The sequence below is a fragment of the Patiria miniata genome, unplaced genomic scaffold, assembly GCF_015706575.1.
Source record: "Patiria miniata isolate m_02_andy unplaced genomic scaffold, ASM1570657v1 HiC_scaffold_19, whole genome shotgun sequence".
In the NCBI taxonomy this organism is placed as follows: domain Eukaryota; kingdom Metazoa; phylum Echinodermata; class Asteroidea; order Valvatida; family Asterinidae; genus Patiria; species Patiria miniata.
Genome location: NW_024037057.1, coordinates 587,763 through 650,855, shown reverse-complemented (window position 1 = coordinate 650,855; position 63,093 = coordinate 587,763). Strand labels below are relative to the sequence as shown.

At 40.2% G+C, this 63,093-nt stretch overlaps 3 protein-coding genes across 3 annotated transcripts; 2 read left to right on the top strand and 1 right to left on the bottom strand.

Moving 5' to 3' along the window:
* Positions 1 to 8,284: 8,284 nt before the first annotated feature.
* LOC119725987 (neuromedin-U receptor 2-like) lies at positions 8,285 to 9,292 on the top strand. The gene has a single exon (XM_038197608.1). The coding sequence runs from the start codon at positions 8,285 to 8,287 to the stop codon at positions 9,290 to 9,292; it is 1,008 nt and encodes a 335-aa protein (XP_038053536.1).
* A 10,991-nt stretch (positions 9,293 to 20,283) lies between these two features.
* On the top strand, positions 20,284 to 21,291 carry LOC119725986 (neuromedin-U receptor 2-like). The gene has a single exon (XM_038197607.1). It carries the CDS (start codon positions 20,284 to 20,286, stop codon positions 21,289 to 21,291), a length of 1,008 nt encoding a protein of 335 aa, XP_038053535.1.
* An 11,203-nt stretch (positions 21,292 to 32,494) lies between these two features.
* On the bottom strand, positions 32,495 to 57,774 carry LOC119725264. Its single transcript, XM_038196605.1, has 15 exons — positions 57,082 to 57,774; positions 53,606 to 53,760; positions 51,723 to 51,813; positions 50,955 to 51,024; positions 49,484 to 49,634; positions 47,404 to 47,608; positions 45,363 to 45,530; positions 44,222 to 44,318; positions 41,900 to 42,173; positions 39,838 to 39,917; positions 37,708 to 37,812; positions 37,279 to 37,432; positions 35,663 to 35,849; positions 34,426 to 34,568; positions 32,495 to 33,265 (listed from the first exon to the last, which is right to left on the bottom strand). Exons 1-15 carry the CDS (start codon positions 57,617 to 57,619, stop codon positions 33,134 to 33,136), a joined length of 2,550 nt encoding a protein of 849 aa, XP_038052533.1. The 5' UTR covers positions 57,620 to 57,774; the 3' UTR covers positions 32,495 to 33,133.
* Positions 57,775 to 63,093: the final 5,319 nt, after the last annotated feature.

Below are 63,093 nucleotides of genomic sequence, written 5' to 3'. Positions count from 1 at the left end.
CAGATGTAGATTCAGATGTAGCTTTTGAGTGCATATACAACATATATTTGCTTTCTATACTACCTTACTCGGTTTAATTAGTCTTGGGGGCATTGGATCATAGGTTATTTGACTTCATCAGTTGTTATGTTAGAAGTAACAAAACACTAAAGTACGATTACAGCAATGAGTAGTAACTGGAAGTATCGACCATCACTGCCTTTCACGTCTTGTTTTTCAAAAAATGTGGCCGACCAAACCTTTACAATCAGCGGAAATTAACTTTGTTCCAACAATGTATCTGTTTTCCGTGGTAGGAATGCATATGATTCACCTTTTTTTTCTCGAATTATTAGTCAAAAGCCAACATAATGTAACGGCTGTGTATTCGAACTAGTTGTGAGCTAGTGTAATTTGTTGACTTGCTTGTACATTGCCAATGCGAACATTATTACCGCTATTATACAGGATAAGTAAAACAATAGTAAACCCATATGGTTCTGCATGTAGCGCTTTCTGGATCTAGGATATAAAAGATATTAATAAACTTTATTTTAGTGAAAGAATGATTCAAATCGCTAATATGCTTTTGCAGTTATGTAATTTTGAACACAAACACTGTTTGTTTTTTTAAACCTTGTCCACAGATCACAAGAAAGTTAGGTGATATTATAGCAAATCAAAAACTATTCTCCTATCAAAAGAAAAATCAGAACGCGCTCATAACCATGATAACTGGCACTTACCATAACATTTATTTAAAAACCTGCTGCTTCCAATGTTAAAATAACATGCGTTATAATGTCAAGATTTATAGTCCCCCCCCCTGCCTTCTACTTGGCTGCCCCGGAGACTTATGGGATTTTTCTGATATTGTTTTTATGATACGACTGGTTAAACCCTAAAAGAGCCGGGCTATTTTGACCATCTCTCAGCCGGGGAGGGGGGGGGGCTAAGATCTCGGCCATCGAGTGACGAAAATTTTTGAAAATTCGTTAAATGCATAGAGCAACTCATCATACACATACCCAAGAAATTTCATGACTAAAGGTCAAAGGGTTTGGGAATTATGGCTAAGTAATTCTTCATATGTAGGAATGTTAATTGTTCTCTGTGTACACGACGTATATGGGCAAATTCAGTTTTCAAGGGGTCTCAAAAGATGCGCAAGGCTCGAGGCTAAAAAGTCAGAACAGCTCGGGTCGCGAAAAAAAAAATCAAGGCTATCGCGGGAAAAATTGAGGGGGGGGGAGCGGATTTCGACCCGGCCCTTTAAAAGTTGTTACTGAAATATCACGTAACTTAAATTTGATCCATGGACAATGAAAAACACCGATTTTTTGGTGTTAAGAATTCCATAAACTGGAAAAGTTACATCAGCAGTAACTCACCGAATCATCGAAAACGGATGAGACGATTACACAACCTTTCCACCAAATACCACCAAACCAATTCTTCAATCTGACATAATTGGAGAGAGCTGCAGTCCGTATGCTTCCCTAGTAGTCTTGGCCAGGAAGAAAGACAGCTTCTTACTCATGTCCGTAGATTAACGTCGACTAAACGCGCTAACAAAACCTTCCCACCTTCCCACTTACACGCATTTTTGACTCCAACAAAAAGAACGCTTCATTCAAATTATTTTGTGAGCAGTTTGGGAGGTCATAGATATATGCACAAAATTTTTAGAAGTGTGTGTGTGTGACGTCACCATGAATGTATCAACAGTGCATTAATGCTCTATGCGTGTGTGGAAATGCACATTTATAGCACGCTAGCGGCGATCTTCATCATAAATACATACGCATGGAAAGTGCAGCCATGTGTATGTAATTATGTATTTAGAAGCGCAAATTAAAAAGGCATGCAGCTTTTTTTACCAGTAAGAAATGCACCCCAGAAATAGGTGACTGAGTACAAAATGTGGATTACATCCAGAACAGAGAGAATTGAGAAAACTTGTACTCGTGAGCAGGAACTATGCCACGCACAAGCAAGCGTGACAGTGCTGCAAGCCGGGCTTTTTGACGCGATGGCCCGACACCCCTTTTGTCACAAGCGGTAAGTTTACACGGGCTGTCGCCTTCCAAATTAAACAGGTGGCAAACATTTGCATTCTGTCTAGTGAAAGAAGGCAAACTGATTCATGTGGCCTTGGAGAATCAGTGTATCAATCATGTCACTTGTATAACATTTTATTACTTTAAGGGCTTTTATGAACCATGTCGTGTTTTTTTTAACGCACCTAGTCGTTCTTAAGCCATTTCATTGCACAGCGCCCTCATGCGCACGTATAGAAGCAGGCATATACCAACATATTAATAAGCCTCTGTACTGATGACGTCACATTTTGTTTACGTGTGTGCTTACCTATGGTGCTCATTTGACCATGGGCTCCACTGGCTCCATAAGCAAGTGCACATGTAAACAGAGTGTGCCGTCATCAGTACACAGACTTATTCATATGCCGGCTTCTATATCACGTATTTGCATAGTTATCCTCACTACAAGAAGTCAACGTCAATATTTTTGGAGTTCCCCCATGTGTGGGAATGATCATACGGCCCATATCCCGGCTAATGTTCTCGCCATCCCACCCTAGCATTTGCATTCCTGGTGCATAAAACAAACCCCTTGCATAGAGCGCCCCACAGATGGCAGGTCTGCCTTCCTCTGATACGCATGAGTAGACATTGTGTACTTATGTCAAAAACAAATCTGTCCTCAGTGAGGTCGCCCTGTGCACGACATCTGTTCTCTATCATATATCTGTCATCAAGATGGCTAACTGAGATTGTTCACTTACAAGTGTATTGTTTTAGAACATGATGTAACACGTAACAGCGCCTTCTTTCCCCCGAAAGACTCCATTGGGTGCGTTCTTTCAGCTCACCCGGTCGACACTGGTAAAGGAAGACAGGTCAGCCACGACAGCCGGGCTAATCGAACGCTCAACCGCAGGTCTTATTAGTTTGAAATTTTCTGCTTTTTAGTCAAATGCAAAAAAACCCAAAAGTTGGGCTGAAATTATAGCCTCAACAGTCGCTATGAACTCAATAAATGATTACCTTTGGACTTCGAATTAAGTAAATTTCTAAGTCCACTTGCGATTTCCGCTCTCCGGCCGCCATATTTGTCCGCTTTAGGGAATGAACAACGCATCGTGACGTACTTCTACCAGTGACTTTACTCCACGAGCAGGGTCTGTGGTGGCTGACCTGGATGAGCCCCGAAAATGACGTCAGAGCTAATCGAACGGCACGGGTCTAACCCGTTTCGAGCAAGGTGAGCTAAACGAACGCATCAATTGCAAGGTTGTTTGCGACCATCATACGGCAGTGTGTGTTCACTGTACGTCACTGACGCTCCTTGACGTATCTTACTCTAAGTCCCCGTCTTTTATCAAGGATCAGATGATTTGTGCAGTAGATGGAAAGTTATCATAAAATATTGATGAGAAGTGGCAAAGATAGCAATTATGTACATGTCTGGTTGTCACTTACAGAGCTGCCGTGCCGCTGTCTTTGGTAAATTGGTTAAAGCTATATAAATCTCTTTCATAATTAATCACGCTATATAATTGTTCGTTTCTGCCATGTCGGGTAATTAGGGAATTAGACGAGGCTGCTACGCGGCGCGGGTCAATTACTGCTTTTAATATCTTTATTTGTTTTTAAGTCGCCCTTTACAAGGCTGAACGGAAAGATCATGCCAGGAGTTCCGCAGAGTTGTTACACGTTAATTTTTCCGCGGCTAGTGATGTTTCCCTTCTGTGGAGTGCTTCGCCCCCTCTAGAAAAAAAAAGAAAGAATGCGACGCCAAAGGTTCTACATCAATTTCAATTTAGTTGACATTTATTTAGAACTCTGTAATAAACCAATACAAAGTGAGATAATATAAATATAATACAGTAATATACGAATACAAATGTGAAGGTTATAACCACCAAAAAAAGCCATATGTTTTTACTCTCGTTATTTAAATTAAGATTAATAGACAGCGAAATAAAGAAAAGAGTGTTATAGGAGATTACAAGGCTACATACATTGGCCAAGGATTGTAGGTGGAACAGCTCGGACACACTATCCGCTACGTTCACAAGTACCTCCTCAACGGCAAGGAAAGCACAGTTGGGGGTGACCGACCGACGCCATCTTGCCTGACTGCAATTTTGCCGCGACGCGCGCGGCCGTGCCATGTACCCGCATGTACATAGTGCAAATCCCCTGGTGTACGTGCGTCACACACAAGGAACGGTGCGTGTCAACCAGCTAAATGTCCCGCCCCTGGGACGTCGTTGCTAGGTAAAAGGGCGCCCTCTTTCGTTGGCACAAGGAGCCCATACAACGTAATTACAAGAACAAAAACATACATGATCGGACGCACAAACAAATGACAAACAAAATCAACGTAAGCCGTATTATAAACCAAGCTGATACAAGATTAAAGAACAAAAAAAATGCACAAAAACAACAATGGAAACGAAAGAAAGACTAAATAGTGAATATTGAAAGAAAACCAAATAAATGGTAAGGAAGGGAAACCTATGATACCTAATTATAGTCAGGTGGATAAGATCCAATTTTTGACAAGATCGGGACCGACGAGGATAGCTAGCGGTGTTGAAGTCCAGTCCATTGCAAGTCCTCACATTTCCGCACAACTCCATCGCAAACGCTACAATCTCATTCAAGTGATGAGTCACATATATTGGCAAAAGCATCCATTCGTTATTGTTCATCAAATGTTACTTGTGACTGGACTTGTTTATGCAGTGATTTTTTTGACCGTACTCGTGCTGGACTCCACGACACTTATTGCTGGAGTGTGTGGGATTGGAGAGGCTACTCGCTGAATGTCCCAGTCCAGTTGCAAAATACCGATTTTAACCCTGACTCGATTTTACCCGTGACCCGGTTTTACCGTTCACACAATGCCTGTTGATGATTGATATGCTTTTGAGACCTGTTGATTTTGAGTCTGGATTGTGGCACCTCGGCCAAGGGAAATGATAACCAAATTATACGTTCCTTTTAAAGGGCCAGCTCCAGTGAACATGATGCGTATTAATACAGAAAGCCATATTGGCTTCCGTCTTGTATAAATTTCAATTTCCCGAAGCCGAGGTGGCACAATGTTCTTTTGGAATTATCAGGTCTCCAAGGCCAAATACACCACCACAAATTCTTCTAAGGTTTAAAATCTGTCTAGCTGGTCACTGCCGGACACTGGATTAAATTTCATAGTTGTTAACCCTAAAGGGGCCGGGTTATTTTGACCATCTCTCAGCCCCGCCCCCCCCCCCCCAAGATCTCGGCCATCGAGTGACGAAACATTTTGAAATTCAGCACATGCATAGAGCAACTCTTCCTAAAGATGCCCAGGAAATTTCATGACTATAGGTCAAAGGGTTTTGGAATTATGGCTAATTAATTATTCATATGTACGAATGGCAATTCTGCTCTGTGTACACGACGTATATGCGAAAATTCAGTTTTCACGGCGCGTAGCGCCGGAAAAGTTTTCGCTACGTGCCATCCCGTGGTCCGATTTTTTTAGAAGCTATCACGGAAAATGTTAAGGGGGGGGGGGGCGGATTCCGCCCCCCGGCCCCTTTAGGGTTAAGTCGATCTTTGAGTAAATATTTCGTATAACCTTTATATAATGAAGTCTGTTATCATGGTAGGTCATCTTGGATATCTCTAGAATTAGGCAGCAGGCCAAACCATAAAACAAGTATTTGACGGTAAAACTTGATCATTATCGGGTCCGTCGCCGGACTACAATGATTTGCTCGCACTGTTGCCCTCTGCTGTCCGAGGCCAGCTTAGCAGCCATTTTGGAAGTCATATTAAAAGAGAAAGAGTATAATATGAATTCACTGATGACTAAATCCGTGTGCGACCCGTGTGCCGTGGTTCATGGGTTCGAATCCTGCCCGTGGCAACATGGTGCTTGGGCTCTTGAGCAAGGCTCTTACCTTTACTGCTTCTTCCGTCGGATGGGACGTAAAGCCGTAGGTCCCGTGTGTTGTGTAATGCACGTTAAAGAACCCAGTAACACTTATCGCCAAGACAAGGGGTTTGCCACAGTGTTTCTGGCAGTGGCTGCGATAAGCGCCGAAGCACCTTGTAAACCCTTATAAAGTGCTAAATAATGGCTCTCATAAAACATCAACTTTATTTACCTTTCTTAAATAACAGACATAATTTCCAGCGCCTTGAGTACCTTATTGTTGGTAGATACGTGCGCTATATAAGACTCCGGTATTATTATTAGTAAACCCACACTACTTTTGCACTACATCACTCGTCATATCTTTGTAGGAATTATGTTTGAGAACAAATAATGTACATATGCATGTACGTGTGGTAATTACACCGATCTTGGCGGCCACGTTCTCCAAAGATAACGAGGTAGGATCACGCCGTTGTAGTTGAATTTGGAATTGTTTGTACTAATATAATATGTTCTTGTCTGCCTCCGGACAGGCAGGTACTCATTACGTCTTATATACGGGTACGGCCAGCGTATTTTTTTTCTAAGAGGGTTGGGGCCAAGTGATGCATAAGTCAATTGTTATTATCAGTTTCCACTTCTCGAAGTAGCACTAGTCTCCTTGTGTGCTGTAAGAGTATCGAAGCAATCAATCTCCCAACTCGTGTGGTTTTCCCGCCAATATTGTTCAGGCCACGCGCGGGAACCTCGCATGAAGCGCGCCATTACGCACTTGTTTTAAACTAGTCCGGTTTGTTGGCGGTAGTTGCACGCAGTCGAGGACAATCCACTACGCGCCGATATCGGTACGGTGCGCTACCGACTGCCAGACCTTCACGTTGGGACAAGTGTGAAGGGAAAAATGCCGCATACTCAGCCGAAACATCTTTAAGCTGGCCGATGCAAGGTGTCTATTAAAGAAAGGGTTTCAAACTCTATGAATATCGAAACTACTGAATTATTCATGACATGGCGCCAACCGTCCTGGGAATAAAATGATTGCATACGGCCATCTTGGTAGCCATATTGGAAGCAAAAATTGAAGGGATTGGTAAAAATGGATTGACTGACTACTAAAATCCACATCTGTGTATAATATTGCTCATCCAAAAATATTATTGGGCACACATATATAATGTTTATATCCTGAAAGCCATATTGGCGGTCACTTTGGATATCTAATTTATCTAAGGATAGCGGGTGGCATCATCCAGATTCGGAATCAGTAGGTCTGAAGGCCAAGAAATTATCAAGAAATATTGTTGTGCCGATAGAGGAGCATCTACCATGAAACTATTTGTAGAGCAGACTTTAGGGGAGCAACCCATCTACGTACGGTATGATAAAAACGGAAGAGCTCGACTCCTTCGTCAAATAGACCAACCTGACTTGTGAAGGCAACTAACCCGCAGGCTCCCTTAGTGTAATACCTGTCCAAAGATTTGATTGATGAATGAGTCCACACACGTACACAGACAAACAAAAACCTAGTTTGTGTGACAATTTTGTATTATTCGCTAGAACACCATTATTTTGCTAATAAATGATAAATCAATGATTAAATACCGTTTAAATAGGATTGCATATTGTCGCTAAATGAGTGACAATCAGAGTTGCAGGTAATAAGCGACTTCCCGATCCTAATCGTCTCCTGGTATGTTTCATTAAGAAACGTTTATTCAGCATCAGACTGAATCTTTCAACATCCAATAAAAGCAGCTTGTAACGGGTGGGGTACCACACGAAGCATCATTTGCCCACGGTGAGCTGACAGGGACAGATTGTCATTGTAGCATCGTAGCGAATGTTGACGACTTCAGCTTTATCTTCGTACAAGAAGTCAAGAAAGGTGTGTCCTAATGCGTCGATATACTATCGGTAAAATTTGTTCCTTCCGGCAGCTGCTCAGAAACGCTCTGACGGTAAACTGATCATACACACTCTGAAGCGGATCATGGGCACCTGTTTCCGATTCACAAACATTTTGAGAAAATTACATTTTGATACAAAACCGTACGTGTTTAGTACATGTGTAAGTCGCCATCCGTGTATTCAAATCTTTGGTTTTCGAACAAGCTATCTAGACTGATCCCTAGATCCACTCGCGGTGAAACGACGCAAATGCGAGGGAGAAACACTCAGTGATGTATGCTACTCTTTAGCCAGTGCAGGTAGTGAGCAACAGTAATTCTCCTCAGTTTTACAGACCTATCAAGGAGTACTCCTGAAGAGACTGCTGAATCCATCCAAATAAAAACACTAACTATACGCACCAAATTGGAAATAAGCATCAGCAAAAACATTAACCATGAATACAACTGATGAACACAATGAGGAACCAACTGTGGAGAAGTGGGTGTGTCAGATCATGGCAGCAGAAGGAGTTATTGGTGTCTTAGGGAACCTCTTAGTGTGCTACGTCATCCTACGCGTCAAATTCTTACACAACATGACGAACTACCTGCTGGTGAATTTGGCTGTTGCTGATATGCTGGTGAGTCTGCAAGTATTCTTATATTATTCAACATCAGACTGTCCGCTTATTGCTCTTGCTCCAGTTAGCCACGGCGTGAGAGACTTGTACTGCAGACTTCTGGCATCGAGGTTTTTGGCATGGGCATTGTCCTATGCTTCTGCCTACAATCTCTGCGTGGTTACATTAGAGAGGTACATTGCCATAGTACACCCTCTACACTATTCGAGGAAACTCACAACAGCACGGATGGTTACTTTAGTTGCTCTGATGTGGGTGATATCATTTCTGATATCTCTACCTCTTCTATTCACAGTCGAGCCAAGCAATGACCCTAATAGGATTTGCTCAGTGACAATTCCTCATCCTTTATTTTCAATTCTACTCAGCATATGTGCATTTTTCGTTGCATATTTGTTCCCCCTAACTTTAATGAGTTTGGCCTACTACAAGATGCAGGTCACTCTCAAACGACAAGCAACAGTCCTGAAACTGCATCATGCAAGGGCAGCAGCCTGTAATCTTGTGATTGCTAGACAGAACCTGGTCAGCATGCTTAAAACTGTCTTGGGAGCTCTCATTGTCTTATGGACAATGGATTATTTTGCTGTTCTTCTCTGCGTGCAGACAACAGACAAGGCTCAGTTCTCGTTCTGTGGATCAAAGGTTTTCCGGTATATTAGAATTTTCGCTAATTTATTGTTTAATTTCAATTCAGTCATCAATCCCATCATCTATGAGTTTAAATACAAGAAATTCAGGCAAGGCCTCAAGGTAGCTTTTTGCAGCTGCTCCAAAAGGCAGGGCGGTAACAGAGATGATATTGAGATGGCACCATTATGACTCTCATGGCTGGGGCCGAAAGCTTCTGAAGGAATGCAGGATCTATAGTAGTACTATAGCATTAACTCGCCAAGGTTGTGCAGATAAACAATCTGCTTTCATTCAATAACAAATGACGTGCTTAACGTTGAAAAAAAATACTGTATGGTGATTCTACAGGGGAAGCATTTGTCTTTACTCCATTATCAACACACATTGTGTGGCAAAGTGATAGCCAGACGTGCACAATTATTGCATTTTGTGCCACACTGATCAACTCCTGATTTATGGAAGTTTTTAATCATCCTCAAAATTATCCGATTCTTAGTATATATAACGTGTACCCAGTGTGGGATACGCCACTGAAAATCAGCCTTCAATTTGCAAACAATATACTAACGCACATGATGATATACATGCTTACCACTAGCACGGAATTCATATTGCTAGATAATGAAAGGTTTGCGGAAACACCATGTGCGAATGATTTCTCAATTAACAGAATGGTTCGGAAAAGAACCAGAGGTATAAACTCGACGTTCCGGTCAGTATACTCTGACCGTCTTGGAGAGTCAGGAACTCTCCTGAAGACGGTCAGAGCATACTGACCGGAACGTCGAGTTTATACCTCTAGTTCTTTTCAGAACCATTCTCTTAGTTGAGAAATCATTCGCACATGGTGTTTCCGCAAACCTTTCATTATTTAGTATCTCCACCATGCAATGCCTCAAATCTTACTCATATTGCTAGAAACGTGTTCTTCTTTAAATATAGAGGGGAGCCTAGTTTCATTGATAGCGGCTGGTTTCAAAGCTACCATAAAATAAAACAAGTAATACATAGCAGGCAACTTTGATGTTGTCACGTGGGCTATACTTCTCGAAGCATGCCATTCAGAAGTGTTTGCGATGAATTTTTTTTTTCTTTCCAAAATCATTTGTACATTGTGTGATTATAATTATGTTCATCAACCATCCATTTTCCGGGTAGTGGTATGTTATTTTTTAACCATTTTACCGACTTCAAATTTCCAACATTTTAATATTATTATTTTTTTAATTCAATGCTTAATATGAACATACGCTGTTGCTTTTTTACTTTATTCATCAACTCCCGATTAATTGAAGCTTAATTTCAATCATCTCCTACAATTTATGAAATTGAACGAAATAGTGCATCCGGGATGTGTTTGAGTTTGGTTCTTCATTAAATAGGGGAAGTTGAACACTAGAGGACAATAATATGGTCCCCAATTCCCGAAGCTCACCAATTTGGCGATGTACATATGGGAGGTCTTTCTAAAAAGTTAAGAGTACAAACAAAAGAGGGACAATAGGGGATCCCAGACATTTCAACAAAATGAAGAGAAACACTAAAGGGAATCAAAGAAACAAATTTGGGGAGAAAGAGTTTTGATAGTGTGAGTAAAATGAGTTTTTTTTTCAAATGTTATTCTTAACTACACGAAAACAAAATAATGTCCACAGTAGGTATATGTAACGTAAACATGCAAAGACAAACAGTATGGACTTAATGACTTTGAGAGAGGTGTTCATGATAGCATGCACTGTACAGGGTGTCCCAATAATTGTCCCTCTAGAGGGTGTACATAATTCTCGTAATATATGGGGGGGGTTTAATTTCAATTATAAAATTTATGAACTCAAACATTTTTTTTTTCTTGTGTGAAGTTTTCGTCAGATTCAGTTCAGTGGTTTTGAAACAAAGGTAGTTAATGTAGCACTAATCCATTGTTCTTCTTTCCAAGTTTGACAATACAAGGTGTCCCACAAAAAGTCCCTCTCAGACATGTAGAAGCGTTTGAACAAAACAAATCATTGTAAAGCATATTTAGCGTACTATTTTCAGTAAAATGTCCTTCGGATTTGGTTTACCGGTTTTCCAAATAAATATGTTGTATAACACAGTGCCATTAACATTTAGCTTAAATTGGAGAAATACTATTGTTGACATTTCACATTGTGAACTGTGCCTATTTGTTTTGTACATAATCATATTTAAACGTAACAAAGGAGTGTCTCAAACAGATGTTATAACTATTGAAAGTGATTCAGGACATTCAGACAGGGGCGGGCCTGAGAAAACAGAAACACATTGTGTACGCTCTAAATGTAAGCGTTGTCAAACGCGTAATCACGACCATTATGTCCGTTTGGTCGATTATGTCCGACAAATTACATCCGACGACCGATTATGTCCGACCCATTGTGTCCGACTGCCGATTATGTCCGACCCATTGTGTTCAACTGCCGATTATGTACGACCCATTGTGCCCGACGGCCGATTATATCCGACCCATTATGTCCGACGATGGGATACGTCCGACCTATTGTATTTAGATGGTCGATTACGCCGGATTCATTCGGTTGTGTGCTGACATTATTAAATTATTGCTGGATTGTAACTGCAGATATTCGGCTATAGGGCCATCGCAGATTGGTAATTTTAAAAATTATAGGTAATTTTTAGTAATTTTTACTATTCAAAATTAAAGAAGGAAGTCCATAGGATCTAGCTCGGTGATTAACAATCAGATTTTGAGATAATAAGCGACTTCCCACTCATCGTCTCCGACATATTTCATTCAAAAAGTTTAATAAGCGACAGACTGAATCTTCCCAGCTGATAACGGGTAGGGTACCACACAACGCATCAGTTGCCCACATTGAGCTAACAGGAACACATTTGCATTGTAGCATTGAAGCGAATGTTGATGACTAGAAAGCTTTATCTTCGTTCTAGACAGAAATTATTATAAGGTGTTTCCTTGTGGGTACATTGGCATACTATCAGTAAAATAGTTTCCTTCCGGCAGCTGCTAATGTATGCTCTGACGGTGCACTGATCACATTCAATTTGATGCAAGATCATAGCCACTTATTTCCCGATTTGAAGACGTTTGAGACAATTGTCAGTTTAATACGAAAAGTTTAGTACATTTGAAAATCTTCATCAGTGTATCAAAAAATGTGGTTTTCGAACGAAGTATCTGGACGGTTTCCGAAATCGATTCGGGTTGAAACGACTCACATTTGATGGATACACTGTCACCAATTTCTGCTCTCTCTCTCTTAAGCGAGCAACAATAACTCTCAAGTTTTAATAGACATACAAAGGAATGCTTCTTAAAAGACCGTGGAATCCATAATCAGAGCATCCTAACAAACCAGTAACTGTACACACCAAAAAGTTTATAAATAAGCATGAATGCAACTGATGAACACACCGAGAAACCAACTGGAGAGAAGTGGTTCCGTCAGATCATGGCAGCAGATAGCCTTGACCAAGGCTCTCAGCTTGTTCCCCAAACGAGCTTGCTCCCACTACATACACCGCCCGCCGCGCGCCCCCGCCCGCCCGCCGCGCGCCCGCCGCGCCAGCTAGTTGCATTGCCGTTTGCCTCAACGACCCTTGCATGTGCTTTGGCTGCACGTACATATGTACGCCCCACAAACACATCCGTAAACAGCAGTACGTGCAGTAGGTCGAAGCGGATGACAACCTTGACCCAACCATAGCGAATTTCTTATGTGTTTCTTTATATTTTCGGCCAAATTCGGCCGAGAATTTCTGATGCGCATATATAACACGATATCCAATCAAAGCCCGTAAACTTTGACCCACGAGATACATATTTGCGTTTGCGTGGCAAACCCTGTCCACTGTACTCAAAACTAATGTCCACAGTCCAGGTTTTTCATCTCACTTTCAAACCATTTCTCCAGTTTTTTTCCAAACAAATGAAAATAAATTCACATACGTACGACATATGTATTTTAACGCATACGTACACATTTATTGTATGCCATACCTACGACATACATACAACTAGTTGTAAGTATTATGTCATATGATATGCGAGTCATAAATACGAGCTACTTAATACATAGGTCGTACTGTGAAGTCGAACTCACAAGATTTGCATATGTTAGACATAATCGACATACAATTCATTCGTACGAGTTAAAATGTATTTACGACATACTCGTATGAGACATACGTCGTACCCTGTCGGCACATTAGTCGTAGTACGACATATGTCGTACTGGCACCGATCGACATATAAGTCATACGTACCGTGCGATATAATTTATATGTCGTACCATGTCGACATAAGTCGTGCGTACGGCATATAACTTATAAGTTGTACGTACTCAGGAATAAGTTAGCTGAAGGAGATATCATGTCCCTATTTACCGTGCAGCCTAGTGGAAACAAGTCGGTTGTACAGATTCAATAGTGTAAGAGCTTTTTTGGCCGCTGACCGAGAACTTCAGCGTAGCGTGTTTCCTTTTTTATTTCATTTTCGCCGACCCGAACTATGACTTTTTAAACTAATTTTTATAAATATTATTTCAGAGTTTATTTTACATTATTATTACCACAGGCAGTCAGGTTTATTAAGTTTGGTTGTATTTTGCAGTATAATAAATATTTTTTTAGCCATTATCCAATGAGAGAAGACTATTTACCATAGTGCGTACTAATTATCATATTAAGCATATTACAGTTGCGTCAAGGCTGTCATCCGCCTCGACTTACTGATGCTTTTAGTCAATTGCAAAACTCAAAAAAGTTTGGCTGAAATTATAGCCTCAACAGTCGCTATGAACTAATTCAATGATTACCTGTAGACTTCAAATAAAGTCAACTTGTAAGTCCACTTGCGATTTCTGCTGTCTGGCCGCCATATTTGTCCGTTACTAGGGAACGAATAACGCATGCGTGAGGTATTTCCACCAGTGACTCTGCTCCACGAGCAGTGTCTGTGGTGGCTGACCTGTGTGAGCCCGAAAATAACTTCAGAGCTAATCGAACGGCACGGGGCTGACCCTTGTCGACCAAGGTGAGCTAAACGAACGCACTCAATTTACGACCATCATACGGCAGTGTGTGTTCACTGTACGTCACTGACGCTCCTTGACGTATCTTACTCTGAGTCGCCGTCTTTTATTAAGGATCATAAAGATTGATTTGAAGTGGCAAAGATGGCAATTATGTACGTGTCTGGTTGTCACTTACAGAGCTGCCGTGCCGTTGTCTTTGGTAAATTGAGTAAAGAGATGTCAGTCTCTTTTATAATTAATCACGATATCTTATTGTTCGCATCTGCCATGTCGAGTAATTAGGGAATTAGACGAGGCTGTTTCGCGGCGTCTTTCAATTACTGCTTTAAATATCTTTATTAGCTGTTTCGGTGTACACACCGAAACAGCTCTTGTTTTCGTTAAGATTTTTTTTTTCTTTTTTTTTCTCCTTTTTCGTCTACCAGTCCACTTTTGCACTTTTTTTTTAAAAATCCGATTGATTTCAGACTTGGTACATACTAAGAACACCACCCACAGATGGTCCTAGAAGAAATTCGGGATTGTGACGTCATCAGGTGTCGGGTTACGTCACATTAAAGATGCATTTTCCCCATATGTTTTGTACACGTTTTAAAACACTCCAGTTTGGCATCTTCGTAAATCCGATCGACTTTAGACTTAATTCATAATTAGACCACCACCCACAGATGGTCCTAGACGAAATTCGTGATTGTGACGTCATCAGGTGTCAGGTTACGTCACATTAAAGATACATTTTTCCCTTAGGGTTTGTACATGTTTCATCGCCGTTTGTTGGTTGGTTGGTTGGTTGGTTTGTCAGTTAACAAGATAACTTAAAAAGTTATGGACGGATTTTTATGAGCAGTTTTAGGTGTACTCTTTTGTATTAGTACACATCAATTAGAGTGGTTTCTAGTTCCAAAATGTAATGTCATCTCGGCATCGTCGGGGTAATTTTATTCAAAGTGGCCGCAAACAAGTTGACTGCTTTAACATGAAAGACTAGCTACCCTTTTAAAAAAACATATGAATAGTCTGGCACACTTTCTTGTGTACATTTCAGGAAATGTCTAACCTATTTATACTGTCAGCGGCTTGTGAAAAGCCCAGTTCGGCCACAATGACCACAATTGTACGTGATCTTTTATTTGAATACAAGCACTTTAATTAGATTAAGTTTATTATCTTGGAAAACATTTTTTTTTTTTTGGGGGGGGGGACAACATTGAACGCCACGGAAGGCTGATGGAGACTTTGTGTGGATGTTTTATAGCAGCGTCTTGGGGCGGCCTACCAACCAGGATAATGTTCTGTCGCCCACTGTGCAATACTAGAAATCCATTGTGAAACTCCAAATTGCAATACCCTCTGTCAACGTGTGAAGCCTTTGATGAGAATGTAAAGATGCACGACTGCAATTTGATGAGGAGAGTCAGATTGTGCAACCAGAAATAGTTTCGACACTTTTGTATATGTATATTATTAGTTTCTGTTCCAGCGACCATGTACGTCCAGTGTATCAAACTGCCCTGCGTCTTTCCAAGAAATGTGCACAAATATATCAATTGCAGTACAAATTGCAAGGACATCAAAGATGTTTCAAGAAGTTTTACAGGCAGGACATATAGACGCACAGGCTAAAGGCCACCTTAGTGGCCATTTTTGGAGTTGTATATAGGGAAAAGAAAGTGGATGTGAGAGGGGAATGGTAACGACAGATCCACTGACAACTCACACACATGTTCGGAAAATCAAATGGCAGCCGTCTTGTAAAGGCATCAATTTCCCAGAGATGCCGAGGAGGCACAGTGTTCTTTGGAATTAGCAGGTCTCCAAGGCCAAATACACAACCACAAATTCTTCTAAGGCTTAAAATCCGTCTATACGGTCACTGCCGGACACTGGATTATATTTCTTAGTTGTAAAGTCGATCTATGAGCAAATAATGTGTATAATGTTTATATTATGAAGGCTGTCATCATGGTAGGTCATCTTGGATATCTCTAGAATGATACAGCAGGTCAGAAACCACCACAGTAAAGCTTGGTCATGATCCGTCACCGGATGAACCTGGCATATGGCAAAAAAAATCGGAAAACACAGGCCGAACAAAAATACGTGTCCAAAATCTAGGCCATACTGCAGTTACACACATGTACATGCAGGTACAATACACTTCATGCCCAATTTCCGGACACCAATTCCTGCTATATTTTCGATTCTAACAAATTTTTTACGATGAAAAAAAAGGCCAGTGTTTTCATAGCATAAAACGCCTGAATTACAGTTAGAGTAATTGAGTCATCAACAGAAAAGTTCACTTCTTACTTGAGAAAGTCGAGGAAAAAGTCCAAAGGACAAGGGCACCGTTCATGCAGGGTGCTTCAATCATGTCCATGATTCAACCACACAACTCCATTACTCCACTTGCATTCGTACGTGGGGAAAAATCAGGCATTATCGTCTTTCTCTTCCAACAAATGCCAGTGAAATGTTTTGCTAATGCTCTCTTTGCTATCCTCGAGATAATCATCATGATTTTCAAAGCATTGCATTTTGTACAACTTAATCTGAAACCTCCGAAAATCGCACAACATAATGATTTTATCCACTGGATCGTTCACAAGGCTACCCGTTCCCGACTGGTCATGTGCTAGCAGACGGTACGGTGCGGTACGTACGCTGGTACCATTGCATATCTTCTTTGTACAGTACATATGCACGCACATGCGACACAATGATTTTGTCCATGTCCCCTGTCAATGTTTACTCTTTTGTCCAGCCGGAAAAGGCCCCGAACTGTGTTATGGCCTTTGTTTCCATCGTTGAAACACTCCAATAACGACTGGTGAAAGAGATTGAAACTACGTTCGCGATGATTTTAACGTGCCATTTCCATCGACTTTTCGTCGTCTTTTTTTCGAAATTATGATGGAAATAAAATAACATTTTGTGAAAAAAAATAGTCACAAATTTCAAATTTTGTGGGACACATTGTAAGAAAATCGGAAAAGTTTCATCTCTGCCGGACAACAATGGTTTGCTCGCACTGTGGCCCTTTGCTGTCAGCGGCCAGCTTAGCAGCCATTTTTGAAGCCATATTTAAAGGACTGAAATAGTATATATGAATTCACTGATAACTAAATCCGTGTGCGACTCGTGTGCCGTGGTACATGGGTTCGAATCCTGACCGTGGGAACATGGTGCTTGTTACCATTATTGTTTCGTCCTTCGGATGGGACGTAAAGCCATATGTCCCGTGTGTTGTGTAATGCACGTTAAAGAACCAAGTAACATTTATTGCTAAGAGAGGGGGTTTGCCCCGGTGTTCCTGGCACGGTGGCTGCAATATGCACCGCAGCACCTTGTAAACCCTTATAAAGTGCTAAATAATAGGTCAAATATTTTGTTACTTATTCTCATAAGCGTTATTTACCTTTCTTTAATACTAGACATAATTTCCAGCGCCTTGAGTACCTAATTGTTGGTAGATACGTGCGCTATATAATACTCCGGTATTATTATTATTATTAAACCCACACTTCTTTTGCACTACATCACTTGTCATATAATTGTACGAATTATGTGCGAGCACATATTATGTATACTAGTTATTATATGCATGTACGTGTACTTACACCCATCTTGGCGGCCACATTCTCCAAAGATAACGAGGTAGGATCATGCCGTTTTAGTTGAATTTGCAATTGCTTGTACTAATAAAATGTTTTCTGGTCTGCCGCCGGACAAGCATGCAGCTTACCCGGTACGTCTTATATAAGTGTACGGCCAGCGTATTTTTTTTAAGAGGGTTGGGGCAAGAGTAGCGAATGCATGGATTTGTAGCAAAGCAATCAATCTCCCAGCACAGGGGGTGCGACTGGTGTGGTTTTCCCGCAAATATTGTTTAGGTCACGCGCAGGAACCTCGCATGAAGCTCGCCATCACGCACTGGTTTGAAACCAGTCCGGTTGTTGGCGGTAGTTGCAAGCAGGCGAGGACAATTCACCACACGCCGATATTGGTACGGTGCGCTACCGACTGCCATCCCTTCACGTCCGGAGAAGTGAGAAGGGAAAACTGCCGCATACTCAGCCGAAACACCTCCAAGCTGGCCGATGCAAGGTGTCTATTAACCGTAAAGGGGCTGGGTTATTTTGACCATCTCTCAGCCGGGGGGGGGGGGATTCCGTCCCCCTCCCTAAGATCTCGGCCATCGAGTGACGAACAATTTTGAAACTCAGCACATGCATAGAGCAACTCTTCCTAAACATGCCCAAGAAATTTCATGACTATAGGTCAAAGGGTTTTGGAATTATCGCTAATTAATTATTCATATGTATGAATTGCAATTCTGCTTGGTGTACCCGACGTATATGCGAAAATTCAGTTTTCACGGCGCGTAGCGCCGGAAAATTTTTCGCTACGTGGCAACCCGTGGTCCGATTTTTATGTTTTTGGTATCAAAAGATGCGCAAAGCTCGAGGCTAAAAAGTCATAACAGCTCGGGTCGCGAAATTTTTTTTTAAGAGGCTATCGCGGAAAATGTTGAGGGGGATTCCGCCCCCCCGGCCCCTTTAGGGTTAAAGAAAGGGTTTCAAACTCTATAAATATCGAAACTACTGAATTATTCATGACATGGCCCCAACCGTCCTGGGAATAAAATGTTCGCATACGGCCATCTTGGCAGCCATATTGTAAGAAATATTAAAGGGATTGGTAAAACTGGATTGACTGACTACTTAAATCCACATCTTTGTGTAATGTTCCTTATCCAAAAATATTATTGGGCACTCATATATATTGTAATTGTATAGATATGCTAAAGGCCATACTGGCGGCCATCTTGGATATCTTATTGCCCCAGGGATGCCGAAGTGGCATTATCCAGATTCGCAGTCAGCAGGTCTCAAGGCCTAAAAACCATCAAGAAATATTGTTGTGAACGGTAAAACCGGGTTATCGGGTTAGCCGCTGGACTAGAACCAAAGTGCCGACAGAGGAGCATCTACCATGAAACTATTTGTAGAGCATGAGACTGAGGGGAGCAACTCATCTACGTACGGTATGATAAAAATGGAAGAGCTTGACTCCATCGTCAAATAGAGGTTGGCAACCGTTGGAAGGCAAGGACATCAACCACCGCACCAACCTGACACCCCCTGCACCAACCTGACTTGTCGAGGCAACCAACCCGCAGGCTCCCTCAGTGTAATACCTGTCCAAAGCCAGAGTTAAAAGACTGCATGAGTCTAGATCTGACTATAACAAGTCATTAAATACTCATTTAAAACTTTATGACAATTTTGTATTATTCGTTAGAAAATTTGATTAATGGTTATAAGGGAATGGAATCAATGATTAAGTTTACCTTTTAATAGGATTGTTTATTGTCGCTCGATGAGAGACAAATCCGTGATGCAGATAATAGGCGACTTCCCATTACTAATCGTCTCCTGAAATATTTCATTAAGAAACGTTTAATAAACAACAGACTGAATCTTCCCACATCAAATAAAAGCAGCTGATAACGGGTAGGGTACCACACGAAGCATCAGCTGCTCACAGTGAGCTTGAGAAACACCTGGGCATAGTTGCATTAGAGCGAATGTTGACGACTAAAGCTTTATCTTCGTCCAAGAAATTAGTATGAGGTGTTTCCTGATAAAAAGTGCTTGGACATACTATCAATAAAATCTTTTCCTTCCGGCATCTTCTCAGAAACGCTCTGACGGTTAACTGATCACACAGACTTTTGGCGGAACAAGGCCACTTGTTTCCGATTCACAATTTTATAGACATTTTGATGAAAAAAAGTACATGTTTAGGCCACATCAAGGCCACTTGTTTCCGATTCACAATTTTATAGACATTTTGATGAAAAAAAGTACATGTTTAGTACACGTATCATCATTGTATCCAAATCTTTGGTTTTCAAACGAGCTATCTAATCTGATTCCGATAGCCACTCGTGGTGAAACGACGCACATACGAGGGAGAAACAGTCAATGATCTTTGTTACTCTACAGTGAGCAACAGTAACTCTCCCCAGTTTCACAGACCTACAAAGGAATACTTCTGAAGAGACTGTTGAATCCATACTGATAAAACCAGTAAGAGTACGCACCAAAATGTAAATAAGCATCAACACAAATATGAACCATGAATGCAACTGATGAACTCAACGAGGAACCAACTGTCGAGAAGTGGGTGTGTCAGATCATGGCAGCGGAAGGAGTCATTGGTGTCCTAGGGAACCTTTTAGTGTGCTACGTCATCATACGCGTCAAATTCTTACACAACTTGACAAACTACCTGCTGGTGAATCTGGCTGTTGCCGATATGCTGGTGTGTCTGCAAGTATTCTTGTATTATCTAACATCAGACTGTCCGCTTATTGTTGTTGCCCCTGTGAGCAACAGCGTGAGAGACTTGTTCTGCCGACTTCTACAATCAAAGTACTTAGCATTTGCATTGACCAATGCCTCTGCCTACAATCTCTGCGTTGTCACAACAGAGAGGTATATTGCCATAGTACACCCTTTACACTATGCGAGAAAACTCACAACAGCACGGATTGCTACTTTGATTGCTCTGATTTGGGTGATATCATTTGTGTTATCTTTGCCTCTTCTATTCACAATGGAACCCAGCAATGACGCCAATAAGATTTGCTCAATCAAATATCCTCACCGCTTATTTGCAATTCTATTTAGCATATTTACATTTCTCTTCTCATATCTGCTACCCCTAACATTAATGAGTTTAGCCTATTATAAGATGCAGGTCACTCTCAAAAGACAAGCCAAAGCCCTGAACCTGCAACATGCAAGGGCAGCAGCATATGACCTTTTGATTGCTAGACAGAACCTGGTCAGCATGCTTAAAACTGTCTTGGGAGCTCTCATTGTCTTATGGACAGTGGATTATTTTGCTGTTCTTCTCTGCCTGCAGTCAACAGACAAGGCTCAGTTCTCGTTCTGTGGATCGATGATTTACCGGCATATTAGAATTTTTGCTAATTTACTGTTTAATTTCAATTCAGTCATCAATCCAATCATCTATGAGTTTAAATACAAGAAATTCAGGCGAGGCCTTAAGGTAGCTTTCTGCAGATGCTCCAAAAGGCAGGGCGGTAACGGAGTTGACGTTGAGATGGCACCATTATGACTTTTAATATATGGTTTATCTGGCTATATGGCAGTGTGGGGAGAATATATAACAAGTGTCATATCATGGTGCTTCTAGGCAAACGATTCCTTCAACCTCCGTCCATTTCACGGAGAGTTTCAGCAGTGAACAAAGCAAAAAAGCGTGTTAACCATAGATTGAGAAGTGATCCGCATGGGCACGTACGTACCTACATGATGAGATACATGCTTACCACCAGCACGGAATTCATGTTGCTAGAAATGAGTTCTTCCTTTTATATAGAGGGGAGCCTACTTTCATTGATAGCGGCTGGCTTCAAAGCTACCACAAAATAAAAAAAAAGTAATAAATAGCTGGCTGTTTTGATGTTGTCACGCGCATGTAATTCATAACTGTTTGCTATGGATGTTTTTTTGTTTTTTTCTCTCCAAAATCATTTGTACATTGTACGATTATTATGTTCATCAACCATCCATTTTCCGGGTGCTGTTATGTCATTTTTTAACCATTTTACCGACTTCAAATGTCCAACATTTTATTATTATTTTTTTCTTTCAATTCAATACTTAATATGAACAACGCTGTTGCTTTTTACTTTATTCATCAATTTCCGATTAATTGAAGCTTAATTTCAATCATTTCTTACAATTTATGAAATTGAAGGAAATAGTGCATCCGGGATGTTTGTGAGTTTGTATCTGCATTATAGGGGACGTTGAAAACTAGAGGACAATAATATGGTTCCCAATTCCCGAAGCTCACCAATTTGGCGATGTACATATGGTAGGTCTTCCTAAACAGTTATGAGTAAAAACAAAAGAGGGACTTTAGGGGATCCCTGTCATTTCAACAAAATGAAGAGAAACACAAAAAAATGGGTTGAAAGAGTTTTCTTAGTGTGAGTAAAATGAGTTTTTTTTTTCACAGGTTTTTATTAAATACACGAAAACAAAAGAATGTCCACACTAGGTATGTAACGTAAACATGTGTGTATTCGAAAAAAAAATAGTTTGGACTTAATTGACTTTGAGAGAGCTGCTTATGATAGCATGCATTGTACAGGGTGTCCCAATAATTGTCCATCTGGAGGGTGTACAGAATTACCGTAATATATGGGGAGGGGGTAATTCAATTATAGAATTGATGAACCCAATTTTTTTTTCTTTCTTGTGTGAAGTTTTTGTTGGATTCAGTTCAGTGGTTTGAAATAAAGGTAATTAATGTAACCTTAGTCAATTTTGCTCCTTTCAAAGTTTGACAATACAGTGTGTCCCACAACAAAAATGTCCCTCTTGGGGTTGAAGAAGAATTTGAAAAAAACAAAAAAACAACAACAACAACAAAATGTTATTTCTGTTTTCTTACAAAATCATTGTAAAGCATACTGATCGTATTATTTTCTGTAGAATTTCCATTGGATTTGGTTTACCGGTTTTCCAAATAAAGGCTGTTGTGTAACACAGTACTGTTAACATTTAGCTTAATTGGCTTTTTGATTAAAGCACTAAACTAAACAGGAAGAATACTATTGTTGACATTGCTCATTGTTAATTGTGACTATTTGTTTTGTACATATATCGTCTTTAAATGTAACAAAGGAGTGTCTCAAACAGATGTTATAACAATTCAAAGTGATTCAGGACATTCAGACGGGGGGGGGGCGGGCCTGAGAAAACAGAAAAACATTATACGCTCTAAATGTATGTGTTGTCAACCTTGGAATGGAGCAAAATATGACTGGTATTACATTATGGCCTTTGTTTCAAAACCGCTGAACAGATCCACCCTGTATATGTCACGGTAGTATTTATTGTGCGCCTCAAATTGTAATAATTGTTGGCTTAGGCGGCATTTTTCATTGTTTGTTTCCTTGTCTTCTTTGATTGGGAGGAAGATCAAGCCGCCCGACCCCCGGTTCTTTAATTTATTAACGGGGAATGCATCTTTAAATCTATGACTGCAATATTTATCTCGACATGAATGTTTGTAGATCTACACAATATAGATTCAGATGTAGCTTTTGAATATACGCATACATATGCCTTCTATACTAACTTACTTGGTTTCTTGGGAACATTGGAACATAAGTTATTTGACATCTCACACCTCAGAATAAATTTACTTCGTCAGTTGTCATGTTAGAAGTAGCAAAACACTAAAGTACGATTACAGTACGATGAGTAGTAACTGGAAGTACCTACCACCACTACCTTGAATTCAAGTCTTGTTTTTCAAAGAACTGTGGCCGACAAAATCATCGGGAGGTAACCCTTTAGTGCATGACGTCCACATATGAGGACGTTGTATTATCGTTAGAACCTACCCGCCCTATCTGAAAATAATTGCAATACTTGCATGATGTTTTATGTGCCTGTTGTCCTCGTTTGTGACCATCATAACTGTCCAAATTAGACAATTGAGGGCAGTAGATACAACTCATGAAAATGACAGCCTCTACCAGTTAAGTTTGTCAGTGAGTTCCCTTTGACTTTTTAGTTTGAAAGTCCTTTATTGGTATGTCATGTAGGCTTGCTGTTTATTTTAATATTATTTATAGATTCAGGAATACTAGGATACACTTTACTTAAAAATAATATGTTTTATTTAATATGTTTTATTTTATATATATTGCAAAACAAGTTATCCACATAATGTGGATGACAGCTGCAGGCGCGGATCCAGAGGGGGGGTTTTGGGGGTCAACCCCCAGCTCTGTCAAAAAAAAAATATCATACAAATTCCTAACAAATAAGTCGACCCCCCCCCCGTGACACCCCCAACAAATTATACTGGTATAATATCCGCCTGTTCAAAATATGGTACACCATTCTGTAGTCTAGTGTTTAATAATCGTCGAATTTGAACAGCGCCCCCTATTGAAACATGATTTTACGGAGGCCAAGTGTCTGGTGAAAAAAACCTGCGTACATTTTCAGATTTTGTTTGCTGATGAACCCCCCCCCCCCCCGCGACAATTCCTGGATCCAGGCATTCTGACATTGTATTCCTCGATGAGTGTAGGCTTAAATTGACCCTGTATTCATAGACTGTGACTGTGATTAAATGCATTAGAGTGTTGTTGGTACTTTTGTCGTGTCTTGACAACTCATTGTATAGTTTTAAGTACCGTAGCTTTGCAACTTTTAATGTATTTTACAGTATTGTGATCTTCGCTTTTTGTTCAAATCTCTATCTTTTGTGCACATGAATGTAGTGTATACGGAACATTTGAAAGCCTGACGTCATGTGTGTACATGTGGACACTTTGTAAATCCATAATTACAAACGCAAATTACCAAATTGTTGGAGGGACAAGGGTTGCAATTAGTAAGCCTACATTGACCCAAATAACTAGTTGTATTCAATGTAATAGCCAGTAAGTACTCTCAGGTACTAAAGAGTTTACTTTCTTCAAACAATACATCTGTTTTTCGTGGTAGGTATGATTAACTTTGGTATTGAATTATTGTCAAAAGTCAACATAGTGTAATAGTTGTGTATTCAAACTAGTTATGAGCTTGCGTGATTTTGCCAATGTGAACATTATCACCGCTATACTATACAGGATGAAAAAAAGAAAACGAAAAAGAAGTGCCCCCTATTTTTATTTTTTTTTAGAAGTTCTGCTTGTGGCGCTTTTCAGATCTAGGATATGAAAGAATATTAGTGAAAGAATAATTCAAATCGCTCATGTGCTTTTTCCAGTTGCGGAATTTTGATCAAAAACAACGTTTTTTTAACCTTATCCACAGATCACATTAAAGGTATGTGATATTTCAGCAAAACTATTCACATATCAAAAAAAAAAACACACCAGAACGCTCTCATGGCCATGATAACTGACACTTATCATAACATTTATTAAAAAAACCTGCTGCTTCCAATGTTCAAATAACATGCTTTATATTGTCAAGAGTCGATAGTCTTGCCCTGCCTTCTACTTGGCAACCATGGATACTTATGGGATCATACTGAATGCATTACAATGATACAACTGGTTTCATCTTAACTGAAATATCAGGTACCTTAAAATGTGATCCCTTGATATTGATAAAAACGTTTTTTGTGCTCAGAATTCCATAACTCGAAAAGTAACATCAATAGTATTAAACTCACCGAATCATCATGAAGACGGATGAGCCGATTACACGACCCTTCCGCCAAATACCACCAATTTGAGAAGGTAAGAATACACATCCGAGGTCCTCTTCAAGCTGATATATATATTGGAGAGAGCTGCAGTCCGTATGCTTCCCTAGTAGTCTTGGCCAGGAAGAAAGACAGCTTCCTACGCATGTCCGTAGACAAAACGAGACGCCTTTCCACTTCCACGCATCTTGGACTGCGACATGAGGCTTAATTCAAAATTAGTTTGTGAGATGTTTGGAAGGTCATAAATATATGCACAACACTTGGAGAAGTGTAAGACGTCACCGTGAATGTATCAACAGTTGTATGAACGCGTTATGCATATGTACAAATGCTCATTTATAGCACGCTAGCGGCGATCATCATCATCAATGCTTACGCATGGAATATCTCAGCCACGTGTACGTAATTACGTATTGCGCAGATCAAATTTGTAAAAAATGCGTGCAGCTTTTGTTTGCCAGCAAGAAATTCACCCCAAAAATAGGTGACCAGGGGTGGATCCATGAATGTTTGCAGCGGGGTGGGTGGTCAGAAAATCATTGCTGAAATGTAGACAGGTTTTATTGTCCGGACAGCGGCCGCCGTAAAATGTATTGGTGGGGAGGGGGGGGGGGGGGAATCGTACCATACTTTAATGGGGGGGGGGGGCGCCGTTCAAACCTGACGATGATTAACACTATATTACAGAATACAGAATAGTGTACAGATATACCCTAAACAAGCTGGATTTGCACAGGCTGACATTATTACCATTTTTTTTTGGGGGGGGGGGTCAAAGCAGGGGGGGGGGTAGGCATTGTTTTTAATGATTTTTTTTGGGCAGATCTGGGGGGTTGGATCCGCGCCGGGTGACTGAGATCAAAATGTTGATTGCATCAAGAAAAGAGAGAATTTAGAAGACCTGTACTCGTGTGCAGGAAATATGGTACGCACAAGAGAGCGGAACAGTGCTGCAATCCCGGCTTTTGGACGCGATTGCCCGAAACCCCTCTTGTTATAAGCGGTAATTTTCACACGGGCTGTCGCCTTCCAATTTAAACAGTTGAAAACATTTTCATTCTCTCCAGCAAAAGAAGGCAATGCAATTCATGTGGCATTGGAGAATCAGTGTAATATTTATGCCACTTTAATTACATTTTATAACATTTGAGGGCTTGTATAATGAACCATGCCGTGTTTAAATGAAAGGTTTGCGGAAACACCATGTGCGAATAATTTCTCAACTAACAGAATGGTTCTGAAAAGAACCAAAGGTATAAACTCGACGTTCCGGTCAGTATGCTCTGACCGTCTTCAGGAGAGTGCCTAAGCTCTAAGAAAGGTCAGAGAATACTGACCGGTACGTCGAGTTTATACCTCTGGTTCTTTTCAGAACCATTCTGTTAGTTGAGAAATTATTCGCACATGGTGTTTCCGCAAACCTTTCATTATTTAGTATCTCCACCATGCAAAGCCTCAAATCTTACTCATGCCGTGTTTATTTAACCGTGAACCGGTGGCGCACTTAGTCGTTCTTAAGCCACTTTATTGCACAGCTCCCTCATGCGCATGAATACAAGTAGGCAAACATCAACATCTTAATTCCTACTCCACTTTCTGTATGACGTATTTGCATAGTTAGCCTCAGTACAAGAAGTCATGGTCGTTATTTTTGGAGTTCCCCTGGGTGAGGGAACGATCATACGGCCGATATCCCGGCTAATTTCCTCCCCATCCAACCCTAGCATTTGCATTCCTGGTGCATAAAACAAACCCATTGCATAGAGCGCCCCCACAGATGGCAGGTCTGCCTTCCTCTGATACGCATGAGTAGACACCGTGTACTTATGTCAAAAACAAATCTGTCCTCAGTGAGGTCGCCTTATGCACGACATCTGTTTTCTATCATATATCTGTCATCAAGATGGCCAACTGAGATTGTTCACTTACAAGTGTATTTTTTTTTAGAACACGATGTAACACAAAATAGCGTCACCTTTGCTCCGAAAAACTCCATTTTGGGTGCGTTCGTTTAGCTTACCCAAGTTGACACGGGTAAAGGAAAACGGGTAAGCCACGACAGCCGGGCTAATGGAACGCTCAACCGCGGGTCTTATAAGTTTTAGATTTTATGCTTTCTAGTCAATTGCAAATCTCAAAAAAAGTTAGGCTGAAATTATAGTCTTAACAGTTGCTATTAACTGTTTGCTAGTTCCAATGATTACCTTTAGACTTCAAATAAAGTCAACTTTTAAGTCCACTTGCGATTTCCGCTGTCCGGCCGCCAATTTGTCTGTTTCTAGGGAATGAACAACGCATGCGTGACGTACTTCCACCAGTGACTCTACTCCACGAGCAGGGTCTGTGGTGGCTGACCCGGTTGAGCCCCGAAAATGACGTCAGAGCTAATCGAACGACACGGGGCTAAACCGTGTCGACAAAGGTGAGAACGAACGCACCCATTGCGAGGTTGTTTACGACCATCAGTGTGTGTTCTTTGTACGTCACTGACGCTCCTTGACGTATCTTACTCCGAGTCGCCGTCTTTTATTATGGATCAGATGATTTCTGCAAACCACTCTTTTGGATGCATCGATGGCGACACACGCATAAACTAAACATTCGCTCTACCACATTTGGTATAAAAATGTTCATTTTCTCAAAAGGCCGTGCCTAGGAAATAAGTGGCCGTAAAACGCATCAAAGTGTGTTTGATCATTTTACCGTCAGATCATTAATGAGCGGCTGCCTTTAGGGAAATGTCTTACTGATATAATGCCAATGCAGACATCTGAAAAAAAAATATTTCATGCTCGAAGATAAAGCTAGAGTCGTCAACATTCGCTACAATGCTGCTATGCGACTGTTAGCTCACTGTTAGCTTAACCGATGCTTCGTGTGGCACTCTACAGTTATCAGCCTCTTATATTTGATACGGAAAGGTTCTGTGGCCGATTAAACTTTGAACCTGCGTCAAGGCTTCAATGAAAGACGCGAGGATACAATTAGACCCCGTTCCGTAATGTTCCAAATACGCTTCTGTCAGTCTTTGAGATACGATAAACGACATGCCTTATTATGACAGTGTACTAAACTCGTGGGTTCTGGACCTCGGGAATAATTAGCCGATTTTCTGTTGTTAACGCATCACACAAGAAGATTATCTTCTACATGAAACTGCTGCTGTTGTTGTTGTTCTGTTAATGTAGGCGTACGTTAACATTTAGACGAAATCTAAAATAGTGCGAAAAGAAACGTAATTTTGTCAGTGTTATATATTCGAGGTTCGTATCATTTGTCGGTTGGTCTTTCTTTTGGGAGGGGGTGGTCTTTTAAAGTTCTTGGTCATTGTGAAAGTAAAGACGTAAAACACATACTCAGATAATACCATTGTCTGTTTCATCCATTATTCAGCTATCTTATTTGTTTTTATATTGCCACTATTTTGTACTGAGAGTTAGTTGATAAAGGTCGGTAACTGCTGTAGTATAATTGTAGTGAATTTTTTTTCGCCTTATGAGTGGGTGTTAACCCTATAATGGTCTACCCCCCCCCCCCCCCAAAAAAAAAAAAAGGTAATCAAAGCAGTAATTTTCCGTCAACCCGCCTCGTTGTCCCTAAATTACCCGACATGAGTAATGGTGACCGTAACCAATATTATATGTACACAGTTCATCAAAGAAAGTTGTTCGGCAGCTCTTTAAGTGACAGCCAGATATAGGAAGAATTGCTTCCGTTGCCACACGCATTAACTTCTCATTATAGCTTCAATCAAATCAAAAGAAGTTTGCTTTCTTGATAGGAAACATTACTTAACACTGAAAAGGCCGGGTTATTTTGACCAGCTCTCAACCGGGGAAAGGGGGGGGGGCGTTCCCCCCCCAAAGATCTCGGCCATAGAGCGACGACAAAAATATTAAACTCTGTACATGCGTAGAACAACTTATTATAAACATACTCAAGAAATATCACGACTATAGTTTAAATGGTTTAAGAATTATGGCTAATAAATTGCTCATATGTATGAATGATAATTCTGCTCTGTGTACACTACGCATATGGGAAATTCAGGTTTCACGGCGCTATACCGCCGGAAAATTTAGGCCCGTTTAGGTTTAAGGAATTTCAAATTTGCACTAAAGCCGAGGGCACCAGTGTGTATTTGGTTAAGAGGATTAAGAAAAGAAAAGGTCCTCAATTCATTCAATGGCTTAGCACTGACAGCGTTGTCGTTCTGTATGCCATATTGTCTTGGTACATTGTACTTGTAAATCAGGATTGATTCCACTGCTTCACAGTTGTACGATTGTTCATCAGTCAAACATTTCAGGCTCTTTGCTTTCCTTGTTGCAAAAACCCAAGTTCCTATGAAACAACATACCTCCATACTCCCACAATGGCACCATCTCTATGTCAACTCTGTTATTGCCGTGCCTAGAAAAGAAACTGCGAACAGCCGCCTTAATACCTTGCCTGAATTTCTTGTATCGAAACTCGCAGAGGATGGGGTTGGTGGCGGAGGTGATATAGAAGGCAAACACACAAAGTGAACTGTTGGTGGCGGAGGTGATATAGAAGGCAAACACACAAAGTGCACCTGTTGAACCACAGAACAGAAATATTAATAAGAGTTCCTAAGACGATTGTAAGCACGCTGACCAGACGGTTTCTAGCAATCACAAGATCATCCACTCAGTTCACAAGTACCCCCTCACCGGCAAAGAAAGTACAGTTTGTGGTGACCAAACGACGCCATCTTGCCTGACTGCAATATTTTGCCGCGAAGCGCGGCAACTGCGTGTACATAGTACAGATCCCCTGGTGTACATGCGTCACACACAAGAAACGGTGCGCGCGCGTCGCCCAGCGAAATGTATGTGTCCCGCCCATGGGACGACGTTGCTAGGTAAAATGGCACCCTTTTGTTGGCGCACGGAGCCCATAGGCTGCTGTCTTTGCATGTTGTATGTTCAGGGCTTTGGCTTGTCGTTTGAGAAAGACTTGTATGTTGTGGTTGGCCATACTCATCGGTGGTCGTTCATTTTGTATATAAGTAAAAATGGACACAATAGCACATCGGCATACGTCTTCAGTTGACAAAATCGAAAAATAAAGTGCATCTTGAGAGACATATTGATTTGTTTTTCTTTGTATATATATTTTTTTCATGAAACGATTGCTTGCTGTCTCTGTAAGGAGTATTATTTTCGAAATGTATATTCGACATCGCTCGCTGATGTTCCTTGTCGTATGTAACTCTGCATTTGAGTATTTTAATAAAGAAGATAATATTTTTGCAGTAGATTGAACGCTATAATAAAGGATTGATGAGTGTTGCGAAAGATGGCAATAATCTACATGTCTGATTGTCACTTAGAGAGTTGCCCAACCGCCTACGTTGACAAATTGAATAAAGAGATGTTAGACCATTTGCATTTCAGTATACAATTCTCCCCATCTAGAATTTGGGGTAAGTGAGGGACAACGAGGCGGCTTCACGGACAAATAGCTCAAACACAAAGACCTACATCAACGGGATGTAAACAGTTATTAAAGTTTCATTTCAAGTTATTACGAAGAAGTTTGATGAACCTGACGAACAGTTAAAAGCTTAAAGAATAAACAGTGAAGTAGGTAGAATATTAAAGCTCCATGAGTGACAGTTAGACATGTAGATAATACATGATGTCTCTGCAACACTAATTGTCTCCTGACACAAAGGCGGGGGCAGGGTGGTGCCCCCTCTAATACTTTGTAATCACTGCCCTTTTCCATTCAAATGCCCTTTTCCACCAGTGCTTAACACCCCCATATTTGTAAATAGTGTCCTTCTTTTGCTAAAAAGTGCCCTAATTGTATGAATAAGTGCCCTTTAAAAAACAAATGTGAGCTTTTTATGCCGGTGGCTAATATTGACAGTGGGGTTTTTGAGGGCGATATTTCATTTCCCATTCTTTTTCCCCATTCCTGATTATTCCCATTAACCGTCATATGTAAAAGAAACTGTATTAGGAGTGTAGCTATATCCTGCAGTCCCAAACACTATCCGCCTACATGCAACCTCAATATGCTAATAGTTACGTCGATTGGAAGTTGATTTCTGAGGGTGCACGATACTCCCTTAAACGCAACATGCATCCATTTCACGGAGAAATTTAGCAGTAAACAAAGCGAAAAACGTGTTAACCGTAGAGGAGGAATATTCCCCATGCGCACGTAAGCATAACTTTTTACTTGCCAAAGTTGTGCATAGAAACGATCTGTTTTCATTTATTAACAACCGACGTGCTAAACGTTGGAAAAATCTTTGTGATCATAAAATGGACACATTTGTTTTTTCTTCATTTATCAAAAAAACATAACGGAGAGTAATAGCAAGACATGTACATTATTGCATTCTTTGCCACAACTTTCAACTCCTTATTTATTGGAGCTTTCAGGCCAGGGTGCACTGAACCAAGTCAAGCTATATTTAAACAATGTTAACTCAAAAAGAGTTCAGGGCCACATAACATGCAAGCCGACATCACTGGGGTTTCTTAAACAAAATTGAAATTACTGTTTTGCCCTTCATCTGTCCAATCCTTTTCAATTGTTGGTGGGTTGGCCAGTTACATTTTTAAATATTCACAGCCAAACAATCTCACCTCCCGAAAAATGATACTTCCCAAGACTGCTTGCAGCCAATTTAGAATTGTATAATACTAAGAACATTCACCGGAAAATTCGAGAATTGAATATTAACGCGAAGAACATCTACAAGTGTTAAACGTTTATGGAAAACTAAATGTTAGTAATCAGTCATTACAAATCTTAGTGCTAAATGTCTAAAAGGTAAATGTTAATTAAAAGTCATTACTAATATAAATGCTGAATTTCTAAAAGCTAACTGTTAATTAACAGTCATTATAAATCCCTTTACCGAGTTTTACTGAATACCGCATTTGAATTAAGTGAATTTTATCCATATTTGACACACAGTAGGATAGATAAGGAGAAGGGGGATCTGGATGACACGTGTACCCCCTCCCCACGAATTCCCCGTCCCAACGATGCCCACCCTTCCCCCAACCCCCCCCCCCCCCCGAAAAAAAAAAAAAAAATCAATAATAATAAATGCTGTTTGCCTAGCGTCTTTTTAAATAATTTGTGCCAGCTTTTTAATACGCAGAGGAATCAAGATTACAATAGTTGACTTCCCTTATCAAACGACTTTATAAAATGTGAATAAACAAGTAAGAATACAAGAGCGCCCTCTATCGTCAAAAGAGGTCCAGCCCGCTCCCTGTAACAATTTGCAGTATATGTGGTGGCCAGGAAATTTCTAGAAAATATTGGTTGGCCAACCCTTGGTGCCCCTTCATAAAATGCTATAGTGCATCATCCCCCGGCCCCCACCCACCCACCCTCTGAAAAAGTTATAAACGCTTGTACTTTTATTGTAAGCAACAATTCGACTATGTGGTTCGGATCCGGATCCCATTTGTCCTGACATTTTTTTTTATTTCAGGTCAAAATTACACTTGTCCGAAAACCTTGGCAAAAATGTCATTATCACTTATTTGACACCTTAACTGTATTGGGTAAAATTTGACCCGAATTCCGATCAAATCTGACCCAAAAGCTTGTATAGTGCACCAGAACGTAATTTAGGTTAATAACAACATTATATTTGCCGCCAACATTTCCAAATTTCGTCCCTAATGCTGTGTTGTTCGAACTCCGTGCGTTAGTTCTTCTTGCTTCTCGCCCCTCCGCCGAGTAGAGCTTTCTCCAGCGCCATAACCGGGCCTTCCACGCCGATGGACAACACGAAGGCCGCTGCGTAGGCTAACACCAGATTAGCTAGGAACAAACATACCTGCCAGAAAAAAGTTGTACATTAGCACTGTTTGACGAAGCAATAATAAATACCAATTTATATTTGTCGAGAGCCCATAACGTGGCCGGTTTAAACACTTTTCCAGTGTCACGTGAAATTAGGAGTCCTATGAAAGCTAACAACGAGTCCATATTTCAAAATCCTACTTTCCATATAAGGACTTGTTTACGAGAACTTGCGAAAGGGACGTACCATAACATAGCTGGGTGTTAAAGAGAGGATGAAGTAAACTTGCTAAAAGTCATAGCAAGGACTTTACGTTTCAATATGTTCGAAAGTAAAACAGACAATTATAACACAAACATATTTGTGATTTTTCCTCAATTGTTTCAACTTGGAAAAAAAAGTTACACTCGAGGATGTGCCAAGTTTGTGTATTATATACCGTTCATAACTCAATTTTCGCAATGTATGACATGATTGAGGTTCTTAATCTAGAAAGAACACTTGAAAGAATCAAAGGCGTAAACAAGTTCGATTTAACCCTCATTATTAGATCAGGCATTAATATATGATTAAATAATACTAATGTAAGACCGAAATGTGTACTATCCTCAAAATGACCTCATAAGGGTTATCCCCTAGGCTGACCATTACGTCAGTCCATGGTCAGTCTACCTTTACTCAGAAATGATGTCATATAAGTTGTGTTTTCCTTATATGACATAATCTCCTCTTTTCACTCAAAGTTGCCCCTCAGAAATTGTACAAAAGGTCCCCATTTTCCCACTTCATTCAACTTTTCAGAAGCTCTGTCTTCTTACTCCAAATTCTGTATTCTGGTGCCCAACAATACCCATAAGCTGTTTCAGCCTCATGGCCTGCGGTTATAGTTCTGTGCTTTCACAATACCGATAGAATATTGAGTTCTTGAAAAATAAATAGTTTTCCATAAAGCTGAGCTCATAGTTATTACCAGTGTCTCTTTGCATTCTTTATAGTCATCGTTCATTCCGCTCTTAGCCACAGCTAAAGTATTCTAACATATAAGGGGAGTCAAACATCCCAAAGACTATATCTAAATCTATATGTTACACTAATACTTATAATACTAGCGCCGAAATAAAACAAATGAGCTTCTGGTTGGGCGCTCTATATCAAAAGTGCAATATAGCGCTAAAAGATAGAGAAATGATTACCCATTGCATGTAGGTAAAGTGATACAGAGCCTTGGCACTCGTGTAAATGGTGTAGATAATGATGGGGTGCAGGAGATAAGCACCGAAGGTGATGCGACTCAACGGGGCCCAGAAGCCCCAGCTCAGGAGGGCGTTGACGGGTCCTGCAAGGGGAAGAGAAGAAGGACAAATTTGTCGTCAGCAACAGTTTTGTTCAAATACAGTATTGATACTTTTTTGAAATGTTACTGATTAAACTTGGAGTTGTTGATACAAATGAAGCATAAATACCAAATTCAAGTAAAAGTGCCTGCCCAGTATAAATGTATACATTTTAAGCGTGTAATTGGGGAAGGATTTGCTCATAATTATGTATGCACTTAATAGTATCAACAAATAAGTTTAACTATAAATGTCCTAAATGTTAGTTTCGTGTTAAATGTGTGGATTGTATACACAGTAACGAATTAAAGAGCCGTATTTTTCGGTTTGTGGCTATTAATGAATTAAAAGTTGAAGGGTTCACAGGATACTGTTGAGCTCATGGACAATTCAGAAATAACATAGTTTTATAATCACGAGATACTGGGTTACAGTTAATCCTTTTGATTACTCAATTTTTAAAAAGTATTATGAGATGTTCCTTGACTTCGTTTTAAAGTGTTACCTTGGAAAAAACATTCGTTTGACTAAGAATAGGGCCCGAAAAGTGACTAAGAAACGTGTCAACGCACCATTCGAGTGTTTATGGAATGATTAGTATTCTTAGAAACACATTTTAGGTAACTTTCTAAATCTGTATGTATGAAAACAATTTGATATCCATTTTGGTTGATATTATTTCCCAATGCACGTCTTTAAGCACCTAAACGTGTCTATGCATTTTTGACAATGTTCCGTTAAGGGCTTTTGTGTACAAAACAATGTGAACCAAACATCTGCTCATTGATAACGTTTGTGAGCAAGGTTTGTGCAGTGGCTCTCTGACACGTGCTAACAAAACAACGAACCACCAAAAAAAAAGGAAACAAAAAATAACAGCAAATATCCAACATTCTGGGAACTTGTTGTGCACACAAAAAATACATCAGGAAGGTTTCTGGCTACTATGAATATGGACATTTGCATTGTAGCATTAAAACCAAAAGGCACTAAAATACCTTTGAAAATGTAAAAAAAAAAAATTAAAAATAAGGTTGAATAGGAAACAGTCTACCACAGGCATTTATAAGAAACAAAGTCAATCTATTCGGCTTACCTCCATAGCCTACCAAGCAAGAGAATGAAACCCATCCGACGGCCGTTACAAACGCTGGTCGGGCGAACACGTTGTAGAGCACTGCAGCATACAGCGGAAATGATCCTATTAATTCCTCTCTGTAAATTCCATACACGACTGACAGGCCAACAGCCGTAGACAGAAACCACATGAATAGGTTAAGACACTGCAGGGAAACAGAACAAACCGAAAACAGTTTGATTGGTAAAGGCTAGGTCAGGTAGGGTTGAAATTGTTTTTGCATATTCGAGGACATTAGGGTCCACGATTGCAGGTAAATACACCTAGGTTGGGTTGGTTTGGGTTGGGCTAGTGAGGGTTGAGTTTGTTTCTGAATTCAATATGGGTCGTTTGAGAAAAATAGAGAACAATTGGGCCCCCAATTCCCAAGAGGTCCCCAATTTCGATTCCTGCACAAAACATATGGGAAGTCTTCCCGAAAAGCTAGTGGTACCATCGAAACAGGGACAACTGGGGATTGTAATTGTTACTGCATTCAAAAGGGGACATTGAAAAATATAGGACAATAGAGTCCCCATTTCCCGAGAGGTCCCCAATTTGGATTCGTGTACAAATATATATTGTAGGTCTTCTTCAATAGTTAGTACAACTACAAACAAAATATGGACAATATAAGATCTCCAATTGCAGCCAAATGCATTCTTGGTTGGGTAGGTTCGGGTTGGGTTGGGTTTAGCTGGGCCGAGGTAGGGCGGGCTCGGTTGGGTTGGGTTGGGTGTGTTGAGCTAGGCTGGTTTAAGTTTGGCTGGGTCGGGTGAGGTTGAATTGGGTTGGGTTTCGCTGGGCTGAGCTAGGCCGGGTTCGGATGGGGTATGTTGGGTTGGGCTAGGCTCGGTAGGGTTGGGTTGGGCTGGGTGTGTTGGGCTAGACTGGGTTAGGTTTAGTTGCGTTCGGATGGGTTGGGTTGGGTTGGGTTGGGTTGGGTTGGGTTGGGTAGGGTTGGGTTGGGCTATGTAGGGTTGGGTTGGGCTGGGCTGGGCTGGGTTGGGTTGGGTTGGACTGGGCTGGGCTGGGTTGGGTTGGGTTGGATTGGGCTGGGTTGGGTTGGGTTGGGCTTGGTAGGGTTGGGTTGGGCAGGGTTGGGTTGGGTTGGACTGGGCTGGGTTGGGTTGGGTTGGGTTGGGTTGGGTTGGGTTGGGGAGGGTTGGGTTGGGTTGGACTGGGCTGGGCTGGGTTGGGTTGGGTTGGACTGGGCTGGGTTGGGTTGGGTTGGGTTGGGTTGGGTTGGGTTGGGTTGGGTTGGGTTGGGCTGGGTTGGGTTGGGATGGACTGGGCTGGGTTGGGTTTGGTTGGGTTGGGTTGGGTTGGGTTGGGTTGGGTTGGGTTGGGTTGGGCTGGGTTGGGCTGGGTTGGGTTGGGTTGGGTTGGGTTCGGCTGGGTTGGTTTGGGTTGGGTTGGGTTGGGTTGGGTTGGGTTGGGTTGGGTTGGGCTGGGTTTGGTTTGGTTGGGTTGGGTTGGGCTGGGTTGGGTTGGGTTGGGCTGGGTTGGGTTGGGTTGGACCTGGTTGGGTTGGGCTTGGACCTGCTTGGGTTGGGCTTGGATGGGTTGGGTTGGGTTTCTTATGAGAACAATACCTTGCTCATTTTAAATGGTCTCCCTTGCACTTTGTAGAAGATGTATCCAAACACCACGCCGACCAAATAGGCTGGTATTCGGCAATATGGCTTGCCGTATATGATGTCCACTCCAGTGCTTCCGTACACAACAACAGTGTTGTTGTTATAATCACTAGTATTGACAAAACAACAACATCAATATCGTTTTCATATAACTTCTGAATATCTCAGGATACTGGATTTGTGTCTCATTATTTCTTGTTTTACTATTTCCTGGGCCCATTTCAAATTAAAGGAAATATTAGCGTTGTGATTAAATTCAGCCAAAATAAGAGAGAAAAAAATCACATTAAACAAACAATTACCAGGCGTTGAATTGCAGGGTCTATGTGCAGATGAAACATGCCTTAGTGGGAGATGAATTTGTAAATACATTGAGTGACTTACGGAAAGAAACCAACTCCTGCCCCATAATAAGCAGCGATGTATGCAGTGACGCCAAAAGACGCAAGACACAGTGTCATTATCAAGCCCATTCCCCACTTAGCATTTCTAAGGGAAAATGGATGTAAATCATATACAGGTAAGATTCGGACGGTAATATATCAGTCAATTTTCAATTAACACTTTACACTCGCGTAAATTATAAATCAATTGAAGAGATGTAAACACTTGATTTCTATACCGCATTGCATGTGTATGCATTATATCCCATATACAGTGTCCGTCTGACTATATTTTTGAAATAACTATTTTTTTTGAAATAACTACTTAACCATATTAAGGTCAATTAAAAAATGTTTGGTAATGCAGATACTCATAAGCCTTAACTTCATCCTCTATAACTATGAGGTAAATGTCATTGCAGTTACGCATCACTGCTAAATAGTCAATTGATCTAAACAATATTTTGTGTACACTTGACTAAAATCCTTGCGTTTTTCATTTACAGGACATTAAAAGTAAGCTGTATAAAGTCCTTCATGATGTATAAAGGGCTTGTAGTTGGGATTGCAATCATTAACCTGGCTATTAGTCATCATGGCTAGGCCTAGTTTTATGCTCAAGGACAAGTGATACCAATCTCAAACCATGCACTTATCCTTTTCTCACAACATGCAGGATTTTTCACAGCTTTCACTGACATTGATTAAGGCAAGGAACTTGGCCACAGTGTCCAAACATGTTATTGTGCTCAATTGACATCTGTGCACACTGAAATCAAATGAAACTCATTGGGGTTGAGGCCGATGCTTCGGAGTATCTACGCACCCAAAATGTTCAAAATTGACCTCATGTCAAAAACAATCATACGAACAGCTAACAGGCAGCTTTATAGGTGAGTAAAAAAAAGGAAACCCTTTAATGTCGGGACCATTGTTTTTAGTAAAGTTCTGCATGTAGCGCTTTCAAAATCTAGTATATAAAAACCCAATTCATAAGCTTTCATTTAATACAAAAAATCATTTACATCACTTATGTACTTTTCAAGTTACGTAGTTTTCAACACAACCACCGTTTTCAAAAAAAAAGTGTGCGTTCTTTCAATTCACACCCATCCTTATGTGATTTGTTTTCGCTTTGCTGAGAGAACACTGAACTTCTTTTGTGATCGGCGGACAGAACCTTAAAACGCGGAGGACGGTTCAACAATGATATTAACAAGATGCAAGGTCAAACGTTCACAATGCGAAGAAACATGGTTCATATTGCGAAGAAGCAAGGTGCAACGTTGACATCAAGCATGATCAATGCTGTACATTGACAAGATCGAACGTGAATATTAACAAGTTGGAACATAAACATTAACCCTAAAGGGGCCGGGTTATTTTGACCATCTCTCAGCCGGGGGAGGGGGGGGGGCGGATTCCTCCCCCCCCCTAAGATCTCGGCCATCGAGTGACGAACAATTTTGAAACTCGGCACATGCATAGAGCAACTCTTCCTAAACGTACCCAAGACATTTCATGACTATAGGTCAAAGGGTTTTGGAATTATTGCTAATTAATTATATATATGTACGAATGGCAATTCTGCTCTGTGTACACGACGTATATGCGAACATTCAGTTTTGACGGCGCGTAGCGCCGGAAAATCTTTCGCTACGCGGCAACCCGTGGTCCGATTGTTATGTTTTTGGTATCAAAAGATGCGCAAAGCTCGAGGCTACAAAGTCATAACAGCTCGGGTCGCGACAATTTTTTTTTAGAGGCTATCACAGAACATGTTGAGGGGGGGGGGGGCTGATTCCGCCCCCCGGCCCCTTTAGGGTTAAGAAGGAACAACTTCCCAAGTGCGATATTAAGCCACGTGCAACGTGCATATTGCGAAGGTACAACGTCAATATTAAGAGGTTACAAGGTTTACATTAAACAGGTCAATATTAACATGTCGTTCCAGGACCACCGCACCATCAAGCACACAGCCCGTAAAGTACGTCTTCGGAATCTTGCATTGGTACTATGGAACTTTAGAGCAACAAAAATGTGTGTGCATTTGCATTCGTTCGAGACGCAAGCATGTCTGGTTCCTTTACGTACTGCAGCTTGCTTCAAGTTTGCTTGAGGATAAACTTACTTGTACAGTAGGTAGATGATGACAGGGCTGATGACGAAGAATTGCATGTCATTAGCAAGATACCACGACCACCCCATGCACTGTACATGAGACACACACACACAGAAAAGCCTTTGAAAATCACGCCGGTGGGACTGAATCCGTCAGAAAAAAAATCTTCACCTCTGTACAATATCAAATTGCTTACTTTACCTATTATATTAATAAATGTACCATTAGGGAGACACCTTATCGTTATGTTTTCGAAAATAGGGAGACTCCGGCCTCTAGGAAGACATAAAGTGATCACACACCTTGTGTGAACTTGTACCATGTTACGTAGATGTTATACATGCTGTTACGTCATCATGACGTCATCAGGTATCAAATTACAAGCGATTTAAGAGAAATTTTGACAAAATAGTTTGCGTTATATCTTTTGAACTAAATAGAGTATCGTGTTCGGGTTTTTTTTCGTGAGGTTGTAAACTATGTTGTGAGAAACAGTTCGTGTTCCCTGACACAAAACCGCTTAACCTTTTCTTCCGGTCTTACCGGAAGTGCAATAAAAACTCAATAAAGCTCAAAAGCGGAAGCATTTTAATGCAGACATATATATATTATAAAACTGTTTAATGAGGAATGTCAGGACACAAAAAAAGTGTGATGACGTCATCATCCGAAAGGGCGCCCCCCTAGCGGCACATAAAGAATGTTTGTTTTCTTTAATTTTAAAACCATAGGTTCAAATTTTCCTAAATCGCCCCTTGATATTCTTTGATTGGCAAGGTTTCAAATTGATAACGTCATCAGACCGGAAGTTACTTCTATGAGAATCTGCCAACGATCATATTTTTATTTAATTGTATCATTTGATCCATGTCGCATATCTAAGCCCAAATAACGATACCGTTAAAATGTTGATCTTTTGCTTCCAAATACTCTGACGTCATTAAAGCGGACGTTAGGTGTTATGAATACATACACTTAGGGGCCATTCACAATTTTCGATGTTTTTAAATTTCGATTTTTGTTGTGGGTGGGTGGGTCAAATTAATTTATTGGAATTTTTGTTGATCGAAATTCACTTTTTTTTTCAATTAAAAAGATATTGCCCGTACGAGTCGCGACAACGAAATAAACCTACTTGTGTTCAAGACTACGTGCATGCATGCGCAATTATTGCGCATGATATATCTGCGTGCAATGAACATGGCAGCGCCCATGCCACACGTCTAAAAAGCGCGAGTTGAGAGTTCGATTTGTTTTTCTATCAAAAACGACTGAATTTTCTAAATAATTTTGTTTAGAGCGAGCTGAAACTTTTTATTACCGTTTTAAATTGACAAGTTTTACGTGTTTCCAGGTAGATTCCCTATATGTACGGGAATTCCAGTGGGCCGTGTTGTTGCAAAGGTACTGTATACGGACAGCACCTGCATTCCGCCGTCACTGAACTGGACATTCGTTATGTTTTTTTATTGAATGGCAAATCAAAATTTTAAGATCGAAAATTGGGGTGGGTGGGTGGGTAAAAACAATTTGAGAAAAAAAAAATAAAAACATCGAAATTTAAAAACATCGAACATTTTGAATGACCCCTTATATTCTCCAAATGTTCATACGTTATTTAACTTCACAATGAACATCCACTCCGAACTAAATCAGTATTCACTTCCCGTTTTTGACTAATGATGTGATCAAGCACGAAATAACTTGTATGTGTACGTAGAACGTTTACTGGAATTTATCCCACCGTTAAAGATGCATTGCTTAAACAAAATTATTGATTGTCCTGGAAAGGATTAAATTTCCAGATCCTTTGTTTTTATATAAAAAAATATTCATAACTTAACTGGACAGTGTTTCATAAAATAGTTGTCTACCCGACCACTCTGCGTTTGTAACAACAAACGCGAATCTCTAGTTAGTATTATTATTGTTTAACTTTCATTACAAATTCATGGCTGTGAGGAATTGTTTTAAAGAAGTGAAGTCCTGTAACCTTTCCGTTTACGAAATGACGTATGCGTACTATGAGTGATTTATATTTTGCTGCAGAGAAAAAAAAAACTTTTGCTACCTGTTGACCCAATTCGCCAGGGAAGGGATATAGGTTGTTGATGTACAGCAAATTGGTCCACCAGTTTTTGCGGCAAGCGTCGGCAGCAGCTTCGAACAATCGCCTCTTGCCCGGTCCCTGGCCGAAATGAATGGCTAGGCTAGCAAATATAGCCACAGACACCATGTAGGCCGGGGTGATACGAATGAAGCGATGGAGATAGAAGAGAAACCAGTTAAGTCTACCGTTGGCTTTCTTGAGATGTTTCAACGTCAGGTATGTCAGAAGGAGACCGCTAGTATCGAAGGAAGAAACAATGGTATATTTACACTTCGAAATGAGCGGCAGTTAACTTCGGCAATGCTAAAGCTGGATACAAGTTTGACATTTTTCAGTTAAATATGACTGTATATTTTTCGTGCCTAGCTTGCATAAGAACGCTGTTTTGACATCAATCTTTTGACATCAGTTTTTCCTCAAATACAGGTTACTTATTCCTGTTAACAGTCTTGTTCAACTCACCCACCATATGGAGTACGGAGAGAAGATCAGCTGAACCATCATGCGGTTGAGACAATAGACCCTACGTGTTGTAGGTGTCTCAGCTATAGGGCATTCACTGGTATTGATATATTTACACAATTAAAGCAAATAGGGTTTCCTTAGGCCGATGCAAAACTACTGCTTTCTAACTCCGCCTTAAAGCGCACATAGGTTTTCCCGGTTATTTTAAAACGTTTATCATTCGAATTCACCAACTCTAACATTCAATTTTGTTCCAGAAAAATTTCACACGCTTTTACCGAAACCAATTTAGTCATTCACTACTCAATTTTAAAGTTTGGTCACCCTATTTCGTCACCGAGTCGAGAATATTCGTCATTACAGATCAAATTCGTCTAATCTGTTGCCGAATGACATTATTTAGAGATCAAACTCGTCTCACATAAATCAATTACACGAATTTGATTTCTGAATAACAAGGTCTGGCATAGACGAGACGAAATTGAATACTCCAGGACGAAAACCGGACTCGTGTGCTCATTGTTTGAATTTGCTTGAACTGATTTTGAAATTGTCTGACAAAAGACGAAATTAAACTTTGGAAGAGCACTAAATCGATGTTGATGGGCGAATTTGAATATTAGAAACGGTGAGATCAAAAGTAATATTTTAAAATAGCCGGGAAAACCCATATTATCAGTGTTCATGAGTACAAATGCATGTTAGATACATATGCGTAATATCAATTACGCATATGACACATGTACAGTTTTAGGAACGTGCTCTTTACTGCGTGAACAATGTCACAATCACCAATACAATATTGTTGTTTTTCAAGTTGTGAAATAAACAAATAGGCCTAAGCCCCAAAACCACCTGCATATTCGCGTTGAAAGGGGTGGTCATTATATGCCACCCAATGTGTGAACTTGTTTACTCCAATTTCTGTCTAGGAAGTGAATAATGATTAAGATGTGTAATAAAGGTTTTCCCGGCTATTTTAAAACATTTTTCGTTTTCATTCACCCATTCTTATATTCAATTTCGTCCAGCAACATCGATTTAGTGCACTTTCAATGCTTAATTTAGTCTTTTGTCGGACAATTTCAAATTCAGTCCAAACAAATTCAAACAATGTGCACACGTTTTCGACCCAGTGTATTCGATTTCGTCTCGTCTGCGCCAAATCGTGTTATTCAGAAATCAAATTTGTCTAAGTAATTTATATAAGGCATATTTGATCTCTGAATGCTGCCATTCGGCAACAGCTGAAAAGAATTTGTCTGTAATGACGAATATTCTCGACCCGATGACTAAAAAGGGTGACCGAAATTTGAAATTGAATAAATTGACTAAATTGGTTTTGTTAAAAAACATGTGAAAGTATTCTCGGGCGAAACTGATTGTTAGAGTTGGTGAATCTGACTAAAAATGTTTTGATATAGCCGGGAAAACCTATATTAAAATACCAAAATGTAAGATATCCACTTTCATCCAACTGTTTTGTGCCAAAAGTTTAAAGGTATACTTTAACAATAAAAAAAGGGTCAAGTTGTACCCTCTCCGTAGACTTTTGTGACGTCTTTTCGATCAGAAATGTGGACGGTGCCGTTGATTGGCCAATTTGTGCTACCAAGGTGTATTTTTTTTATTAACGGGTTACCGAATACCCGATACAAAAGGCGCCCGCTGATTGGTCAATATCTGGAAGTCAATTTTGGATCCACAAAAACCCCTAACACACTTTCCGTAAAATGCTCATTTTGGTTAGTTAACGTTTTAATGATTCCTTTCATAAAAGCGTAAAAAAGGACAACATTTTGTTTTCTAGTACCACACCTTAGGAAGAAAAAGGTATCGACGGAAAGGTTCGCATTGGCGACAGCCGAGAACAAGAACGACTTGGGCATCGTACTAGCCGCGTAACTCATGTTATCTGAAAGGGAAAACAGAAATACGCAGGACTCGTGGTAAGATCAGGATTTTAAAGAATTTGAAGCATTTAAATCAGGAAGTACCCAGCAAACGTATAAGATAATGAACACCAAAAACAGTGAAAAAAAGTCCACACTCATTGGAAGGATCATGATTTTGAATCTGATCGTCTTATGATAATGTAATGTTTATACACCCCTTGAAAAGATTGTAAGCTCAATTTTGATACCCCGTTTGCTACCAAAGACGCAGAGGGGGTATACTGCTAGTGGTAGGAGTTCTTGTGTTTTGAAACAAAAAGAAGTCAAGTGGGATTCCCCCTCCCCGTCCCTCCCTGCTTCCTGTTGAAAACACCACAAAATAAGAAGTTGTTTTGACACAGTTGACTATAAAACCAAGTTTCTTTTTTTTACAGTTTCTCCATACAAAAGTATTGAAACGGACAGTATATGCACGGTTTTTGTTGTCATTGCTTTCTAGCACTAGCGCTACGGCGGAGAGGCTCCGGCGGCGCGCACCTGACCTAGTTTGGGTCTGACTAGCGCGCGCTCCGGAAATAGGCTCTACAAATAGGTTGGCTCAGTGGGGTTCTTTTGTTCACTTTCGTGGGTATGGCTTGGTTTGATTCCAGGGTTGGGTAAAGTTGCTACAATTGTATACATTTGTTCAGACTGTGTGCATGTCTATGCTGGGAATTGATGATCAGTTGCAATTCTAGTAGCGGTGCAGCAGGTTGCCCGCAGAATCCGCTTGGCGAAATAAATGAGATCTTTCTTCAGAGTTAGAAATCCCGTCTGTGTGTCCCCTTTTCTTGCGTTCGGCCGGATTTGGCGGACAAGAGCCCAGTAGGATCCCGCTACAGTAAAAACATCTTGGATGAGCTCAGAAAATATTTGAGATCATTAAGCGTCTGTCCCTCACTCATTTCAGATTAATATAAGAGTCAACATATTTTAACGTAGGGAATTACCCTAATAGCTGTAAAGTTTGATTGTTTTCCTAATCAAGCACTAATGACTTGTTCAGGCAATCTTAACGGACTCACCGACATAACCGCCCATGAAAGACACCGTGTGACCGAGAATAATCCACCACATGCTGATGACGCGGATGCCGTTCAGAACGCCAAGATTTCCAGCCGTCGGTTCCGTGTTCAAAATCTTCGAGCCGTTGTGGATGGACGAAAAGCCCATCATGATATTGTCTAGAAGTCCTGTACAGAAATTAGAACGGCTGTTAAATGAGACCAGCATAGTCTGAATGTTTTTACACGAATGCATAGTCTGCTGTTTGTTTGTTTTTTCTTCTTTGTATTTGGTGTTCGATTCTGGATTTTTAATTCGTCCATCAACATCGATATAGTGCGCATATATTCAAAGTGGAATGTTGTCTTTTGTCTGACAATTTCAAATTCATTTCAAGCAAATTAAAACAATAAGCACATGTTTTAGGCCCGGATTATTCGATTTTGTCTCGTTTACGCTAAACCTTGTTATCTAGGCATCAAATTCGTCTAATCTATTTCGTCGGTCGCACCACGAACCGGCGTATCTCGATTTTTTGCCAAATTGAGTTTTTGTCATTAACGTTATTATTTCATCAAAGTGCTAATTCTCAGAAAGTTTTATTCCAATCAGGTCTTATTAACTAAGAACGCTAATTAGATTGTGCGGCGTATCTCTAAAAAAATGAAAAATGCTGCACCACGAAGTGGCGTATCCCGATACGCCGCTTTACATGCTAATTTCCATAGTGCTATGACGTCACAAAGGAGCGTTGACATGAACAATTGGAATTTAGCGTTTCACGAACCGACGTATCTCCGTAACTGGCACACGGCCACTATTACGCGCGTTGTATGACATACGATAAACATGAGAAAAATCTGTTTCACGATGTGACGAATAACTTTGGAACTGAATTTCTCAAAAACTAAGCAACTCAGATGCACACGGATTGCATACAATAAAGTTAAATCTATAATTTACTAGCCAAAACGAAACAGCTGGAATTCTTACACATGGAGTATATGGAATGAGCCTACAAAATAATGACCAACTTTAAATCGTTTTTTTTCGAAACACACACAAATGCGATACGTCGGTTCGTGGTGCAACCGACGATTTAAATAAGACGAATTCGAACTCTGAATGCTGCCATTCGGCAACAGCTTAAACACGTTTGATCTGTAATGACGAATATTCCGGTGACTTTTAAAATAGGGTGACCAAACTTTCAAACTGAATGTTAATTGTCTAAATTGGTTTTGTTAAAAGCGTGTGGAATGTTTCGTGGACCAAATTGAATGATAGAGTTGGTAAATTCAAATATGAAACATCTTTTAAAATAGCAGAGAACCTTTTGTCACCGACACCACGAAGTAACACCCATCTACATACCAGTAAAAACTAGCAATCGGAGAAAACGGCAACTAAAGTTGAACGCCTTCTAAAACAACACTTTGCGTCAAAACAACAGAGTATTTTCAGTTGGGTTTCTCGTTGTGAACACTTGATGAATTGAATTTATTAAATCTGCTGTTTTTCACTCGTTTTGTGTATTAAATAAACAAGAAATAGGAGAAAAAAGATGAGTGTTAGTTCGTGAAACCGAAAAAGCTGCGAAACTGTAAATTTTCGTTTTCACGAAATAACACTCTTCAATGTATTTAACACGAGGAAAGTGCAACTTCAGGTCAGCGCGCGCGCGCTCATACAACTTGTTACAAGAAGAGTGTTACTTCGTGGAAACGTTTTTGCTCACTTGTGAGCAGAGTGCGCGCCATGCATTGCAATGGAAAATGGAACTTGAGTGTTACTTCGTGAAAACGAAAATTGTCACTTTTGCGCAAAAGTTGCCATGGATACTTAGCGTAATTATTAAAGTAAAGCTCTTGAAGCTTTGAAACTTCGTGCAATGGTAGGCCTTGATGAATAATGTTTAAAAATCCAAAAAACTGAAAATCGAAAAAAAAATATGCTTTAACACGGGAGAGTGTTACTTCGTGGTGTCGGTGACGCTTTATTACAAAGAACGGAGAGAAACAAATTGTTTATTGCAAGTTTTGAGGGTTCATTTTAGCCTACCAAATATCTTCATCTTTTGCTTGGCTGCTTTGTCATGTGAGCGAATAATCTGGGAGTGAGAGCTGGTCTCCTTCGAGTCAGCAGCATTGCCCTCATTGTCGACGAACCCGTTGTTGTGGTGAGCTGCATGGCCATTAGCTTCCAAGTCTTTCTTCACAACGACACTTGCCGTCTCGCTGCCGCTGTACTGAAGCTCTATGTCTACCTAGAAAATTTAAATGAGGAAAAATAATGTGTCATTGTTAATTTTGCCATAGTCCCAGAGGGCCAGCCAACTATTGTTAACCGATGTTCGGGGTAGGTTACAGGGAAACATAGACGCGTTGACGTCAAAAGTGGAAGTTCAGAATCAATCGATGGATGATCATATTTTCAAGAGTTATGATTCTGAGCGGAAGGGTGGGGGCACACCTAGTCTTAGGATCAGACATTCACGGGTTAACAGCCACGGTCGAATGTGTGATATATTCTAAAATGCGAATCTTATGCGACGCAGTGCACCAGTCAATGGGAGTCGACTTTAAAAACTCTGACGTCATTTTGATCAGAAATGTCGACTAACCTGTCAATTCATCAATTTGGAGCCATGTTTTTGTAATAGAACAACTGGTTACCAAGACACGATAGAGAAGGCGCCCGATGAATGGTCAGGATCCCCAAGAAGACGCAGTCTTGTTTTGCATAATTAAACACCGAATCCTCTCCCATGTAGGTCCTTACTGTGCAAAGGGATATTTTATAGGCATGCTGAGAACACACCTGGGGCATACTGGAACCCCGTCCTCTTTATAGACTACCGAAGTGTGACGTCATTTAGAACCGGCAGGTGTAGTGCAAACGAACGGAGTACGCGCACGTGTTGGTTCACGGCATGGTTCACGGGCTGAATCACGCACAAATGTCTTTTACACACACATTGTACGCGTGATGTATTCACTTCGGTACTCTATAGTTACGCACCTTATACATTAAATCGACCTTTTCACATAGATGTTGTGATGTGCAGCCGATTTCACGAAGCTGTGCGTAGTTTTAAAGGGGTCCGCGCAAAAGCCCGACGCCTCATAGGTTCTACGCCTCATAAGTCCGACAAAATGGCATCCCCGAACCAAATAAAAGCTCATAAGTCCGACGCCTTAAAAGTCCGACGCCTCGTAGCTCCGACGCCCCATAGCTCCGACGCCTCATAAGTCCGACAATTAAATGTACTTTTATTTCTATCCATAAGTCCGACGCCTCATAAGTCCGACGCCTCATAAGTCCAACATAATGGCATGGTTTGCAGGCACCGGTGTCAGTCAAAATATGCACAAAGTCCAACGACCAAGAAACGTATATACATTCAGAGCTTTCCCGGCATCACGGGCTATCTTAGTCTGAGTATCACCTGTTGTTTAGCTCTGTCTGTAATACCAAACATTTGAGTGTTTTGTATCAACCCTTTACAGCTGTACGACGATCACGAACTGCCAGTAAAGTAGTTTCTTTTTCAGTCGCTTCGCCATAACTTACACCTTGATTTGTTGGGCAAATCGCGACTTACTCACTATTAAAGCACTTTCGTGAAATGTGTCATAACTGAAATGTTGCGCCGCGTGAAAGGTTGCTCACCTTACACAATCATTCGTGGCGCAAATGGAGTTATATGCCACTGTATAATGTTTCCTGAAATCTGCTGTTCATTGTTTTTAAATATTCGTTTTGTTGTAATGACCCAAAACTAACCATGAAGCTGTTTGTAGATTTCTGATAAGCGTGGTGTTGGATATTGGTTGAGGCATGATCATTGCGACTTATATAAGAAACAAAAGACAATTACGATTTATGAATCTCTTTTTATGTTTTCTGAATGGATAGACCTGGGAAGCGCGCTAAAACTGTACACTCATCCATAATGGCGCCCCCTTAAATGGCAAGAGCACTGTGCATGTTTTGTTGTGCAGAGAATGCGCCGTGGGCAGTTGCTTTGTAGAACAGCTGGCACAATACTCTCACCATTGCAGGGGGCCTCTGGAATGGTCTATAAGCGCACGTGACATCGGTCTTCTTTTGCTTCAATTTTCAGAATTATATGTCGTACCTTTTGAATAGAATTTTCGTCCGATTGTCCTTCGACTCTCTCCTCCACACAGGCCGTTACTTTGGTCATACTGGCCTGGATTCTTTGATGAATCATGACGTGGTAAACCGTTCCCATGGTTACCAGCAACAGGAAAAAGCACAAAATACATCTAAAAACGGAAACGGAGTACTAATCATTTCTATATAACGGTTGATTTGCAGTTAATTGTTAGTAATTGTAGGAGTAATCTGCATTGGTTTTGCTGAGTTGCAAATAGCTCATATCAATTACAAGTTGCACATTATTTTATGTGTCTTTGCAGCTGCGTACCTCCCCCCCCCCCCTTTTGTAATGAATGGAAACACTCTTGTGTAAAGCGGCCTTTTCTAATGGTTGCACTATGCGCGAAACGTCGACTCAGATTTGTTTTTAAAGGAAGTGGACACCATTTCCAAAAGTGCATTTTGCCGATTCAAGGAACAATAAAATAAATCTAAAGCAGGTTAGTAAAGAAAAAAGACTCAACTGTAAACACTCAGAAAACAACATTCAGCTCAGTAGATATGCATTGTAAGATAACTGAGCCAATGCATCTTCATTTTTCTCGACGCGAGCTCTTCCTTCCAAAATGTTCATTAATACGTTTGACTTGCATCTTGTTGTCGTATGATCCTAGTTTGTCACTCGGAAAAAAATAATTATCTTCCAAAAAAAAAAAGTCAGCACCGCTTGCAAACTAAACACAGTTCTGTCATGTTACAAAACAAGTGGCTTTTGTTTGGTAGTTGGGTCATTACCATCGCGAAGAAATAATGGTCATTCCTCTGTTGTGGAAAATTAACAGCATACCATAATTAGGAGCAGTTAGTTCATATGGTGCTTAATCCTAATATGTACTAAATATCAAGTAGAATATTTCATTTTGGTTCAATTTGTGAATATTTGCAAATGGTGTTAATTACCTGTAAGAAGTATAAGGCCACAAATATATAATAATCGCTGAACTTCATGGTCATGGGACAAAATACAAGGCTGCTCAGAATCCAATATCACCGCTATTGGAGTAAAAAAAACACTTTCAACTTTCATCTTTTCAGCACAATATTCAGCACAAAAAAAATGTTTTATTTTTTTTTTGCACGAAAAAAAAAAAAGAGTTGAGCGCCCTCTTGTGATATGTTGGAGCCGAAAGGTTATTTGGTTGGATGAATATTTAACCAAAGAATGTTTTTACACAAATTGAAATCATTTAAATAACAAAAGGAGAATTACAAAAAAAACTGACCATAATGGGCACAATTTTAACAAAGCGCCCTCGTGTGGTCGCTGGAGTGCGACCAGATAACGTCATATAAATTGAGGATGGTGCGGACATACAATGTGTCCCCCAGTCCTGAGAATACCCGAATACCCCTTCCAGGCCCGATGTCGAATCTAAGGAATTACTTCGCGTACAGAGTAATTTGTAAAAACAGATATCAATACTTACACTGTGACTATTGCCCACGGTTCCCACGGGTACGGCCCCAAGCAGGATACATCTATGTATAGTCCAATAACTATAACCAGCAAATACAAAAGAAGAGAGAATGTATGTTTGTATGTTTCTTTTTTTTTTCTTTTCTTTGTTTAGGTTGACCTACTGTATATCTCAAATTAATGCACATTTAAATGTAGGTACAGTAACTAGCTGGGACGTGTTTTCGCGACCGTGACCAGAAACATGTTTGTGACGTCAAAATGATGATCAGAAACAGTGTTCACATGTGCACAAAAACTCTGAACCGAAAACGGTGTCAAAAAGTTGTAAACAAACATGGCGGAGGGTGTTAATTACGGAGTTGATGACAAAGTGGACGGCGCGTCACGAAACGCTACTGTGTTTGCAATTACATTTGTTACACCATGCGTTGATACCACTGAACACTGACTGCGAAGGGGCATTTCTCAGCTTCACTAGTAAATCTCTGCTTGCAATGGCATCACACTTTGTTCATTAGTATAGAAATCTACATCAGCATACAAAAAACACAAAAGACACTGAAATACCCTTGAAAATGGAAAAACGACATTTGAAAATACTATTAAATGGAACATAACACAATGGTGCATTTTCAGCATTGCCTTAAAAATACATTGCAGGGGCCCTTTAAATAAAATATCAAAATGTCACAGCAACAGTTTTCAATAATTTAAATGATATCAAAAGAGGTACTCGGGTATATACACAGGGACGATAAAATAAACATATACATACCTTGAACAGGTTGAAATAGATGTTGGAGATCATCTACTGTGCAGTTAGCGGGAAAGCATAGACCAATGACAGGGCTAAGGTAAACGTCGGGCTGAGGAATAAAAGACAACCATCATAAAACAAAACAAAAACCACTCCATGTGCAGGAAGAACCTTTTACTTCATAGCCCTTACGTGTTACTGCCGTGTAGCAAGACAGAGCATGTCGTGCTACACGGCAGAGTCGAACTTAATCAATACGTTGGTGTCAAACGTCGTGCTACCGCCGTATTTAATAGAAAGTTTTGTCAGTATTTGAGTTCGACACGGCAGAAGCACGACGTTTGACGCAGGCTAGGCCTGTTTCAGACGTCGTGCTTATGCCGTGTCGAATAGAAATAAACTTGAATTTTGTTTATTCGACACGGCACAGGCACGACGTTTGAAACAGGCCCAGCCTGCGTCAAACGGTCTTCCGTGCTCATCCACTTAGTACGGCAGTAGAACGGCGCGGTTTCAAACGTCGTGGAAATGCCGTGTAGAATATAATTTCAATTCGAATTTGGGCGGCCAAATTCGAATTGAAATCGTATTCGACACGGCACTGGCACGACGTTTGAAACCGCGCGCCGTACTACTGCTGTGAACATCGTTCGTAAGTAGGAATATGCATGCTTGCAACGTGTGCGCGATTAAAGAAATAACTTATAAACGCATCACTAAATACGGTGAATACGTGGAACATTTTCAAGAATCAAAGGGCTGCACACCTGTAAATAGGCCTAAACTCATCCGCCGAGCTCATGAATTAAGGTTATGCCCGCAAAATATTCCATATAAGAGAGTTCTGAGAGCCATGAAATTGGGGAATTGAAGGGGCAATGAACCTCTGGCCCGGACTTAAGGCTTTCAATTCTGAGCATGTTTGATGCAATTTGGCTCGAAAGCGACGCTATTTTGCCATATGATGATGTATGGGGATCGTTTTTAAGATATACTGTTCCGCTTTGGGAAAAATAGGGGTCGTCTTTTTTGGGGTGAGCATTTTTTGAAAACAATAATAATTTGAAGTATGGGCATTTAGCATTGGTATCTATGGGAATTTTAATACAGCGGTGCATCCATAGGCAGAAGAGGAATTAGCGTAACGTTCTCATCGGGCCTTGACAACAAAAGGACTACAATAAAGCACACCAGTGTAACTTTCATCAAGGAATAAGTACTTGATTATTAAAGTAGTACCTGCTAAAGCAAAGATCGTTTTCTCCATGCAGCTTGCATTGATTAAGAGCACAAATCATATTTGTTTGTCGTTGGTCCGCCATGTTGGATGTATTTGAATTCGACTTTGTAATGAAGTTCAACGTTCTACTGCCGCGCTTATGCCGTGTTATCGTCGCGCTTATTTCAATTCTATTCGACACGGCATAAGCACGACGTCTGAAATAGGTCTTGTATGGGCATCTTGACTTGGGGTACTCGAACTCAAAATTCGTCAATGGCCTGATATCCGGGTATATCAGATGTTATCATAATCCGAGGTCAAAGTTTATAATCTTTCACCACATGGTGACGTTAGGAAATCAACATCTGCTCCCAAATGATGCTGAAACTTTATAAAAAAACGAATATAGATGCAAAGCCAGGTTTTCACCACAACCTAACACTAAGACCATTATATTTTATATTGTATAGGCTATCATGTGACCTGAAGAACAGGTCAGATTTGTCCAGATAGTCCATTGCTTCCAAATAACAACTTGTCTTTTAAAACTGACACCTTTCTTGGTCAAAATCAGCGGCGTAGCATTCTGGAGTTTGGTCGAATCTGATCTGTGACTGTTAAGAAAATATACAATAATTATTTCAAAACAAATACAAAAAAGCCATAATTATATACTTACAGCAAATGTATAAGCGAGGTTACAGTACTGCGTCTTGTACGGGGCGTCTGGGTTCCACTGCTTGACCGACTGACACATCTCCACATTACCAAGACTCACAGGATTCAAGTTGAGAACTGAATCCACGTTAATCAATTCGCCATCGGAACTTATCACTGTGGCGAAATCAAATCGTGTTGGGATTTTGTAATATTTAGTGGTTCAATACGTTTCAAGTTAGTAAAAACGAATGTGGCATCCATACATTGTATAAAACTACATCCAACTTCGGGGGGGGGGGGTAAGAATATTAGTGGCCATTGTACAGGGTGTAATAACAAAACCGCTAATCCAAACATAAGTGTTTAATATAAGCTTATAACGGTTAGAAATTGTAGAATGCCAAAGTGGTTTTGTCTTAAAGGTTAGTTCATTAGCTTTCAATTAATACCTTCATTGCACATCTTCGTTCACAGATGACTGAGCACCATTGATTGCGAAACGAAGTCCAAAAAAGCTCTTTTTCCAAGTTTACTGAAATATATGTGGTGAGTTTGCTGTCAGCAGAATGTGCTGTCGCAGCTGTGGACAGGGAATGTTGGAGGAGATGATGCTTAAAGGGAATATACATCATTTGCTTTTGCTGTAATTTTCAGAAATTGATGGAATTGGGGGGTTGGAAATATATAGCAAATATAGTTACACTGACTTTTTTGAGGTTTTGGGTTCGAAAATGCTATAAAAACCAAGACAAACAATCATTTTCCTGTAGTCTGGTTCCCTGACTCCATTTAAGAAGAAACAGAGCAGTTTACATACATTGGGGAATTGTAAGGTCAGGGAACCAGTCTAGCTGGCTTGTACCCGTTCATAGGTGTGTAATCGATTGCAAACAAGTGCGATGTCAACTGGGGCCAGTATTTGAAAAAAAGCCAGTTCTTTCCAACGCTGGTCGGCCGATCAGCGTTGGAAATTGATACAAAAATACAACTTTTCTTGAAAATGACAGTATACCAGGTGCCATGATTTTACAGGATGCTTTACACTTTCATTCACTAACAGTCCAGCAAGGTATTTCAAAATGATTTGGTAGTTTTATTTTTTGATGTTTGCAATTGTTGTATTTTCCCTTTAAAATGGTACCTTATGTTGACCATATATTATTGATTTATTAAATCACGGAACATGATACTCAATGTTATGCTGAAACCCATTCAACTTGTTTCTTTCCTCACACTCAACACATAATCCACTGCGACTGCGCACCTTTTTTGACACCGAATCAGGTAAACTTCGAAAAAAGTAGACGTTTGGCTTTGAGGCGATAAATACAATCTCTGGAATGATCAATCATTCACGGCCAACATTCTAAGTACCATTTTATGCAACAACATTCTCTGACATACCCTTTTTACGCAATGTCCACAGTGACAGCGCCTTCTTCCGACTGCTTAACTCGCCACTTCAAACTTGGAAACAAACAGGTTTATTTGCATTTGTTTTGCAAATAATGGTGCTCAGTCTTCAATAACTAAAAAAATATATTTCTGTATCAATTGAACCTTAGCGTAGGTATCCCCGGCGGATTTTTTTTTTAAATATTGCTTCAGTAAGTACTTCAGTAAATATTTCCATAAATGGTCAGAAAGTTCTGACATCAAGCCCAAACAAGAAAACCAGCCAACAAAGAAAACATTACAATGCGCAGTGAAACTCGGCATATATTTTCCAGTATGCCTAATAATTATCACTTTTGAAGAGCGCCCCCATTTGGAATTAGAAGATGGGTACTAGCCGCCCTCCCCCCGTTTTTTTTTTAAATTTTACGGCGGCCAAGTGCCGGAGAACAAAACACCCAAACATGTCTACATTTCGGTTCGGATTTGCCCCCCCCCCCCCCCCCACCCATCAAAAGCTGGATACGCTACTGCTATTGAAGTACCCTTTAAGATGGAAACAGTTTGACGGTCAATCATTTTCTAAATTTTTCGTATTAATCGATTATTTTGGATTACATTTTTTTTGTATTCACCCTGGTGCGCTATACGTATGCGGCTTGGAAAGGTTAACTGCTATGGCCTTCCCATAGGATTTTGCAGGATTGAGGCTATATCAGTTTGTGCACAAAATGTGTGGCTAAATTTGGAGGATGTACCTCGTCAAGGTCTTGGGCCGGACCTCATTCTGTTTATGCTCAGACGTGCGTACATTTAGGTCTAGATTGTACTTTAAATCTTCCGCACTGCTCCAGGATGTCACATGGCTCTGCCTGAACATACATTGACGGTAATTGCTGGGGGATTTTTCAGGCTTGAGGCAGTGGTCACCCCTCACGGACCACATTCAAGAAACAAAGGAGGAGTTTTGAGAATTATGGCTGTATTATTTTTTTACATGGAGATTTTGCAGGATTGAAGTTGCATCCTAGCAAAAAATGCCAAGGGTCTTAGGGTTAATCACCATTTTGTTTGGATATTTCATCTGGCACATTATAGGCAATGTGCAATTCATGTCAAAATGTTGAATGTTTTATATGTGGATTTGGTAAACTCCTGATATAAACAGCAAGTTTTTACTAGCCATTTGTATCTCGTACCCGCACCATTTCTACTGGTCTCTTACATATCTCCCACAGCGCGTCAAATTTATAATGTGGAGGGCGCTCTCAAAGATAAACTTGGTATAAGAAAAATAATCTATGCTTCATCTATGGCGGTCGGCTTCAACAGATTTAACATTTATTTATTTATTTACTTATTTATTTATTTATTTATTTATTTTGTTCGGGGGGGGGGAACTCTGACTCAATTTATTGTGAGTCTTTATTTCGCCTCAGTAACGCCACATCCTTATAATATGATCATGACAAAATGTACAGTCTTTTGTTTGCAGGCCAGTATTAACAATAGGTTCCGACTCGCCAAAGACGATGCAGGCAACAATAACAGAGCGATGTGTATATTAATCTGTGGCCCCTGCAGCCAGATTCATAGCAATGAAAGCAGCCAGCTGTTTTGGAATTGTATTTCTGTAATATTGGACCGGAATGTGGCTCTAGTTTGCAATGAGATTTATATCTTCAATATCGCGGGAGGCCCGAGTAGCCGGCGTATGGAGGCTAGCTTGACTGGTGTTTTGTTCATCGCTCGTATGCATGAACGAATACAATATGACTCCTGAATGGAGCTTCACCTTTTTCGCGACTCTTTCATAAAACTGGCCCGTTCATTGAACAAAAAATGAGTACAAGTAGATCTTTTGTTCATTGGTTTAAAAACAAATCTGAATTGGCCGCGACAATTTCCATTAATGTATCAATGAAGTGCACAGCATATCCTTTCACCATGTGTTGCTGTGGCCAAGACAGTGTGCATTTTTATTTTAAGAATGTCTTCGTTTGATTTATCGCAATCGAGGTTCCCTTATTCTGCATCGATCTTAAAAAGAAAAAAAAAATGTCACCCCCGCCTTAGTCAAATACTTTCTCTCATACTCACTTTGACGGGCGTATGGGAGACCTGTGCTGGCATCATCGAAGAACTGCAGCGTGTTGTTGAGGCAGTTGGCAGACACATTCCTCCAGGCCTGGATACCGACAAACTGCCGCATCTCCTTGCCTACTGCCTCCGCCATCTCCTCCAAGTCGATCTGGCCTGGTTCCTGTGGGTCCCACAATTCAAGGTCCTGCAGCAGTTTCAGGCCATCTTGCCGCAGTCTGGGCATGTCCAAAGCCGGGGTGCTTTCTGCTCCGGCATGGTCGACCACTGAGCCCAGGAATTCCCGGACCTTCTGGAAGAAGCCGGTCTGCAAGTCGGCAGCGGATAAAAGCTGGTTAACACCAAGTTCCGCCATAACATCTGATGGGACGCGGGCACCATTCGAGACATAGTGGGTTTGACGAAACTCCGGCAAGTTGATCAATGCATCAGAGGAACCGGGAAGGATTCTCTTGTCTTGCACCGTGCATAACCCACGGCGGACATTGGTCACCAAAAGCAATACAAAGACTGCTGAAATAAAGGGAAATCGGGCCATTACCGGGCTTACGATGCTGAGCTTAAGAGTGATCTAACGCCCAGCAAAGTCTCTTTTCAACTGTGTACAGTGAAGTGTTACTGCATTAGGCTGTTATGGCAAAATCCATCAAATCATGCATGGCATTTGTTCTGATAAGAAAAAATGTATATATTATCTAGTATCTACCGGCTTCAAGTTGTATTGTCGATCTCTGCAATTGTTTCTGTGCGGGGTAATCTTTAAACTAAATATTGACTTTTTGACTTAGAGGCGCCTAGTCATAAAGCAAACTTGTCATTGACATCCAAGCAACGGTTTTGCTGGTGGCAGGTTTATGACTGCCGGAGATAATACGAGAGAGATGTCGTGAATGACCATGATTAGCTCATTATGTAATATGTATGTTTCCTTTGCATTATGTTAGCGGTACTTTCCCCGCCTTCCACCGCTGTGACCCGAGTTCCAATCCCGCCCGGGTCAATATGTGGATTGGGTTTTCAGTCCCTACCTGATTCCTTGGGTTTTCCTCAGAATATTCCTCTGGGCTTTTCCTCCCACCTCTAAAACTGTAATTTCTTCTCATTGTCTTATCTCGACAGATTTCTTCAGGCTTTCGGCTTTTGAGGAATCCTTGGTTTCATTACCAGAAAGAAATAAAATTAAACAAATACAGTAAAGAAAACTACAATTTAGAACAAAAAACAATAACAAATAAAAAAAATATGTCGCAGCGCTGAATCGATCCAGGGACCTTCGGCATCATCATGTTAAGCCAATCCAGCTATCGTACTATAATACTTCGATGTTGGGGTTTTCTATCTATGTATATTAAGAGAATGAAAACCCGGATCTCATGTTTTCATCTCACCTAAACACCTGGAGAAGGAAAACATATGTATTGGTTTTGTGTTTTTTTTTATTTATGACACTGAAGAATTCTTCTCAAAAAAATAAAGTCCAAAAACAATTTAGTTTTCAACTGAAGAAAGCTCCCCTACTTATACTATCTGTAGTTACCTATGTCACCGAGAAACACATAATTGAAATTAAACAAATGAGAAATGAAGGTGTGTTTTTTATTTCAGACCTGGGCCCGATTGTTTGGCTCGGTTTAAACTAACCGTTAGCGAAAAATCCCGCTTACGATTGCAGACAATGCTTATAGCTAAGCGTATTTAATGGATTAGCGAGGAGTGTTGGCTTCTTCCAATGCGTACATCCCTTAACTAAGGATTCTATACTTACAGGGTTCGCATATATGTTATTGCGGTTAGCACAATAACATACAATACAATGGCGATATTGTAAGCGTGGAATTCCATGGTAAGCATAGCCATGAAATTGAGATGTTCTATTCAGATATAATACAATATAATACGGTGTATGTAATCAGTAAATGACATAGTTTTGCTAGGTTACCCATTGCATATATTTAAAAGTTGCAAAGTAAAGCCATTAAAATCAACAACAGGGCTAGTAAAACTTGTAGTTGTAGGCCCTACATTTTGTTATAATTTATGGGCCTTTTTGTTAAACATCTTACCTATTAAAAAGTGTTGTTGTTTTTTATCAAGCACCATTTTTTACCAGCGGCCTTTTACAAGTGACTTTTTAAAAACTTCGCACGACGGTTGGCAATGTTGCCGTCCTGAAAGGCGCCACCTATTGTCCGATATTGAATATGGTACCAGAGACCCCCCCCACACACACAAAAACACACCCACTCCTGAATTACTATACTCCCGAGGACAATGCTTTGTGTTTCCTTTTGTTCCTTTAATATAACACACTTCCATGGACTAAGCACACAAACCTACCACAGAGGCAAAAACAAAAGACCCAAAGCCCGAGGAATGAAAGTATCCTTTCTTCTCCCTTTGTGTGTCTGTCCTCGGGGGTTATGTAGAACACGTACACGCTTGCATGTATTTGCCTGCATTGCACCCCCCCCATAAGAATGCCCTTGCTACGCCTCTGAAAATGATTAACATAAGAGGACAGAACAACTCAAAGTAATACTAAGGCCAAAAAAAAATCTCCTCGCGTCTGCTATAGTTTTAAGGGGATGAAAGCGCCATCTGCAACATCAGCCGACACTTGGAGAAAAGAAAATTGGGAGGGGGGGGGGCGAGGGTGCGTCGCGGCACCACTTTTGGTTATTATGAAACATTTGATATGGGCACTTTTGGGACTATACGAACGTTTTTTGCTCTGTGGCTACACCAAAATGTTTTTTTTTTTTTGGTTTTTTTTTTTAATTTCCCCCAAATCAAACCCCTACTTGAATTTCATAACCACCTCCGAATTATTTGATTAGCAGCAATTAAGATCAAAATTAGCTTTCGACTGTTTTATTACAAATATTAAAAACGCGAGAGCACAATTATAGTCTAACACAATTTTGAATTTATCAATGATTTTTTTTAAAATTTGTTTTGTGCACACTCAGTTTTAAGTTGATAATTTAGAAAATGTTCAATCCTTTAATGAGCGTGCTCACTTCTAATTATTTAATATATTATTAGATGACAGACGTTTACATACACCCAATAGTCTACAAAACAAGATAAGATCGTATTTGTCTGAAACCGGTTAAACTGCAATACGAATACATTACTTAGCGCAGCTCTTATACATAAGTTCATGCTTGCGCACATGCACATGACGTGTTATTTACTTGATCGATTGCTGATAAGTTTTAATAATCCGGAAGATCTGAGTCCGACAACAAATATACCTCTCCCAGATACCCCCACACCCAACAACAAATATTTCTGTTCAAAACATTGGAACAGTTTTAAAATGGTTGTTGAAAAATTAGATAATGTATTGTATGACATTTGAATGTTTTTTTTGTGTGCAGATTTCAGTGGCACGTACGAAAGCAAAATCCTGTTCTGAATAGATAAGATTTATCCTTAAAGGGGGCGGACACCCAACTTGACATTTTGCAGTTTCTAAACAAATTATACGAATGGATCGAGGAACTGAAAATACTGTGTGTGTAATGCAAAATAGGGTGTAATGCAAACTGGACACAATTTTCAAATTTGCAATTATGGGCAGTGGACAAGAAGAGCTTATATGCAGTAGCGCATTCAAGGAATCCATGACATAAATTGTCCACTGTGTAATATTGTTGTCAAATATCAAGTTGACTGCAGCAAAAATACCGGAATTGTGATGCTGAAACAGCTAACAAGGCATGACATTTTTTCAGACATTGTCAGTATAGACAGAAATGCATATCTCAGACTTTTCATCCAAGTTGGAGACTTTTTATTTAAACTGACGATGTCATCCCTGTGTAACATTGAAGCTTCTATTAACAATATCACACATTTGCTGATGAATATAGAAACTTGCATTAGCAAATTTGCATAAACCACTGAAAAGAGGCGCAAATCCCCCAACAAAATAATACTAATAAATATATATGTCTACTATTATAGGGAGACTTTCTTATAGACTTGTGCACAAATCCTAAGCTGTCACCTAACCCAAGTTTACCTTATCCTTTCTCTATCTGAGGCAAATTCTGACTACTTGTAAGGTTTAAGCAAAAGATCATCATTTAAATATCATGTCCGAGCTTGGAGTCATTAAAGGGAATGTACAACATTTGCTTTTGCTGCAATTTTCAGAAATAAATGGATTTGAAGGATTAGTTTGTTATATAAAATATTGTTAAACTGACATGTTTCGTGTTTTGGGCTTGTACATGCTGGAAAAACCAAGAAAACCTATCACGTTCTTGTAGTCTGGTTCCCCGACCCCACTTAAGATGAAACGAAGCAATTAATACACTTTGGGGAATTGTAAGGTCAGAGAATCAGTCTAGCAGGCTTGTACCCCTTCACAGGTGTGTGATCATTTGCAAAGAAAAGTCAGAATAACTAAATATGAAAAATTAAGAACAGTTTTTGAAAAAAGCCAGTTTTCTCCAATGCTGGTCGGCCGACCAGCGTTGGAAAATACAGTTTTTCTTGAAAATATCAGCACACCAGGAGCCACGATTTTACAGGATGCTTTAGACTGTCAATCCCTAACAATTCAGTAAAGTATTTCATGATAATTTGATCATTTCGTTTTTTGATGTTTGCAAATGTTGTATTTTCCCTTTAAATCAGTTATTCTGAGCTATAAAATCAAATGTATGCTACACTTTTTTTGCTTAGGGACGACAAATGTTGGGGGAGCGACATGTCTCCCCATCCCCCGCCGATACTTAAACTATTCCAATATCATCTGGGGTGGGTCGTCATCGTGTGATAAACTTCTTATCTTACAAAAACGAGCTGTTCGAATAATTTCCAATGCTGGTTATCGAGATCATACCACACCATTATTTGCCAATCTTAAATTATTGCAATTGAATGATCTTTATTGTCTCAGTCTCGGTAAATTCATGTACAAATATATGAATAATTTGCTCCCTTTGTGTTTTAGCTCATGTTTTACTTTAACTTCAAATGTTCATTGTTATAAAACCAGGAGTATCGCGAAGAAAATCTTCATGTTGGCTTCAATAGAACGACAGTGTTCAAAAATGGAATATTTCAACGTGGTACGAGTTTCTGGAATAGTCTAAGTATCCCTCTTAAAACGTCTTTAACTCTATCTACATTTACCAAAAAATTAAAAACACAACTTTTTACATTTTATTCGTAGTCTGTTGATACTTTGTAAACATACAATAATAACTTAATGATACTCCTGTTTGTTTGTTTGTCTGTCATTGTCCTTAGTTCGTACTTAATTGTCCGTCAGTCTGTAAGTGTCCAACGGGTCAGGGAACAAAAGCGATCGCTTCACCCTATCCCCGTGTTGTTTTATGGATTATGCATATATTTTCATTATGTTAATAACGGTGTTGTGTAAAATTACTTCGTATTATATTTTGTATGCTTAAATGTTAACATAACGATTTAATATTTCTAGTGACATAACAACTTTGAAATAAATGTTCCGCAATAATCGACGCCCATTGTGCACCGTGCTTCAGAACGACACGTAAATTGTAGGGCCTACATGTATGACTATGTGCTGTGCAGCGTCAGAAACCCTAAAACTTATTAAAAACATTTCTCTGCGCGTGGGTGTGTGTTTGGGTAGGCCTGTAAGTATGTGTTTCATGGCACACTGCGATGTTTTCGTCAGGCCCCACAATTTTTCGTAGGCCCCCGAATTTTTCGTAGGCCCTAGGCACAAAGCCTACTGTGCCTATTGGATAATCCGGGCCTGCTTTGTCGGCAAAATCGTCCTCGTGTCGGTGAATCATACAGATTGTGTCGAGCCCCACCCCCTTCCCTCCATCAATCATCAGGTGTGCATACTTCATTTGATTGAGTGATAGGTGCATCACAAGAACTATATGTGGCAAACGTATCTCTGCTTATCAGGCTTAGGTTTATCAATACTGAGTCATCATTGGTTTTTGATTTGTGAAGCACATGATCCCAAGATAATCCCCTTAATTTAAGGCGAGGGCC

What these genes read in the sequence shown, in the direction of transcription:
- LOC119725987 (XM_038197608.1), top strand. Translation starts at nt 8,285, where the DNA reads ATGAATACAACTGATGAACACAATGAGGAACCAACTGTGGAGAAGTGG.
- LOC119725986 (XM_038197607.1), top strand. Translation starts at nt 20,284, where the DNA reads ATGAATGCAACTGATGAACTCAACGAGGAACCAACTGTCGAGAAGTGG.
- LOC119725264 (XM_038196605.1), bottom strand. Translation starts at nt 57,619, where the DNA reads ATGGCCCGATTTCCCTTTATTTCAGCAGTCTTTGTATTGCTTTTGGTG. An exon ending in ACGAAAATTCTATTCAAAAG is followed by an intron (nt 47,609 to 49,483) that starts GTACGACATATA and finishes TAAATTTTCTAG; the next exon opens with GTAGACATAGAGCTTCAGTA. An exon ending in ATCATCTACCTACTGTACAA is followed by an intron (nt 37,813 to 39,837) that starts GTAAGTTTATCC and finishes ATTTTCCCTTAG; the next exon opens with AAATGCTAAGTGGGGAATGG.